Here is a 72,089-nt window from a genome sequence, read left to right as displayed (position 1 = left end):
AGCCGAAGAGGGTGAAGAGGGCCTCTCGGTCTTGAGCTTGATGGCGCTGATGCAGATGTTCCTGCTTTATTATTCTTTTTACATGTAGTTGTAGCACATTGTACAGCTTAGGCAGTTTTATTTTTATTTCAAAACTTGTACCCTTTTGTAAAATGTTGTAAAAAAAGAAGCTATGATAGAATGAAAATGGCTTTTCGTTCAAAGAGTGTTGTATTTTTATTCTGAGCATCGCATCGCATCGCACCATTTTGCACAAATATGAAATTTGAATGAGAATAAAACAACATGTATTGCCAAGTCAGGTAGTGAACCAACGCAACAAACTAAACAACTCAACTCAAAAACAATTCGTTAAACGAATTAATAACTCGATAAACAAATAAGCAACAACTCGATAAACAAATGAGTAACAACTTGATAAACTAATGAGCAACAACTCGACAAACAAAGCGACGAAATGCATCCGAAACAGAGGTAAACTCGAACCTTCAGCATTCCCAGCGCACGGGGAAGTTAGAGACTCACTCCTGGAAGTAAGAAACAGGTGTAAATCACTTTCATGCTCATGGCTGGCCACCATAGAAGCCTGCCGACCAGTTTTTCTGTCTGCAGCCCAAAAAAGTAGCTAGTTGACCAGAAAAAGTGGTCGGCCGACCACTTGACCTGGGAGCCTCCAGTTTTCTGACACTTGTCCTCCAAACAGTGTCTTGTCCTTTATAAAGGTTCCAGCTTCCTGGTTCCCTCATTCCAACTCAGTTTTGCACCAAAATGGAGGCGTTTCTCATCCAAAATCTCACAAATTGGGTTGCTTCCTTGGATGGCTCAGAAAAGGTGAATTTCTGGGTTTTGGCATAAATGCACTATTCACGCCGAGCTGCACCCCGCTACATTTTCCGTTTCTTCATGCCGCGGCAATTTTTTAGAACCCAGTAACACACGTCTTTAGCTTTGGCAGACAAGAGATGTGTCCCACATTTGAAGACTTCGAAGCTTTAATGGAATTCGAGCGCGAGGAGGAAATTTTGCCGCAATTCCGCTTTGGCCACGTCCAAGCCTTAGGATGGATGTGTGGGCTCACTTTGTATGACGCTCAGTCATTGACTCGCGATGGAGTGTTGGATATCCCCAGCTTGATTCGTCGATTTTCTAATGCCGGTGACCGCGGCAATCATAACTGGCAGGGTTATCGGCAACATGCACTTTGCTTTTGCATGTTGTCTCATTTCTTGCTTGCCCCAGGCTCTGGTGGGTTTAGCACTCGTTTGATTGAAGTCGCCCAAGGCTTAAGAGATGGCAAGAGCTACATCGCCATGACATTAGCTGAGACATTGATAACGCTTTTCATCACCAGGAGACGGCTAGCTTGGCGAGGAGTCCACTACTATTGCAGGTAATGTTTCCCACCCCATCTCACATATATTTCTCACATCACTCGGCCCTCAGGCTCGGTTTTTCTCTCAAAACCCTTTTCTCACTTTTTCTCTCGACGTACACCTCTCTATTATTTAATCTCTCATTTTTAATCCCTCCCCAGATATGGTTGATGGACAAATTGAAGATTGTGGACTCCTGCCCCCACATACTCAGCTCGCAGCTGTTTCTTCCGATAACGTCTAGTCGATGCCCCTGACGAGGAATGGTGGTGCAACTGGATGCGCAGTTTACCTGCAGACCGCATTGCTTGGCGTTGTCCTTGGCTCAATCTGCCAGCAATGAGCTATAGTATGACTCGCCAGCCAGGGATTCAATTGATTGGCATGACACACTGTGTGTTCTATTTTCCTTTCCGATTCTGGCGTCAGTTCGGACAAGATCAAACTTGCCCGACAGAAGGGAGAGAGTACCCTGCTGCATTTCCGGTCTGAGGCACTCAGCTAGCTCGGTATGCCACGGCATGGAGGACTAGAGAGCTTCTGGTCCCCGCTCCCACTTTCAGTTGTACTCTCTCTGATGAGTGTATAGCTTGGCTTTTTGAGGAAGCGCAGACTGGGCCTACTTTAGCATCAAAGGCTTCGACCAGCTCTGGGAGGGGGCACAGGAACACCTGACTTATCCATACCCCGAATTTATTACTTTATTAGTACTTTCAACTTTTCTTTGTGAATGTAATAAAAACCAACTTCAATTTGTATTCAAGAGTAGGAGAACTTTGTGTCGAAATCAATGAAATTGAAGGTTGTGGGTATTGAAAATTTCCCGTTTGCTCCAAAAATGGTCTAAGTTGTAAAAAGATTAATTTGAACAAAATCAACTTTTATTAAAACTTTTCAAAACCATTTTTGATATAGATCAGAACTGGACACGCCTGAGATCTGTCACTAAGATGCACAATCCCAGATCCCGACAACTGGAAAGTTGCCCCTAGTCTGAATAGCACTGCACCAAAGATCACAACCGGGCTCTTGAACACAGAATAGACAAAGATGACCAAACATGATCACATGGACAAAGTGGATCGGAAAAGTGTTTATGGCTGGACTTCAGAGTGAAGTTGCCTATGTATCCCAAAGATGAGAATCAAGCCTTACGTAGTTTGGCTCGGGTTCACTCGTGTATTAACACTCTCCTTTTACCCTCTAACTTTTGTGAAGGCCGCCCTTTGCGGGTTTTCAACCTTGCGAGCTTAGTTTTTATATTTTCAAATTTTTCATGCTCTAACTTTTGCCTAGGTCGCCCTTTCAGGTTTTCGGCCTAGCGAGCCACTCAGGGATAATATTTCTTCAACTTGTCCATGTTGATCGGTTGGAAGAACTCTAGGCCATCTAGGTCTATCAGAACGACAGCTCCACCTGACCAGATAGACTTGATGATGTAAGGACCAGTCCAATTAGGTCTAAACTTGCCCCTAGGGTCGTGAATGGGAGCTCGGTTGTCTTTGAGCACTAGATCCCCTTCCTTCAAATTCCTAGACTTAACCTTCTTGTTGAAAACCCTGGTGATTCTCCGTTGATAACCCTGAACATGGTACAGTGCTTTTAGCCTTCTTTTATCAAACAGCATGAGTTCTTCGAACCTGCTTTGCTGCCAATCTACCTCAGCTATCTGGCACTCAGCCAATACCTGTAATGACGGAACCTCAACTTCGATAGGGAGAACAGCCTCCATCCCATAATCCAAGGAATACGGAGTCGCCCCAGTAGAAGTTCGAATTGAAGTCCGGTAGCCCCACAGAGAAAATGGCAACTTATCTGGCCAGTCCCGGTAGGTTTCCACCATCTTCTGCAGAATGTGCTTCATGTTCTTGTTGGCGGCCTCAACTGCTCCGTTGGTTTGCGGCCGATATGTAGATGACTTGTGAAAAGCCACGTTATACTTGTCCAACAAGTCGATCACCTCCTTCTTGAAGTGGGAACCATTATCTGAAATGATCTCGTTCGGGACCTCGTAGCGATAGATGATGTTATTCCTGATGAACTTACCAACGTGCGATGCCTTCAACACCGCATAAGATTGGGCCTCAACCCACTTTGTAAAGTAGTCTATCGCTACCAAAATGTACTCATGCTTATTGGACCCCTTCGGAGTGACAGCTCCAATCACATCGATCCCCCCAAACTGAAAACGGCCATGGCGAAGTCATATTGTACAGCTTTGACGGCGGAATGTTCATGCGGTTGGCGTGGATCTGACATTTGTAGCGTCACCGGACAAAGCCAATACAATCCTCCTCCATGGTGGACCAGTAATAACCCTGTCTAAGAATCTTCCGAGCTAGCATTACCCCATTCATGTGCGCTCCGCACTCTCCTCCATGGTTGGCCTCCATCAGATGCTTCGATTCTTCGGCATCAACACACAGCTTATGCATCCCGAGATGACCTCTCTTATACAGTTTTCCCCCGCAGACGATGAACTGAGCAGCCATTCTTCGAATTGCCCTCTTATCTTTGGCGTTTGCCCCTGATGGATACGCTTCATTTTCCAAGAAGTTCCAGACATCGTAATACCAGGGGTTCCTATCTTGTACCTCTTCTATGGCAGGAAGCAGCTCGTAGGCCGGCACACATTTCTGTTCGATAATGATCGGACGCATCCGGACTCCGAAAGGGATGTCTATCATGGAAGATAGAGTTGCTAGTGAATCTGCGAACCTGTTGTTTTCTCTTAACAGATGAACGAAGATCAACTTCTCAAACCGAGGAATTAACACGTCCAAGGTCTGGTGATAGATTCTCATCTTTTCTTCTTTAACTTTCCAATCTCTTTTAGCTTGAGATACAACAAGGTTTGACTCCCTGATAACGTCCAACCGTTTTGCCCCTAGTTCTAGGGCGGCTTCTAAACCGGCAATGCATGTCTCATATTCTGCTTCATTGTTCGATACTTTGAACCGGAGTTTGACTGCTAGAGGTATACGGGAATTGTCAGGTGCTATCAACAACGCCCTATCCCATACCCATATTGGTTTGACGCTCCGTCAAAGTACATCGTCCAAGTTTCGTCTTCGACATGTAGAATGGCCTCGTCTGGGAATAGGTACTCAACTGCTTCATCCCCTTTAACTGGGTGATCGGCTAGGAACTCCGCTACCGCTCTCCCCTTTACTGACTTGCACGACACATACTTCAGATCAAATTCGGAAAGCAGAAGCAACCAACGGGCTAGCCTACCCATAAGTACTGGTTTCTCAAAGAGATATTTGATGGGATCCAATCTCGAAACCAGTATTACAGAGTGAGCTAATAGGTAGTGCCACAGCTTTCTGGTAGCCCGTACCAAGGCTAGACAAGCCTTCTCCAGCGGAGTGTAGCTGGTCTCGTACGCCAGCATTTTCTTGCTCAGATAATAGATAGCCCTCTCCATTTTGTCCTCAGACTCTTGCGCGAGCATGCAACCCATTGTAGTTTCAGTCACTGAAAGGTATAGAATCAACGGTTTCTCCGGCTCAGGCGGTGACAACACAGGTGGGTTCTATAAATATTGTTTGATCTGTTCAAAAGCAGCTTGGCACCGGCCGTCCCATTGGAATTTCTTTCCTTTCTTCAGGAGGCCAAAGAGTGGTTCACAAGTCAAGATTAATTTTGAAATAAACCGTCTTATGAATTGCACTTTACCCAAGAAGCCTCGCACCTCCTTTTCAGCCCTTGGTGGTGGCATTTCTAAGATGGCCTTGATTTTTGAAGGATCGACCCCGATACCTTTCTATATGATCAAGAACCCCAGCATTTTCCCTGCTGTGACACCGAATGTACACTTCTGAGGATTCAGTCGCAGCCTATACTCTCTGATCCGTTGAAAGAATTTTTGCAAGGCGGTGTAGTGGCCCTCTCTTTCTTTGGACTTAACAATCACGTTGTCCATGTACACCTCAACCTCTTTGTGGATCATGTCGTGCAATATTGTGGTCGCAGCCCATTGATACGTAGCTCCAACATTCTTCAGCCCAAACGGCATCACCGTATAACAATAGGTTCCCCACGGGGTGGTAAAAGCAGTCTTCTCCCGGTCTTCAGGTGTCATCAATATCTGATTGTAGCCTGAAAACCCATCCATGAACGAGAGCAACGCATGCCCAGCAGTAAAATCCACTAACTCATTGATATGCGGCAGAGGAAAGTCGTCCTTTGGACTGGCTTTGTTCAAATCCCTGAAATCCATACATACCCGAATTCTGCCGTCTTTCTTCGGCACTGGAACGATGTTGGCCAACCAAGTTGGGTATTCAGATACCAGCAAGAACATTGCGTCAATTTGCTTGGTAACCTCTTCTTTGATCTTGAGAGCCCAGTCTGGGCGGATCCTTCTGACCTTCTGCTTAACAGGTCGGGCCTCTGGGTCAAGAGGGATCCAGTGCTGTACAATCTCAGGATCGATTCCGGGCATGTCTTCGTAGGACCACGCGAAAACATCTTTGAAATCTTTTAACAAATTGACTAAGCGCTTGCGCTCCTCTGAAGACAACGTGGACCCGATATAGACCAGCCGTGGGTCCTTCTCAGTACCAATATTAATTTGGGTGATTTCATCAGCCAAGGGTTTAACAAACCTCTCCTGCTCTTGATCAAGCAAATATTGCAAAATAGGAGGAATTTCTTCCTCGTCGTTTTCATCAAAATTTTGAAAATCCTGATTCACGCAAAAAAATTAAGGGCACAGAAAAGTAATCGAAGGCCACGGCTGCACAATTCTCATTAAGTACTTCCAAGTTGCCTGGTTCCTCTATTACAACAAACTCAAAGGAAAAAGAAAAAGACGACCTAGACAGGACTGTGGCATTCGGGTTATCACTCCCAGGAATACCGGACTCAGACTTAGATGAGCTAGAACCTGATTCCGACTCACAAGACTCAGTGGAATCAGATTCCGGCTCACTACCTGACCCGGTGCTGCTCGATAAGAAGCCTTCCTCGTATTGCCAGATGAGGGAGGGTGCAATGGATGCATCCAAAATATTTGAAGGTGGGTTCGCAGCCATTTCATTCCCAATCATAGACACTGAGAGGTCATTCCCCAAGCACTCATGTACGATCGGAGGATCTAAAAGTAGACAAGCCAGTGCTACCCCCATTTCAATCTCTACGCCCTCGAAAACCTCATCTTTGTACTGTTTAGCCTCAACTGTCGGGTCTGTTTGCTCCTCGGCAACATTATCCTCAGACAATTGCAAGTCAAAGAAGATCTCAAACCCCGGCAAGCGTCTCCTCTCTGCATTCAACCATGGCTCTGGGAAGCCGCAGAACGGGAAGTCCTCCCCCTCCTGGACAAAGCGTCCGTTCAGGGTACCCTGAATAGGTCAGTGCATCAACTCAAAATGCTTCCCCGCCTGCTTAGCTCTGGCCCTTCCGGCCATTACTTTGCTTTTCCTCACCCAATCCTCCTTGGTGGGTAGGTAACCTAAACGAAAGGTATGTGGGTTATGCGGCACTTCAGCCGATGCTACAATGCCTTTCCGGCCACTTTTCCCTAATCCCATCTCGGGGATGTGCTGGAGTTTGTTCATGAGGTACACCGATTAGGCACTGACATATAACCCCTCGTCGATGGCTAGTATGTTCTGTATGACCCGGGCCTTGGCTAGGGTGAACCCTGATAGGAACACATCCTCCGTACCATGTTCGATTTCCAACACTAGCGTAGAAACCTCTGGCGGCGGATGGATTGAAAAATTCCCAAAAACTATGGCCACCCCCTTCCTGTGGGGGTACTTCAACACCTAGTGGAAGGTGGAAGAGACTGCCTTTACCTGGTGCAACCACGACCGCCCTAGGAGTAGATTGAAAGTCGCAGGAATGTCCAAGACATGAAAGTCAATATCGTGTTGTCCTGGACTGACCTTAGTTTGAATCTGCACAGTCCCCATCACTTCTCTGCTAGTATTGTCGTATGCCTGAATTACCTGGGCAATAGGTACAAAGTCCACGGGCTTCAACCCGATTGCATATGCAGTCCTTGACAGACATACGTTGATGGTGGATCCTGTGTCGACAAGAACTACTGGTACCCACTTGTCTCTACACTCCACAGAGATGTAGAGTGGTTTGTTATGGTTTGTGCTCTCAGCCGGCAACTCCTCGTCAGTGAAGGTTAACGTTGGGGAAGCTCCTCCCGGAAAGACCAATCCTACCAGCTGCTCAGGCATGGTGTCGATTGGAGGTTTAGCCTTGTCCATTGCAGAGAGGACAGCTTGTCTGTATACCCTTGAAGCCATAAGCAGTCCCCAGATGGAGATGTCTGCTTGTATCTTCTTAAGCTGTTTCAACACAACCTCCTCTTCAAGTAGTTTTTCCTTCTGCCTTTCCGCTTCCTTGTCCTTTTCGGACGCCTCTGGTTGATCTAGGTATGGGGGCTTGAAATACACCCACTTTTAGTCATGTGGTCAACTTCTCCAATATACCAGGTATCATCCGGTCAGTTGTTCCCCCAATCCTCGTCTATGTGGGCAAGACATAGGTCATCATCTTCCCACCACATCCCGTCGGCCATCGACAAGCAACTATCCGGTTCTATTGCGACTACTACCGTATGCACAGCACATTCCATCCCCTCGGGGGCTTTGGCCTTTCTAGCCTTCTCCAGATCTTCGATCTTTTCCCGTTCAAACTATTTCAGCGCAGCCTGCTGCTCAGCATCCTCTGTACTCAAAATGTTCAGATCCTGAGCAAAATTTTTAGCACCGGTGCTCTCTGGCGGTTGCTCCTGATTCCCAGCCATTCCGGCCATTGTTGATGATATTCTAATCCCTGATTGCCCCTGGTCTAGCTGAAGTTCTTCAATAGCATCCGGCTCGTCACTGAGCCACCCGATAGCTTCTGCTGACCCATCTAAATCAAACCAGATGACAGTCACGTCTCTTGGATCTTGTTCATCGAAGAATTGAAGGTTGGCTATGTCCTCTTCCAATTCTGCTAGGTCATCTAGCCCCTGATTAGGTCCATCGAACGACATAGATCTCTGCCCCGGCCGGTAGTTCCACCATTGACTTAATCTACTCTGTTGGTATAATGTAACCGCTCGGGTTGTACACAAATCTCACAGATCCCTCAGGCTCTGAATAATCATTTCCATCTACTCTCGCAATCATCCTGGTTCTATCTTCGATAGTCACCACCACCGGCTCAGGTTGGGTTTGGGAGATGTCCAGTATGCACAAATCTGTGCTTTCTGGAATGAACACCTCTGGCTTGGGTAGGTGAGAAGGGGTGATATATATGCTGGGGTCGTATGACACAACCCCAGTTTGGATTAGGTTAATGCGTTTGGGAGGTGGAGCTTGGTTATGTGGTAGGAGTGGGTTGGTTGTAACGTTTGGTTTTTCCGGAGGCATGATTGCCTTATCGTCAACGAGATCTTGGATATTGTGACGCAGTCTAAAGCACTGGTCGGTGTCGTGACCACGTTGTTGGTGATAGGCGCAGTACTTTGCCGGGTTATGTGAAGGAGGAAGTTTTTTTGGCAAAGGTCGCGGCCCCTTTCTTGATCAAAACCCCCAAAGCTTTGGATAGGGGCATGTATAGTGCGGTGAAGGTTCTTTGGCCTCTGGGCGCATATCTTGCTGTTTGTGAGCTACTACCGGACGCACCAGTGAATGGGGTGGCTGTGAGGGTTTTGGGAGTGGTGGTGGTCACCATTCCGACATCTGAAGTTCTGCCAGCTGCAGCACTACTTGTGCCTGCATGTGTACTGCGGTTAAATTCCCTCTTGGGATGCTCTCTCTCATTATCAATGAGGCCTTGTTTCATGGCGTCCTCTATTTGCACCCCAATCTCATGTAGATCTGCAAAGGTGGGTAAGGGGAGAATGATTATCTTCTGCATGAGCTTGGGCTGGAGGTTGCACACAACCATCCATATCTGATCTTTGTCCACAGGCCTGATGGTCATCATCGAGGCTTTGGCCCTCCAACGGGTTATGAAGTCCGAGAAGCTCTCCTTTGGTTCTTGCCTGGTTGTCTCGAGATCACGAGTTGTGACCTCGATCTACGTGTTATAGGAGTATTAAGCTATGAAGGCCTCAACCTTCTCATCTCAATTCCTCTTAATGGAGTCCTCCAATTTTGCGTACCAAATAGCCGTTACACCCGACAGGGTCCGGCCAAACAGAGAAACCTTCTACAATCTGGAGAGGCCCATCGGCCTTAAGATGTCTGAAAACAGCCGTAGGTGTACCATAGGATCCCCAGACCCATCAAAGCGGTCTATGTGCGGCATTTTAAATCCGTCCGGCAGAGTCACGGTTGAGTCGGTGTATCCATCCTCAATATCTGGAATGGATTTCACGACTTGAGACTTTTTGAAAAGCTTTTCAAGCTTGCTCACTTTTAGTGTCGTGGGGTCCACTTCGAACTCAAAGGGAGAATCTGGTAGGTTGGTAGGTGTGAGTGCCTTGGACAGCTGGGGTAGGATTGGAGGCGGAGCTGGCCCTGTGGGGATGTCCGTATCTTCCTGGACATTAGTTGTCTCCCCGAGTATTGGAACTCTTGGCAGGGGAGGAGCTTGATGTGAAGCAAATGTTCCAATCTACTGCTGTAGCTTGGTAATTACCTCTGCCTGTTGCACCATAACCTCGGCCTAGCGTGTAGCAAATTCTGTCTGACGGGCAGCATCCTGCTGCATGGTTTTCATACTTTCCTAGAGCTGACGTATTATCTATTCCAAACCTGCCATATTGTGCTGATCTAACTGAATGACCAGTATATCCGCTTCTGCAATAGAAACTGAGACCTCAGCCTGACTATTCAAGGACCACTGATCTAGCGACCTCTGTACTGATACACTGCGCCTTTTTGACCTCCGCCTAGTAACCGGGGGTAAAGAAAGAAACACTGCTTGTCCGTCTATCAGATCCCTAGATCGATTAAGTCTTCGACCTCTAACCTAGAGTGCTCGGGGAATATCTGCCTGGTCGGATGCAATTGTGCTAAACTACCTTGCAAAAAGATAAATAAAGCATAATAAGGAAATAAACAACCAAAACGCGCAGTGTGCTATGTTATGAGCTGAATAAATTAAAGACAACACACAGTTGGCCTGACAACACACAATCGGCATAACAACACACAGTCGGTATTTGTAAGCTGAACACACTGTCCTTAACTCTGATCACTGTGCCCCAAATTGCTGCCCCAAAACTGAATTTGATACCCTCAGGTAAAACTAATTCTCCAAATGTTGATGCCCACAAGCCTGATACCCAGACTTGCAAACTGATACACGCAATCTTGTAGAGACACACTCTGACAGGAAATAGTAAGCAAGTGAGAGCCAAAACACCCCTATGTTGGAGTAGGGTTTCCTTATCCTATTTTGTCAGGAGCTAGGGTTTCACTACGCACATAGCGGTTTCAAACAACCTACAATCGGGCAAGCAACCTGTCCTAGTTTGGAATAGTCACTATGGATTCCGATATGCACTAGGTCGAATGGTCAAAAAGGGTGCCTCGGTAGAAACCGAGGTTTGTGTTCCCGTCGTGGTAGAGCCCGCAACCATTCAGCCTTATGGCACACTTCTCAAAGCGAACCTCCGGCAAACCGTTCAGGAATAGCATACGGCAAACACGGTGTCCTAGCGCACCAATGCAAATGCAATGCAAAGAGACACATAAGTGTAAACAAAACAAGATATCATGAGTTCGAGTCAAACTCTCTAAACTCCCCAGCAGAGTCGCCAGAAACTGTGGATGCGTCCCGAACGTCCCGGGAAAATCCCATTTCGTTCATTTGGGCATACCATAGTTCGGACTCAAATGTCACGGTTCTGAATCTAATCTCACAATGTGCGATGTAAGATCGATAAATCACCAAAGAGTCCAAATCCGGCAAATCGTTTTGAAAAATTGAGCTTTAATAAAGAAGTGCCAAACATGGACTGTTTTGCCAGATACAGAGTCGCCACCTAAATATTTTGTTTTGGGGGAATTTAGGAAACCCTGACTCGTGCCTAAGGCCACGTGTTCGTCATCACCAAAGTTGCCTTGGCTCAGGAACTTGGGTACGATTGGGGAAGGTCATTTAATGAGCACCCCCGCTCGCCCGATCAAAGATCGGCCTGTACTAAGCATGATATCTTGTTTTTAAAAACACATGTGCTCTTATTCCGATTAATTAGCTAGCCTTACTACGTGATGCGCACAGCAAACAAGTATAAAATAGATCGCCTAATTTGGAACGAAGCATCACATATCCGTTTGTTTGGAAAATGGTTTGAAGTTTGCTACTCGCAAGTAGGCTAAAATGCGGATTTCAATGAACTGTTCCAATTCATGTAATCCAACCTTCACCCACAGACATTCAGGCAGTTAATCACATAAGCAATTAGCCTCATGGCAAACATGCTAACTTGGCAACATTAACACACATGCAGTATGCTAAAGCGTAAACACTCACAGTGTACTCCGTGCCAAAAAAAAAAAACTAGTTAAAAATCATGCATGATCCTAGTTCATGTTAAGATGGCTAATGTAACACATGCGAAGATGCAACTAAGATAGGCTCGGCTATTCTAGTCATGTCATGTGAAATGCAACTTGATACATGTATTCAAATAAATGTATTGAAATACAATGCAGTTAGTATGATGCGCCGAGCCTGGTGCATGCAATACAGATGAATGATGCAAACATGCGAGCCTAAGGTATGCTAAATGAAATATGCCCTAAAACTAACTATCGTAAGCGGTTAAGTAAAATGGAGAAAGAAATGGGGATTGGAAGACATGCATCACACGCACGCACGCTTATTACAACACTTGGCTCTCTCGAGGGAGAGACCAAATAAGAAGCTAACTAACTAATCTAAGCTAATTAAACTAATTATTACACAACAAATTAATTAACTAATCCTAGTTTACTAATTATTACAAAACGAATTGAATAGCTAACGCATTAACTATTAAGAGTACAAACCAAAGCGTAAACTAGCTATCTGAGCATGGCAGCTAAGGAAAGCAGTAAAATAGGAGGTTCTCGGAGGGAGAAGATTAGATGCATGTTCAGTCGCCTTGTTCGGAAATTCAATGCGATGCCCCGATTTGCCTCTGTTTTCATCTTTCCTTAGAAACTTGCACCAAGCTCTGGAAAACTGAAACTCCACCTAGGGAAACCTGTGGGAGGGTGGCCGACCACTTTTGGTCTCTCCAGACACCTGCCGACCACTTTTGGTTGTTGAAAAACCAGAAAAGTGGTCGGCCAGCTAGTTTTTCTGGCTGGCCGGCTAGTTATTGCTGCTGAACTGCAATTTGCTGCAACAGAGAGCAAGAAAGGGCATGGCAATGTATTTGCAAGATATATATGCAAACCACCCTCCCTATCATGTCATGAACTCAAGGGGGTGTGGTTCTCGACCTCGGGCCACCAATCGTGCATTTCAATGCATGATGGCCGAGAGGCGAAGTTGCACAATTCGATGTAAAATGAATGCACAAGTAAACACATAAGGCCTAGAACTCTATCATGTATGATCAAGAGTGTCAGCGGCCGAGAATTAAGGCACGATTCATCACTTTAAGTATGAAACATCCCTTTTTTCCCGTGTTTGGTCTAACACCTATTCCAAACACGATGCAAGCAAGAAACATGGCATGCACAATGCTATATAATGCAACCTTAGCATGCGAACATGCAACTACATGGCATACTCAATGCAACTAGCAACCTAGCATACACAATGCAAGGCATAACATGGCATACACAATGCTAAATGCTAAGAACTAGATGGCATACTCAATGCAAGGCAATCATGAGGGTTCTTAACACAATGTAATGCATGCATGCACAATGCAATGCAACAAGGACAACAATGTGCAATGCACCAAACATGCAACAACATGCAAACCATATACTCAATGGACTTAAACCGAAATGGACAGACCTCAGTCATGCCAAAATAGTGGCCATAATGCTAAAATGAAGGCACCGAAAACACATACAAACATGTATGCCAATTGGCTCACCAACTAAGGCACTAAGGTGCAACTCTCAAGGACACTTAAAGAGTGAAAAACATGAAAGTGTAGCAACACTAAGTGCACTGAAATTAGACAAGAAATGATGCCAAATCACTTAATCAACATAAGCATAGCATGCAATGGTCCTTAAAGCTTAAGACAAGCAAAGAGGACTACACATGAGGCATGCAATACATGGCACAAATTCATGAACTAAGCATGGACAGAGCTCAAGTAGGTCAAAATAAGGACCTAAACATGCTGAGATGATGGCTCAAAGGCCTAAGCATGCAAGCATACGAGCTAAGCATAAACTAGGCAACAATGCATAACACTCAAAGGCACTTAAAGCATGATTGAGGTAGGAACATGGCAATGCTAAATGCTCTGAAATGTCATGTTAAGTGATGCCAAATCATGTACATAACACAAATGAAGCATGCAATGGTGCTCAAAGCTTGAGGCAAGCAAGAGCATTTGTAGTACAAGTATACAAAACATGAAGCATGTGACCAAGGCAATCCAAAATAGTCCTAGAACATGTTAAAATGAGTCTAAAACATGTATGGAAAGAAGCCCAAATAGGCTAGCATGGAGGGTATAAGACATGATGGATACAAGGCAAATAAGGCTGATTACACTACACCTATTAAGACCAAGCATGGAATGACTTAACCAATAAAAATCAAAGTTATATCATGGCATAATAACCCTAAATAAGCGCTGAAATGATGGCTGCAAGCTATGGCATGAAGGCATACGCAATGGTTCATGTTAAGGCATAAAGGGGCCAACCCTCCAACGCATTGAATGAGTAATAAATGTGGATGTATGGCCATGAAACATGGACTGAAATCACATAATAAATGATGCCAAACCATTAAAATAGTCTAAGTAATGCATGCTAGTGGACTCAATACACAAAGCTAACAAGCTAGATTGAACCAAGGCTATACAAAGCAAGTCATGAATGGCCAAGACAACACAATCAGACCTTAAACATGTTAAAACATGAACAAAGTCTTCTCAGAGCTAAGCCAAAAGCATGCTAAAATGACATGTTACAACATGATGCATGTTAGGCTATTTCATGGAAATACACTACAAGTGCAAGGAGCATGCAAAGGCTAACCAAACCAAACCCTAACAAAGGTATGACATGGTAAAACAAGCCCAAAAACATGCTAAAATGGACTCAACATAAGCTAGAATGACATGCTATTTCATGAAGCACATAAAGCTAGTTTGTGTGATTTACACTACAAGTGTATAAAGCATGAATGGAGTGACCAAACCAAGCAAAAATAGTGGTATGCCTCAGCAAAATAACCACAAATACAAGCTAAGATATAGCCAACAAAAGCTTAACAAAGATACTCAAACATGAGGCATATGAAGCAAGTAAACACAATACAAGGAGAGGGGATGGCCCTCTCCTATTTAGGACACCAAAACCACCTTTCCACCGCTGAAAATCCTATGGATTTCAGTGGTAGAAAGGTCATGCAAAGGCTTCAACAAGAGCCTAAATGGATGGCTCAAAATAAGGCCTAACAAGGCCTAAGAGAGGGGAAATCACCCCAAACGAAAAAGCGACCATAAACAACTATCTTAAGCATGTAAAAATAGAACTTTTTTTAGCAGGAAGTTAAGCTTAAAAACGTATGCAAGAAGGGCTAAAAGCTCAAGTAAACATGGGGGTTTTAACAGTCAAAGACTCACCCTTGAAGACCTACTTTAAAGCTGCAACTCCAGCAACTTTTTCAAGCTCAAAGCGAACCAAGAACACCAAAACTAGCTCCTAAGCACCTCAGTAGCAAAAGGATGGTGTTTGAGTGTGTGTTTGTGTGAAAAAATAAGACAAAATTACACTTTTGAACACAAAACAAGAGCAAAATGAAGAAGTATAGATATAGGCTATATGTATAACTCAAGGGAGTTTTTCTGAACCTAGAGGAGGGATGAGGAGCCTTCCTCTTATAGAAGAGGAAAGGAAAAGCTTCTAGGAGAAGCTAAGCACCAAGGCAATCCCTCCATACATGTGTATGGAGGATGGCTCTAATGTTCTCCAGAAAATATCTCCAAAAAGGTGTCAAAAAGCAGTCGACCACTTAAAGTGGTCGGCCTGCTACTTAAAGTGGTCGGCCGACCACTTCAAGTGGCCTTTGAGAGCAAAAACTGGTTGGCCATGGTGGGAGAGAGTCCAGGGCATGAAAACAATGCAGTGATATGGTGGCCGACCAGAAAAGGTGCCCCAAAGACCAAGAAAGCCAGTTGTCCGACAAGAAAACTGGCTAGCAGAGGAAGAAGTGGTTGGCCAGAAGAAATACTGGTCTCCCACCCTTGTACCACCTTCCAAACAAGGAAAATAAGGTTTGTACCAAAAACAAACCAAAACGGATGCAAGACGAGAGATCGGGAGGCAAAGCACGTGGTTGAATGCCCCGAAAACTAGTCTACGAGCACCAAAAGTGGTATGCAACCACAAAAGTGGTCTCCCAGACCACAGTGTTCCTCTAGGCAGAGGAAACAAGATGTGGTTCAAAAACTACACCAAATAGAGAATGTTAAGCGGTCCCGAGACAAGGCATGTGACTAAAGGCTCCAAAAATCGAAAACTAGTCTCCAAACGGGAAAAGTGGCCTATGACCACAAAAAGTAGTCTACGACCACAAAGAGATGGTCTACAAGACCACTCCCTCCCTCCAGGAAGAGAAAACAAGATTTGGTCCGCAAACCGAGTCAAAGAACAAAGAGTTCAGAGGCCTGGAGGCAAGGCTCTTAGCCAAAACTCTGAAACCTCTAAACGAGCACAACATGCACCATCACCGAGCACTCAATTGATGACGTCTGAGTCTTAGGGTGGGTCAAAAATAGGGTGTCTACGCCGGGACTTGAACCCAAGACTCTCAAGAGAGAGCCGAGCAACCATATCTTGAAGTTTATTAGCTGCAGTGGATTATTTATTATTATTTACACAATTTTCTTTATTTAATTAAATTTCAACTTGAGGAATCGATCCAAATTTGTATACCACACTAATGCTCTCATCAAACACCAACTAAAAAATTTCCGTACCCACAAAAACCATTAAAAATGTCAAAATTTTATAATTATATTAAATAAATTGTTTTTTTGCAAATATATTTCTAGTACTTTTTATTCTAAAAATTTGATTTCTAGTTTATTTAAAGCCCATCTAAGCACATGACCAACCATTTTATAAAATATCAATTTTAATTTTCGAAGTATTTTTTTAATTTTTTATTTCAGCCCATTTAGGCACAATCAACCTATTTATAAAATATTAACTTTAATTTTTTTAATATTTTATTACAAAATAAACTAGAAAATAATATATATATATATATATATATTTAAGATTAAACTCAAATATTTCCTAAAAGGTCAATTTAAACATTTCTTAACAATGTTCAATTGACATTATAAAGGGACTCAAGACCAAAATCATAATGTAAATATATGGGTTCGTTTGGCTGTTTCAGTCCACATGACCAACCATTTTATAAAATATCAATTTTAATTTTTGTAGTATTTTTTTTTTTTAAATTTCAGCCCCATTGAGGCACAATCAACCTATTTAGAAAATAGTAATTTTAATTTTTTTAATATTTTATTACAGAATAAACTGGAAAATTATATATATGTATATATATATTTATGATTAAACTCAAATATTTCCTAAAAGGTCAATTAAAACATTTCTTAAAAAGCCCCCATTATTAAGGGACAACAGTGTTCATGTAATGCCCCGAAATAACCCAACACTAATTAAGTACATTAATCAACGTCCATTAAGAAATAAAGATAGGTCTCCAATCTTTACATAATCAATTAGCGAAATAGGTACAAAAGTTCCACATACGAATTATACATTCAACAATATAAAAAATACATAAATTTATAGCATGTAGAACATCAAGTCCTAAAAATAAAACAATGCCCTCATGGGCTTACAATTTCCAAGGCTTGTGCTCGGTTACACAACAATGGCCTCTCGGACCCATACATGAATAGCCCTTGGCTAGTGAAATAAATCACAACAAAACAGACTTATTTACTCTTCACAAAATATGTCCACACCTTCAACTCGGTAGGATCACCACATCTTTTCCTACACCAAAATCCCATAAGGTAAGCATAAAGCCCAGTAGAGAATCCTTAACAAAATATATATATTTATGCAAGATTTCCAATTTTAGATGCAAATGCCATGCAATGGCATTTTAAAAGAAATTTCATTTACATGCTCTTTTGAAAATCACCATGTTTCAATAACGGTTTGAAATCTCAATAATTATAAAACTTCCAATTTTTATCAATAGGGGCGGTAAATACAACTCAGGTAATCCCTGGGTTGGTGTCTGCAAGTAGCTCAACTAGCACTACCAAGAACCCTACTTTACCGGTTGCTAACCGGAAGGGAAGTGGTACCTCATTCGCGCGTGTTTTCGGTCTTTCACTCCGGACACTCAGGCCAACTTATCAATTTCATCTACACCTCCTAACCGGACTCACCAACGTATTTGCCCCATAACAATTCCATGATTTCATTCACAATATTACATTCTCAATGAAAGTTCTAATTCTCAATCCAATGTTCATGACATGCAAGATTTTAGAAATGCCAATGCAACAATTATCCATACGACTTCATGTTTCTCCACTTTGATCATAGCTACAACAAATGTTCCATAAAGATTCAAAATTTCCGTTTCCACCTTTCAATGCCATTCCAACAAATAGCCAAAAGTTTACCATCATTTTTTGTTTCATATGTAACCATATAACCACAATTTATGCACTTCCAACATTTTAATCATTTCAAAGCCATAGCAATATATAGACATCAACTTCCAATCTCAACAATTTTTATATGTTAAGAAGTTCTCCATCAATATGTACATATATATATACATATATGTATAAAAACAAGATATTTCCCATTTTCTTTACTTATCATGGCACACAACAATATATATATATATATAAACATATATTTATATATATAATATCAAACATGAGCCCCCATCCTTTTTCATTTAAGAAACCCCCAAATTTCTAAGTTTTCACAAAATCCTAATATTTCCGCATCCCCTTTTCAAAACCTCACTATATACCTCAATCTTAACTCATATGTCTTAATATTTCAAGAAAAATCTTTAAAAAGGAACAAGGATAAATTTCTTCTACAAAACCAACAATTTCTTGAGCCATAAACCCATTTTCGAAATAGACAAAGATGAGCTCTCAAAGTTAATCAAAACTTGCAAAAATCTATATGTAACTCTAAGTAATTCCCTACCTCAAGTTTGATGAAGAGATTGATGAAACCCTAGGATCAAATGGTGTAGAAATCCGATCTCCTCCGTACAAAGTGAAGCTTTTGCCTTGCTCCTCAACTTTGATGAAGGAACGTAGAGTAGAAAAGCAATAGATCCAAAGGGATCAAGAACTCTAAGTGTTTTGGGTGTATGGAATGTAAAGAGAGGGGAGAGAAGATGATTTTTAGTGAGAGAGTGATACAAGAAAAATGATACACACAACCCAAAAAGTGAAGAAAAACAGAGCCCCTCGGACTCAAGCCCGACCGCACGTGCGGCACTTGTCCCCATACATGCGGAGCGTGCCTCCCGCACGTGCGGCTCCTTCCGCACATCCACCTCCGCACCTGCAATTTAGGCAATGTGCAACCCTTTAAAACTCACCCTTCCCCATACATGCGGCCTCATCCCCCGCACGTGCAGTCTAGGGCCCCGCACATGTGGCCTTGGCCCAGCAGCCCATAATTTTCTAGTTCGCTCCTAGGCACTCCGAACTCGGCCGTGCACCTTCCGAAACAAGTGACGTTCCACCCAGAGTTAGACAAGAACCAGAATTTGAAAGAAAAGCTCTCGAAAACAAATCAAAAGGGACAAAAATGAAGCGATACGCAATGAAACCGGTCATCACAGTTCAATTGACATTATAAAGGGACTTAAAACCAAAATCATAATGTAGATATATGGGTTCGTTTGGCCGTTTCAGTTCGGACTAAAAAAATATAAAAGATAAAATAGATTAAGGCTCCATTTGGGGTACATTATATAATTATATTTTTTTATCTTTTCAAGGTCACATCGTTTTTTTATTTTTTTACGTATCTTTTTGTAAAATATTAACAAAAACACTTATTTAGATCATCTTAAACAACTCATAAGTAAGTCAATAAAACAAAATGCCTCATCCAAACTATAATGATTTCATTTTTTTCTCTCACAGAAATTAAAAAAAAAAAAAACCAAATTTTTTTTGTCAAATGAACTTTTTAATCCCAATTTAAAAAAGTCCCTACTCCAAAAATTACATTCATAGTTTTCATAATTGTATTCATTTGTTTAAATAGGAAGTGATAACTATTGATGAATTTTTTTCAAGCTATCCGAATAGAGTTCTAAACCTCGACTAGCTTGAAAATCGATAGGTCTTTTGTAATGTATCGTATATATAAATATATATTATTTATTGTATCATCGTATTTTTATGTCGAACTCAAGTATAATTTACATTTTCACCAACAATATTAATATCAAAACATATATAGACATATATATTTGGTAGTTTTATTTATGTAAAAAATATATATCTTAAAATATTTTAAATGTAGGCATTTTAATACCTGTTGTTGGCAAAGGGGATTAAAACATAGAATCAATTGGATTGTTGATATTCAATGGAATAAATTTTATTTATTCAGCACACATAAAAAAATTGTTTTAGTAAGAAATTAGAGTATAAAAAATGTAAAATAAATATGAAATTTAATTGGGAACTTACATTGAGCCATGTATTAGTTTTTCTTTCATGTAGTTTTTCTGTTTTATTTATTTATTTTTATTTTTTGTCTTTGGTGACAGATGTTTAAAAAATATATAATGAAAATTCTATATACATTTAAAATAATTTTAAAATTATATATTTTATATTAAAAAATGAATTTTAATATATTTATGACGTCACAGTTCGATCCGATTTGACCTAATGGTTGAATTAGTGATCCATCCACCTGACTATTTCCGATTCACTGATCAGTCCGATTTTCAAAACATTAGTATGTAGTTCTATAACTGATCAATATCACACAAGTGTCATGTTATTAATTTCTAACATACCACTTACGGTTGGGAATATTTTTTTTTATTTTTTATTGAAAGATTAATTTGTAAGTGAATAATGTGCCCCATGAAGGGTTGACTCCGTTGGGTAGAAAATATTTTTTAATAAAAAATATTTTTTACAAAAAATTATTTTTAGAAAATATTTTTCTATATTTGGTGGTGGTGGTGGAATGAAGGTGAAAGTGGGGGTGGTGGCATGGTGGTGGGGTGACGGTGGTGGTGATGGTGACGGTGACCGTGGTAGTGGCAGTAGTGTGGTGATATTGGTAAAATTTTAGTTCGGAAAACGTTTTTCACATTTTAAAAGTGAAAATTATTTTTTGCCCAAATATGCTTGTTTTCCATTGATCATGGAAAATAATTTTTTGTAGATTTTCATTTTTTTCATTATACCAAACATGAGAAAATATGAAAATATTTTTTAGATATATTTTTGCTAAAACAAACAAAGCGTAAAGATGTACGATTTACTGACTCATATGTTATTTTATTATTAGTTAGTGATTTATTTTAAAAAAATTAAAAATACTACTAGAATTTGGACATAATAACAAAACGCATAAATTCCACTGCCGGGACTCTAAATGTAGCCATTCTTGTGTGATTAAACAGGAAAACAATTCCAATGTCAGGAGTTTTTTTTTCCTTTTGTTTTAAGGTTTTGATCCTCCTATCCAAATATGTCATCATTAATCTTTCCAATTAATAATTAGGAGTGGTTTCTGTGTTAATAGTCAACAGTCACAGTGGGCAATGTCATTTACAATAGGAGGAAAAAAACTTATAACAAGGAAGTAAAAGTGAAATGGTAGGCTTGCTTCCCCAATTCCAATGGCAGGAAATTCCCCCCCCCCCCTTCCCTTTTGTTTTAAGGTTTTGATCCTCCTATCCAAATATATTATCATTAACCTTTCCAAATAGTAATTAGGAGTGATTTTTGTGTTAATAGTCAACAGTCACAGTAGGCAATGTCACTTATAATAGGAGGGGAAAAAAAAAAAAAAACTTATAACAGGGAAGTAATAGTGGAATGGTGGGCTTGTTTCCTCAAAAAAAAAAAAAAAAAAAAAAAAAAAAAAGAAGTTATTATTGTGTATTGATACTTCTCCCATTTCATTGCCTTTACTTTTCAGTTGCGTTTTCATATGGATATGGAATGATTGTAGTTGGAAGCCAAAAGAAGAAATGACCTTTGATTTGGAAGAAGGTGCGTATGATTTTAATAATACATATGGAGGAAGAATGGAATTTAGTATAAGAAGGGAATATTGTAAGAATAACAAGTTTACGAAACAAATTATTTCTAAAAATTTTGTTTGCAACGAGGGATTTCGGAAGGTTGACAAGTGAGATCCATTTACAAAAACCCCTAGAGCTGAAACTAGGGCTAGTTGTGAGGCCCAACTTTTTGTTAAATTGGATGTCAGTACTGGGAAATTTGTTGTGATTGATTTCAAAGAAAAACACAACCATAAACTTGTATCTCTTGATTGTGCCCATATGTTGTTATCACAAAGAAAGATATCAGCAACTCAAGCAATTCAGTTAGACTTAGCCTCAGAGTCTGATCCTCGTTTAAGGTAGTCTTTTGAACTCATGGGTAGGGAAGCTTGTAGGAGGCAGTGTCTTGGGTTTATGAAATTAGATCAAAAAAATTACTTGAGAACCAAAAGGAAAAAAAGTTTAGCGTATGAGAAGTAGGTAATGTGTCGCAATACTTTCAACAAAGATCTTTGGAGAATCCATGTTTTTTTTATGCTTTCCAATTAGATAATAAGGAGTAAATAACGAATATGTTTTGGGCCGATGAACAAATGATCATGGATTATGCCCAATTTAGTGATGTAGTTACGTTTGATACTACCTACAAGTTGAATAAAGAGCATAGGCCATTTGCATCTTTTGTGGAATTTAATAATCATATAGAAACAATTGTTTTTGTTGCTGCTTTGTTGTATGATGAGATTGCCGAAACATTTGCATGGTTATTTCAAACTTTTTTATGTCAAAAAAGGCACTAAAAACTTTGTTTACTGATCAAGATGCTGCAATGGCTAAGGCTATACCCATTGTCATGCCTGACATAAGTCACCGTTTGTGCACTTGGTATTCGATGCAAAATGCATCAAGGCATGTTAATTGTCTCTTTCAAGATAAGGGGGTGTGAAAGGTGTATTAAATAGATTCACGTTTGATATTAAGGATGAAAATGAATGGAAAATGAAGTGAGAGAAAATGCTTAATACATATGATGCTCATGATAATCATTGGTTGAAGTTAACTTTTGGGGTGAAGGAAAAATGGGACTGGCCATATGTTGGATCAACATGGGCTGCGGGAATGAGTACAACACAACTTAGTGAATCTTTTAATGCGTTTTTGAAGGATTATATTCGTTCTGATTTTAATTTAAATGAATTCTTCATGCATTTTGAAAGGGTACTTTGTGAAAGCAGTACAAGGAGTTAGAAGTTGGATATACTTTGTGAAAAGCAGTACAAGGAGTTAGAAGTTGGATATGCCAAGGGTGAGAGCACTATTCATAATGTCAAGTCAAATGGGTAATGTGTACACTAAAAATATTTTTGAGAAGTTTCAAGATGAGTATTTTCTTTCTGTTGAATTAGACATACAAGCAATTGAATACGATGATGGTTGTAGCCCATATACAATTGTTGATGCTATTGGGAAAAATGCAAGGAAAGTGAAGATGAAGATGGATGGCTCTTTGCCTTGTAGTTGTACAAAGTTTGAAAGGAAAGAGATTTTGTGCAGTCACTGTTTGAAGGTTATGAGAGAAATATTGAAGCTGAAAGAGATTCCTTTATAATACATTATGAAGAGGTGGACCAAACAAGCAAGAACAAAAGCTGTGAAGGAAAAGTTGGGGAATGAGATTCAAGTATACGCCAAATTCCAACAAGCCTCACGGTATAAGACATTGATGACCACAATTAGAGCAATAGCATATAGAGCTGTTGAAACTGAGAAAACTTATGATTTTTGTTGTTCACAAGTCGCTTCATTAGGTGCAAATGTTGAAAGCAAGTTAAGTGCCCATTTTTGTACCGAAAGAGAAGTAAGTATTGATGATCAACCTCAAAGCTTGGAAGTGGCTTTTGAAGACAATAATCATGTTGTGCAAATTCCAACAGGATTGAAGAAAAAGCATCCAACTAGTAAAGGCAAAGGGAGGATAAAAGGTCCATGTGAGCTGGCATTGCAAGCAAGCTTTTAAAAGATAATCCCATGCTAAATTTGTGAGTTCATCAAAACATGTTGTTGCTCCAACAATGAGACCTTCTCCATTATCTATTGGAGGAGACGTCTACATTCATGAAAATGTTACTTCTCTTCATCCTTCACTTGTTCCCCCTCCTCCTCCTCATTCCTTTGCCATGGGTGGTACTTCAATTCCTCCTTCATTCATATATCCCACGTATAATGTGACTGAGATTTTGTCAATTAGTTTTTTTTTTTTTTTTTTTGGTGGGTATAATATGGCCATTTGCATCTTGTTATGAAGCCTAATATAGTATGAATTCGTTGTAGGCAAACAATTTGACATATTGTGCTCAACCAACATTTATGACACTACTTCAAAGTGGGTATGACATTGGGTTTCAAGATTCTCAAGCCTCAAATACAGATTCTCGACTAACAAATAATTTGCTATTGTGTAGTGAGGTACTTTTGCTGCTATATTGGTATTGATTTTGCTAAATTTTGTGCTGAAATTAATGTTGTTTGTTGCTGCTGAAAATGGTGTTGTTTTGGTGCTGAATTGCTGTTATTTTGTGCTAGAAAGTGCTGCTGAATTTGTGCTGTGTTGCTGTTGTTTTTTGGTCATTTTTTGTGCAGAAATTAATTTTTTTGTTACTGCTGAAAATGGTGCTAAATTGTTGTTATTTTGTGTTGGAAAGTGCTGCTGAATTTGTGTTGTTTTGCTGCTATTTTTTTGTCATTTTTTTGGTTGAAATTACTGCTATTTGTTGCTGCTGAAAATGCTGCTGTTTTGGTGTTGGTTTGCTATTTTTTTGTGCTGTAATTGCATTAATTTATTGCCTCTAATGCTGCTGTTTTATTTCAATTTTTTTTTCAGGGTTTGGATGGCCACGAAGAGGTGGAAGGCACTTCAAATTTCAAGCATAGGAGATGACTCTGATGTTGCTATTTGTGATGTTTTGCTGTTGGTTGTGCTTCAGAATCTGCTGAATGTTTTGTTTTTAGTTCATGTTTTAGTCCATTTGTAGTAAAACTTGGGGCTTTTGGAGTCAACATGGGGAGATGAGGGCATTTCGATTGTTGTAAAATTTGAGTAGCATTTGGAGATGAATGCACTTGGATTCTTGTAGAATTTAATATGTATTTCATTTTTTGTGTGCAATGCTTGCCTGTTAAGAGGCAATTCTTCTAATTTGAGGCAAAGTCAAATTTCTTCCATATGAGTAATAACAAAGAATGCAGGCCACTTTGTAGGTTGTTCCATGTGAGGCAATTCTTTTTTTTTAACAACGAAAAGTAGGCCACTATTTACAGAAGGGGATATTCCCTTGCACAACCCTCTATGATTTGGTATAACACTCATCTATGACAAGCTACTACCAACAGCAGAACAATAAAAGCAAAGGTGTAATTCAATTTATCACCAAATCTTCCGATTACCATTGCCAAGTCTCTATATTGTTTCTTACTCTTCACAGTCATGTCTTTGAGGTCCCTATTCAAGATAATTACTTCTCTAAGAGTAGACAAGACATCCATTCATTCTTCAAGAATATCATTCTCGACCATCTTCAAATTATGCTGCATATGTGGAGGGATCTACCACTCAAAGAACTTACAGCCATTCAATGAATGGCGTCATACAAAATATAAGCGATTTGGGTTATCCGTTGACTAAGAAATCTTAACCATAGCTTTTCTGTCACATCGACAATTGCGGTTGTCGAATCTAACTTCATGAATGTTGCCTATACTTGCATTTGTGCTTGACATTGACCTACAAAAAATATCAAATAGTAAAGTACATCAAGACATCTCTTAGGAAAATTTCCTTCATTCAACCATAGAAAAGCACATCAAGGCACCAAATGACCTAGTTAGATTTCCACAACTTTTGCTAGAGAGTCCAACCCATCAAAAAGATGTTCTTGCTTCTTTTTTTCTTTTGCAATCTTAGATATTTTTTTTTTCTAACCTAAAGAACAACCTTCGATGAATGCAAAACAGATAGAAGCATCACTAAAAAAGTGCACGACCTAACTAAAAGGGGCAACATAGACCATTTAAGGTATATCAAATAAAAAAACATCACACACACTACAAGAAAAAACACTTTTCGTGACCAACATTTTGGTCGCGAAAAGTACCATATTTGGTCACTAAAACCTTTTCGCGACCAAAATATGTTGGTCGCGAGTTGGTCGCTAAAGCCTCGTCACAGATAGTTTTCTGCGACCAAAAAAGCCTTTGGTCGCTAAAAGTGACCATTCGTGACCAACTTTTTTGGTCGCAGAAAGTCTGATTCATATTAGCCAAAAGTAAACTTTTAGCAACCAAAGATAAGTTGGTCGCCAAAAATCAACGCCTTGACCCAAAAAAATAATTCTTTTGTGTTGCCTAGGACTTGAACTCCTGACCAAGGTCAGAGTCACCATGCACCCAATCCACTCTGCCAATAACATACTTCTTATTCATATTTGGCAAAAAAAATATATAACCCATAAAAATTGGGTTATATATTATTTTATAAAACTTTTAATGCCTAAACAGAAAAATAGCATGTAATTACAATAGTATCATTTTTTTTAAAATTTATCTCGCCATAACTTTCCGTGACCAACTTTTTTTTTTGGTCGCCAAGGGGTAATCTTCGACGACCAAAAAAGCCTTTGGTCGCCAATAGTATACTTTTGGCGACCAACTTTTTTTTTGTCGCAAAAAGGTGATCTTCCGCGACCAAAAAAGCCTTTGGTCGCCAATAGTATACTTTCCGCGACCAACTTTTTTTTTTGGTCGCCAAAGGGTAATCTTCCGCGACCAAAAAAGGCTTTGGTCACTAATAGTATACTTTCCGTGACCAACTTTTTTTTTTGGTCACCAAAAGGTATACTTTCCGTGACCAACTTTTTTTTGGTCGCCAAAAGGTGATCTTCCGCGACCAAAAAAGCCTTTGATCGCCAATAGGTATACTTTCCGCTACCAAATTTTTTTTTTGGTTGCCAAAAGGTGATTTTCTGCGACCAACAAATTGTGGTCGCCAAAAGTTAAATTTTAGTCGCAGAAAGTGGACTATTTGCGACCCAAAAAAATAGGTGGTCGCCAAAAGTATTTTTTCTTGTAGTGACAGGAATTGCTACATTTACCATTTTGCACACAAATTCAAGATCAGTAACATCTGAATATTATGCATAACCTAGTTTTCTACTTTGTCAACTACAATTTGCCTAACTCTGCCCACTAAAGTTGTATTTCCAATAGTACATAGTTCCTCTAACGTTAGTATTTGTCATTCATAGACTCCATAAGTGCAAAACAACAAAAATATGGCCTCCAATCTCCATATGAGTAACGTAAACATTTCACTAAACTAATTTACAGCCTGTTTCATTTACTAGTTCACTTGGTATATAGTTCCTCCAATCTTCCATATGAGTAATATAAAATTTTAATTACAAAATGAACATGTACCAACATTACACTAAACAACAAAAATATAGCCTCTTTCATGTACCAAGTGATGCATTTGAGAACATCATCACTAAACAGCAAAATTATAGCCTGGAGGAACAACAAAAATATAGCTTTGCAAAAATGAAAACAGCAAAAACTGGAGGAACTACGAGTAATCCTCTAACATTTCACTAAACAGCAAAAATATAGCCTATTTCATGTACCAAGTGATGCATTTGAGAACATCACCACTTCAACTACATTCTCCATTTCACTAAACATTTCAACCCAAAGAGAATAGTATGCCAGAATTTCTACATGACTCCAGTATGCTGATGATCCACAATAGAACAAAGAGAACAAGTTGCCATAATTTGAACAGTGAGCTTTGAAAATGGCAGATTATTTGGGGGAAACAACGGGAAAAAACATATTACCTTAACTTTGGTAAACGGCTGAAATCGTGGCTGAAATCTTCGAAGTAAGACAGAGGGAGAGAGAGAGAGATCGTCGATGTTCACCATCGACTTGGATTTGCCATCGTCAGTGTCACGACATGAAGTCGTCATTCACCAGAGCTCAAGAGAGATCGCGGCTGAAATCTTCGGAATAAGATAGAGGGAGAGAGGGAGAGACCATCGATGTTCGTCACCGACTTGGACTTGCCACCTTCGGTGTCAGGAGATGGCATCGTCATTTACTAGAGCTGAAGAGGGAGGGAAAAAGTGAATGGAAAGGAAGCTATGTTTTGCTATCTAATGAAGTGAAATCCAATTTTTTATTTTTTTTAAAGCTAATTTGATCTCAGCCGTACATCCTCTTCAAAGTGACGTGGCTAAATCCTAGCCCTTGATTGGAGAAAGGGTTTGAGAGGTTAGTTGGAGAGATTCTGGACTCTGGGTAGGGTGGCCTCCCATCTACCATCCATTTGAACTTAGGCGTTTTGAAAAAAAAGCATCCGCATTTGTAGGAGAGTAAAAATGGCCCGACCCGTTTGGGCCTAAGCCCAACCCGAGTCCATGGTCTTGGGCCTGGGCCATCATTTTGAAGCCCGGCCCGCCTGACTCGCCCCGTGGCCCAACCCATTGGCATGCTTAAGGCTCACTCAAGGCCAGCCCGCCCGAGGCCCAATGCTTGTTTTAGTGGAAAATAATAAAATTTTGATAAAAAAAGTTAAAAAAAAATGGCCAGGCTTGCCAAAGCCTAAGGCTAAGCCTAGGCCCATCGAGCCAGCCCGAGGCTCGGCCCATCGACCCGCCCAAGCCCCGAATATCCCAGGGCCTGGGCTTAATTTTTTGGCCCGTGGGTCAAGCCGGGCCAGCCCGAATTTTGGCAGGAGCCCGAGTGGGTCGGGCTGGGCCGGGCCAGATTTACACCCCTATGCATTTGTCTAAGATCATTGAAATAGTCCATTTTATGACAAATTGATTCAGCCCGTTCAATTTTAACCAGTCAAATGGATGTTTGCCCAACTCTAACCAAACTAATGTCCTCATTAAACACCAACTAATAATTTTAAATACCAGAAATAAAAAATAAAAATTTTCAAAAATTAGAAACATAATAAATTAACAAATTACTTTAGTATTAGCTCATATGATAGAGTCCAAGTCATAATAGAAAACAAATGTCTAACACTAGATTCACTCCATGATTGGGGACCTTGAGGAGTACGAAGCCCATGCCTTGGGTAGTAAACTCAGCTAAGAACAATGAGTCAATTACACTAACCGTCTTTATGGTTTGGGATTCGTGTCATTTTAGTTTTTGACTTTTTAATTATGACATGTTTGACCTTGAATTTTAAATTTTATTTGAAATAAGAACAATTAAAGATACCTTTGCCTAATTTGAAGAGCAAAATCATCAATTTAATAAAATATAAACTAATTTGACCCAAAAAAAATGTCAAAAAAATATTTTTAAATTTTTGAAAATTATTTCTATCCACCAAATATAAAATTGTGTAAAATTGATAAATCTTTTAAACATATATTTATTTATTTATTTTACCAAATTAATTTTTATTATGTGTTTGAATAATGATCATCTAATGAGTGGTTGTTCAGATTTTAATGTGTAATTGATACATTTAACATACGAAATGTTTTGTCTTGGATTTTTTGATTTAATGTATTGGTTTAATAATAATATCAAAATTGTCACCATATTTATCTTTTGAAAAAATGGAAACTAATTTAATTAAAATAAAAACAACCATCTACTTACAATAATTATTTAAAATATAAAAATTTTAGATACATTAAGATTAGATGCATCTAAAAATTTTATAAAAAAAATTGACTAAAATATGAAAAGGAATAGCAAAAGGCAAACAAAAATATGAACAAAAGTGCACACATGTTGTTTGGGTTTTCAATTATATTTAGATGCATCTAAAAAGTTTTTTTTTTTTTTTTTTTTTTTGTAAAATAAAAACATGAAAAAAAAATTTATTAGAACAAACAAAAATTGGTCTAATAAGAGTTTTTAAAATATGAAACCACCAAAATAAAAAAGACAAAACATTCCATTCCACTGCCACGACTCGAACCCAGAACCCTCAAGAGAGATCCAAGCAACCATATATTGAAGAATTTTATTAGCTTGTGCGGATTATTAATTATTATTTACACAACTTACTTTATTTAACTAAATTTCAACTTGAGATTGATAAACCAAATAGAATTTGTGGAAGCTCAATGGTAGTCTCACGTCGCTCCGTGAGTAAACCACATTTCACTATATAAGTTGACTAACTATTTTAAATTACGCTGCTGGAAATTAGGCTTTTAGCGGCGTTTAAAAAACGCCGCTATAGGTATCAAAAACGTCGCTGATTATTTTTGTGACGTTTAGTACCAAACGCCGACGACGCGGCCGTCACTATAACTTTATGGCGTTTTGAAAACGCCGCTGTATTAGTATAGGCGGCGTTTTTAAAAACGCCGCCAAATGTCCTGCCCTAACAATACTGTGACGTCACTATGCTTTTAGCGACGTATTTAAAACGCCTTCATAGGTTTTTTTTAATTTTAAAAATTCCAACCGTTATAGTGGCATTTTAAAAACGCCGTCTTATATTTCTTTTTTCTTTCTTTTTTTTTTGTTTTGAAATTGTGCTAATTTTATGTGATTGAACTAAAAGAACACCAATAATAAAACTAAATAACACTAATATGAAATAATAACTCCCATTCAAATAACAAATATAGCATTAATTCACTTTCGCATTCAATTTAATATAACATTAATTTTCCCGCAAAATAACATATCCAAAAATTGAATTCACAATTTTCAATCAAAAAATTACTACCTTATATACAAAGCCACAAAATAACATTACCCTCCTCTCTCTCTCACCACTCCCCCATTTAATACAAAAAATAAGAAGTGAACCAAAACACCCACTGTCAAATCCAAGGAAAAAAAGAAAAAATAAGAGAAATAAAAAACCAAAGGATTTTAACACAAAAAATCCTGAAAAAATTGCTGGCCCTTTGGCAACTAATTCAGAAGTTGTGGTTGGATCCGATCACAATTTGGTAAACAACTTCTTCACTTGCTCAACAAGGTCCTCATGGTTCACAGCTCCAGAAGCAACAATTATCTAGAATAGTAGCTCCAGGTAGAACACCCAATATTTAGGACTTCAAGAAAGTAAATTGACGGCATTGAATAATTGATAGATGAATGAAGGTGAAGCCAACATGTTAACAACTAAATAGAACTAGCAATAAATTATGAACAGACAAAATGCTCATAACTTTATGACACCACCTACCATTCTGGATGTGTGTGTGTCGATATATTTTGAGTCCTATTTTATCCTCATGTCATCTAGTTTGCTTTCCCAATTTTATTATGTAATTAGGCAGGGTAACCTCAAACCCACCTATCAGACTGCCCCACATCAGTCTTAGTGAAACCAACATCAAGAGTAGTATTCCCCACTAACAATCTCAATAATAAAGTTTTGAGCATTTGAGTGTCAACTGTAATTTAAATTGCCTTACCTGGAGCCAGATACCCAAATGTTCCAGCTACAATAGTCGTAATGTGAGATTCCTCATCTTCTAATAATTTGGCTAATCCAAAGTCAGATACTCGAGCCTCAAAATTCCCATCAAGCAAAATGTTACTTGACTTTATGTCACGATATATAATTCGTGGGGAACAATCATGGTGCAAGTATGCCAGCCCTTTTGCAGCTCCCATGATGATATTTAGCCGTGTATCCCAGTCCAACTGCTCAGATCTCTCTGCACATACCAGCAGAACAAAACAATGTTTTCCATATATTCAAGCAGCAAATTTACAGACTGCAGTGGGCAATATTGTGAAGAGAAAGGCCATAGGTGGTGAAAGTTGCGCATCTCAAAATCAAAATATATCATGCATTCCACTAGGCATCACATGAATTAAACAGCATCAAATGAATCCATAACAATTTTTTGGCCAATCTGGTATCCAAATAAAACTGAGAGCTTCGGATTTTTGTAATATCATTTGTTGGCATATCTGGAATATTGTAAGATATCTGCTGATACATCATGATAACTTGTTAAAGGTATCAAATAATTGAACATCTTCATTCAGAGCTACAGAAAATGAATTATAATATAATTGTTAACACGGAATAAAGAAGTTCCATTCAAATCCATCTAGAGAACCACCTGATGAGATGAGCACAAAACATTTTTACCACACCTTTCTTATGATGAGATGGGTAGGATTTCCAGCCCAACATAGTCAAACCAAGTCAAGCTGTCAAAAGGAGTCTACTCAATTTTTAGTCAAAGAGAGGCATTAGAAGCAGGCTTCAGAGAATTTAATTTGATCTTTTATAGAAAAGTAACAGTGTAACACCAAATTAGCTTGGCTTCCACCATGTTTTATTTATGGTATCAGCAATATTTTTGCTTTTCTATTTCATCGTTAGACTAGGTAGTTGGTCCAGACATATCTATTGACACAAGTAATCCATTAGGCAAGCAACTCAAGCCAAACTTTGTTTTCTGTTATCAAAAGAAAAGTACAAAGTCAATCATATTGAGCATCTCCAACGCTATTTAGTCCTGTGGGAAACACAATTTTGTATATTCTGCAAGGTGCACCATCCTGATTAATTGTTAGCTCAAGATAAACAAGGCACCAAAACCGTTGGTTGCTAGAAAGGATATGGAACAAATAAGAACAAGCCACAAAGGGCATAATTTTCACTAGTTAACTAGGTAAACATAAATCACAAGTGAACTGCAAAGACAAGTTGACATATTCTTCAGTCATGCACAGAGCAGTATGAATGAAGAGAAGATATAGATGATCGTGACAGATTAGTGTTACTTGCATCCAGGCTTGTTAGTTTCCCATTATTAGTAAATTGAAAAGTGTCACCATTCCATTTGGGTACTCATTGAAATTGAAAAGTAGGTAGCTTCCTTTGTCAAGAAAACTGAGTCACAAAACTAAAATTTAACTCATAGACAACACCTTAGAAAGTGCAATGAACAGGAAAATAACAATGTCAGCTCTTGGAGATGTAGGTCTTTGGTAAATGTAGGTAAATCATTAATATTCTATCAAAAACAACTATGGATTGAATAACGCATGTCCCATAAGGTGTATTAAAATACTCTTAACTTAATGGCATAGGATACTCATTATCAGAAAGATCTGTTCCTTCTAATTTGGGGTTCCCAGCATTGACTAGACCACCAAATATCTGCAAGCAAAAGAAGACACATGAAAGACTAATTATGTTAAATTTTATACCGCAGACAAAGACAATCAGTTAACTAAAAAGAAATAAAATTGAAGACCACATGAAAGCTTTTGACATGACTTGGAATTCAAATTAGGTGAATAAGGAGTTCCATGTTTTGTTCTGAAAGTGAAAGATGTCAGAAATGTTAAGCATAACTAAGCAGAAATTTAGGACGACAAAGGCCACATGAAAAACTGTCTCTACACACAAAAGCCAAGAGAACAAAATGGAAGCAGGTGAAGATAGAACTTGTTTTACCTGTAAACCAAGAGAGCAATAGATGCATAGAATGCAAAATATGATGCCCATAAATGGCATCAAACTTGGTATGAGGGTAAAAAACGTGGCAACAAAGGCACGGTACCGCTGGACTTGCATCAAGAGCCTAATTAATCGTAACATTCTAGCAAGAAGAAGATAACGGATCCTGTAATTGAGGAGAGCCAATTAAATATATATCATGGAATTTAAAGAAATGATTGTGAGGCTAATCACTCTAGGCAACAGCTAGTACTAAACAAACTATTTTCCAGGCATGAGTATGAATCAAGAAATAGAACTACATGATATGCCGTGATTATTTTTCACGACATACCTCGGGTTTTCAATAAGGTTCATGCAAGTGGCTCATGATCCATTTTATTTATTTATTTATATTGGGTATGTGTCTAGGGTCATTAAATTGTATGAGATGTCCTGCATAAAAGTGATGAGCACAATTTTTATGCATCTGGAGATGCAGGTTAACCAGCCTTGGATGTTTATCTATTAGTTTCTTATGCAATACAACTGTACAAGTATATAGGTGAAATTCGAACTACAAAGCAAAATGTAGATGTGGATTCTATCTCTCACTAACTTCCTCCTGATTGCAAACGGACACACTTGAACTAATAAACTCATGTAAGTTAAATTACCGAAAGTAAACCGGAGTTAGCATGGAAAAGAGGATACTTGTAAACTGAGTATAGCATCCAGAACAGATTCATCAGACATATTTGCAGGTCAAGATCACCAAGCTTATAGTTCCCCACCATCTAAATTCTTCAGGGGGTTATGTTAGAAGAAAACTTGTATCCTTGAGATTCCAACTCAAAGTATTAATATACAAAAAAAGTATACATAAAACATGAGTTATTTGCTGCAACAATGGTGCTATCAAGGATGTCAATATTTTTTCATTCCAATGAGCTGCTTCAAAAGTGACTAGTAAACAAAACAAACTTAAGCTTTACTCATTAGCTGTTGGTAGCAACAATTAGAAACCTCTTTGTAATAGTCTAAAATCTAAAAAGATCTAAAAACCAAAAAGAAACTAGTATTCCTCAATTATCAAACACATCTGTTAGTAGAAAAATATGTGGGAACATGGACACGTGTTTTCCAATTCATGGTCCAAACCATATGATTTGACAGAGCTTGTAAACAATCAATTTGAATCCTAATGTTTGAATCCAGAAAATTCATTATTCAGAGACCATCAAGTTGTGTTGATGAACCAAAAGATTCACAAACTTAACTCCTAAAAATTAGCTAGAACCATTTGTAATCTCTAGTTCCACAAAGCAGATTTTGACTCTACTAGTACTACTCTATTCCAAATACATGTCTAAACCAAATAAATAACTACTGATCACTCAATAGATTGACAAATATTTGCATCAAACCATAATAGTTGACACTTGCAATAACATAAATGGTGTTCGTCGAACTAGTCCAATTCTTAAGGACACTTGCAAGATAAATCAGGAATGATTTAATTTCAATTATCAGGATGATCTGAACTTGGTAATTTTGGTCTAGCTTATTAAAGAGGACACAATTAAACTTTCATCTTAATGCATGTGCATAACTCATCTATCAAATGCATAGAAAATGCCAGCACTAATGGTATACAAACAAATTGTCAACTTTAAACGGAATCTCACAGAAATGAAAAGCTGCTGCATAGTATAAGACTGGAAGGTTTAGAGTTTAGATTGTATACTACCTGGAACCAATTGGGGTTCTCTGGGCTTTGCTGAGCAGCAAGAACTTCAACAAAATTGCTAAGTACAGAAATCAGATCCTCAAGTTGTGATATTTCCTTACCTCCAAACTTTTTAATAATGGCATGCCGAGGAACTCCAGCTCTAAAAAGCATATATCTGAAATTGGTAAGTACACAACTATTTCCAATGAGAGATTGTAACAGAAAATTCAAGGTGATCTCTCTGCTCTAGATATCAAATGGTGACAACAGCCTCCCATGTTGCCACAAATGACTTGTACTAAACACAGAAATTTAACCAATATATGCACAGCCAATGCAGTATGTAACAAGATTTGAATAAGAATAAAATTCAAGCATCAATCTAAATTCACATGATAAGGATAGACATACCCTGGTTCTGAAACATATACAAGGCCACAGTGGAAACGAAAATTTCTCGCCTGTCACCAAAAAAACAAGAGAAAACAAGTTAAGACATATTTACAACAATAAGCAGAGCAGCTTATCTTAACAGCAGATAAGCTACAACTAAAAAAACACTGGTATCCAACCGAAATTAAATAAAACATAATTATATTTTTTTCCCTAGCATCAAATGAGAGAATATGAAATAACTAACATAGAATGATATGCCTGAATGTATTAGAAATGAAATCACCTTGAAAAACTGTGATGGAATCAAGAATACCCTTCCCACCAAGGTAGGGAAATCATGTGCACCAAAAGCTACAAATTTGTGCAGGTCATGTTGCCAAAATGCAATGGTGCTCCAATCATTCATTTATTATAATGACAAATGATGAAAACATTACACAAATATGTGCCTAGTTTTACGAGCTTAGAAACCATAAAATAAATGCAGTAGAAAAAATTAAATAGAAGGGATGAAATATATCTCTTTGTAATAGAAGAAAATAGATGAATAGGTAACATTTTCATATTAACCGAATATCTGAAGTTATAAAAGCAATGATAAAGATAAAAATTCAGATAAGTGTAACACTTGTTAGCATACAAAAGCAACTTGAGGTTAAATCCTCAAATCTTGGGCCTTCAAGTTTAACAGAGGTCATGTAACGATTTTAGTAAAGAAAAATTAATAACATTTGTAGCAGAAAGTCCAAGCCATCCAGCAAATCTAACTATTAAATTCAGATATTTGAGTGGGAAAGTTCATGGTCACGATGAACTTTTGACTCTGTTCTAGTTATTGCTGTCAATGACCAGAAGTTCAATAACCAATTTAGTCTTCTCTATACTCAGAAATGCTGCTCAACTCAACTATCCCAATTTTTTGGTAATGCTTTTATATGCTCAGGCAATCAAAATATCTATCAACGATTCAACATTTCATTTTTTTTTTTTTGCGCATTAAAGCAACCATTTTTTACATCTGTTAATGAGGAACAAACATACTTTCTTATTTAATTTTCTTTCAATTTACAACAATTTCTTACATTAATTATATAAATTCAGCAAAAGGGTAGTGTACAAACCGGAATTTTAGCTGCAATGAGGCAGTTTTTATAGGAATTTTCAGAGCAAACATTTGTGACATCCTTAAGCACTGCCCTCCTCTTATGCTGAACAGGTGCAGCAGCAGAAGCACTGCTATTCATCTCATCTAAAGCTGCTCTTTTTGAACTTGTCCGTAAAACTTGCTTTTGACCTTGCTGCTTCAGTGCTTCTGAAGGTGGAATCCCTCCAAATGCATGACAAACAGCAGCTCGAGCTCGTGTCATTCTAACAGTAGGCTCCCCAACATTGGCAATAGCAAGATTTTCTTCCTTCATGTTTACTGGCCTTAGAGAAGAGCAAGGCAAGGGTTTCTAAATTCAGATAAGACTCATGAAACCTGCAACAAAATGCATATCGGGACAAAGTGAAATAAAGGACAAGCTGCTGAAGTGAGAAGGGGCTCCAGAATAGGGAACTCACAGGCTGCTAAAGAAATATCGTAAGCGAGTAAAAGTACAAAATAAAGCATAACAACCTAGAGCATCTAATTTTCCAGATAATCAAAGTAATGTTTGTCTTTAAAGACATCAAAACAGATGCACAACCATGTACAACTGGTGTATAAAAAGCTACACACTGCTAAGGAGGTAAAGAAATGGTTCCAGAAAAGACTCTGAATCTAATAGAATGAAATAAAAGGTAAATATCTTAAATTCAAAAATCAAGAGTGAAATAAAGCCATTAGAATCCAATGCTGGAAAATATTGTTTTCAGCTCCTGAAACTGCTAAACATTGTAATTTGATGATTCTAAATGAAAATGATGATCTCCAATCAGTGGTTTGCATAAAACACTGATATTTTCTACTTTGGATCTCCAGGTGTGGTGGAGTTCCATCTAGCAGCTACCTACGTATCCACAAACCAAATGCAAAGACAGAGACAAAATTCAATATATTCAAATAATAGATGGAATGGCTTTTTAGCTTAAAAAAATAAAATACTTTGGAGCAAAACTTGCAATTATAGGAATCACTTCAAGTTCATTATAGGAATCACTTGACGAATACACCATTCAGCCACTTTTTTGACATTGTGGCATGTTTCTATCCCTTATTGCCTACCTAAGATTCTAAGAAGCATGAATACAAACAAGTGATATGACACGAACATGCCAATACAACAATTTTCAAAAAATATAGGACATGACACATGAAGGACACACATAAAATATATAATTTTGTATATATTTATTATATGCTATATATATGAATATATCATTCAAAGATAATTAAAAAAAAAATGAGAGAGACGTGTCCAAGTAATCGTTGCACATGAAACATGACAATAACTTACCAACCAACCACCAATCCCAGGAAGTTCTGTAACATGAGTGAAAATAGGTTTCACTGTCATCTGAAAATATGCTATATATATGACTATATCTTCTATTTTTCTTCATGAATGAAGTCTTAAAAGGGTTATGATGCAGCATCACAACTTGCTACAAATTCCTCATCATCAAACAAATCTATTAGTTGAAGACAAGCACTCTAATAAAACATCAAAGGGCTGAAATAATCAAATTTAATAAACTATTAAGTGAAACCCTCACTTCAGTGAATTCCAATCCGTTGTTTTAAGCAAACATAGCTAGTTTTTGAACTTGGCCGTGCTCATTTGATACATAATTCAATATATAATCCATATGAATATATAAAAGGTTACAGAGTTTCTTATTGAGATCTATTTAAAAAAAAAATTGTCAATCTATTCATATATATGTATGTATGTATTTTGTGTTCAATTTTAACATCTACAATACACATATAGATCTTCAATCAAAACCTACCATACTTGAATCGAATCAATAGATCTTCAATCTGATCTAAGAATGATAAAGTAGATGAAACCTAGCATACTTGAATCGAATGATTCCGTCAGTAAGAAGATAGAGATGAGACTGATCAACACTTACTATGAAGAAGAGCTGCGAATGCGAACGCGAACACGAGCTAGAGAAGAGGCTTGAATCGATCTATGAATACTTGAATCGATCTGCAAATACGAAGGGGTTCATCTACGGTTCTACAAATATGAAGGGTTGTCTCTGAAACCAAGGGGTTTGAAGCGAGAGAGAGTGAAATCAACGGTTTAGAGAGAGAGAGAATAATACTTTAATCGATCTACGAATACATGAATCGATCTGCAAATACAAAGGGGTTCAGTTGCGGTTCTACAAATACGAAGGGGTTTGAAGAGAAGGGAGAGAGAGGGAGGGAGAGAGAGAGTGAAATCAAGGTTTAGTCAGAAAAAGGGAGACGAGAGAGAGTGAACACGCTACTTGATGTTGTCATATATTAAAAAAATAAAATATAAAAAAACACATTCGAAGGCGTTTTTAAAACGACTTGTGAAATGAAAACGGTGTCGTATTATTAAATGAAAAATGCGACGTTTATAAAAACGCCGTTAAATGTTAGAAACGGAGGCATTTTTTTAAACGTCGTTAAATAAACGCGTTAAATCCCAGTATTCTTGTAGTGTTAGCACAAGGTTTCACGATTTTGTTTTTCGCTTAGCAAAATGCCTTGGCTAATTTGAAGGAATTAGTCAACAAGTAGTCAACTACCCATGCCTTGTCCTAATTTGAAGAAATTAGTCAACAAAAAGTCAACCCTCCATTAATTAGTCAACTTATGTAGTGGAGTGTGACTTACTCACGGAGCAATGTGGATGATATTAGTCAACAAGCAGTCAACTCCTCATTAATTAATCAACTTGTGTAATGGAGTGTGATTTACTTACGAAGTGATATGAGATAGACACCCATTAAATTGCCACTTCTCTATAGAATTGAACAAAAATCCTATACTACTTCTCTCATCAAACACTAACCAAAAAATTCCCGTACCCACAAACACCATTAAAAATGCCAAAAATTTATAATTATATTAAATTAATTGATTTTTGGCAAATCTATTTCTAGTATTTTTTATTCCAAATTTAATTTCTAGTTTATTTAAAAGATAAATTACTAGTAGGTCAAAATAGTTAGATTTAATTCTCATAAAATCCTATTAAAAATAAGTCATACTAAACTAGTCGCTAAAAATTAATCTTGTGACATTTTTTGCAAATGTCGTTAAAAATTGACAATTAGTGACTTTTTTTGGTCACGGTTTTTATAAATTATCACTAAAACTTACAATTATGGACGTTTTTCAGTGACAAAATTGTCAAATTGTCGTTGAAAGTTAAAAATTAGTGACGTTTTTTGTATTTATTTTTTTCAATTGTCGCTAAAACTTATAATTAGTGACATTTTTTGTGATAAAATTTTTAAACCGTCATTAAAAATTAACAATTAATAACTTTTTTAATGACGTTTCATGAAAAACATTATTTATTATCGTATGATCTATTGAAAAATACGTCTATTTATTAGAATCTGCACGTAACTCTCTTTTATTTAAAACTCATCTAAGCACATGACTAACCATTTTATAAAATATTAATTTTAATTTTTGAAGTATTTTATTGTTAAAATATTAATTTTAATTTTTTAGTATTTTATTACAGAATAAACTAGAAAATTCGGATATATATATATATATATATATATCATTAAACTCAAATATTTCTTAAAGGTCAATTTAAACATTTCTTAAAAAGCCCCCATTATTAGATTTTGTTGATGACTTAAATTTAAATAATTATTATAAAGGTCCAATGAATTTAATAACTTCCCAAGTCCAAAAAATAATAAAAAAAATATGTATTAAGTGAACGAGTTTGGATTTAAAAATTCTTTTAAAACTAGATTAGACTCAAACCTCTTTTGGAAGATTTGAAAATTCTTTTAAAACTAGATTAGACTCAATCCTCTTTTAAGAAATGTTAAAAAAGTCAACTTATTAATTTATTAGATCACATTACTCCTCTATTTTTTATGCGTCTTTCCATAATAAGTGAAAAAAAAACTTTTGTTGACGCTTCCCAAAAGAAAATGAGTGAGAGCACTAATTAGTGCTATCACTAATGATGTGGCAGTGGGCCCCACCATGAATGATTTGATGTTTTAGCCTTGGTGTTGTATTTTTTTTTCTTTTTTTTATTGAGTATCATATCATTAGTGATCTTTTTAAAACTCCAAAATTAATAGTCTCTATCATTGTTGCTTCCCAAAATAACCTTTGATACCTTATTTGGGAAGCACATATGTTATAACCATTTACAGAAAGCCGGGTTGATCCATTCTGTGTTTCCCCCACTGACCCAATAACTAGCTTAGAGGGTAGAGTCCCAATCACAAAAGTTTACTTGGACTAGGCTCTCACTGTTTGGGCTTTTAGCCCATTAAATAATCAACTATGATAGAGAGTTTTAAATAGAGCTCAAATGATGTGACAAGTAAAAAAAAAAAAAAAAACAGAAAAATAGGCATAAATAGCACATCATAGTGGGACCCATCACAATTAGAGCTCTCACGAGCTTCTTTTTTACAGCTCTCAATCATTTTTTGCTAAAAAAAGGACTTGAACCCGTGACTTTCAGAATAAAATTCTATTTGTATTGATATCTTTTCATTTAATTGACTTGTTACAATTATTAAGATCGACTTGATCGTGCTTAATAATTTCTCAAACAAAAGAAAAGTTTGGGATAAACCATAGTATTCAATCCGAGCATTTGGTTAGTCTAGTAACCACTATTTAAGGGTGTTTTGAAAAGTTAGTAAAAAGTTGACTTTTTGACTTTTTGACTTTTTGATTTTTTTGGATAAAAAAGTTAAAAAGCCAAAAAACTGACTTTTACTGTTATTGCCAAAATGCTCCTTATTTTGATTTCCAGTTGATTTCATATTGGTCAAAGGGAAGTGAACAACACCAAGGATTCTCTAGAGTGAAATTTTCCTAAAGTTTCCTAGAGTGTTACATTGTGTGGTTGAGATTTACTGGCAAGTCATGTGACTTGTCAGTAAATCTCAACCACACAATGTAGCACTCTAGGAAACTTTAGAAAAAAATCACTCTAGAAGATCCTTGCTCAGTGAACAAAGCACTGGAAGCTTGTGTTGAACTTTACAATAGTTGATTTTATTTTATTGACTATGCTACAAAATTTAATTTATATTAGCTGTGTTTGAGATTGTGTTAAACATCACTATAATATTCACATTTGTTCGCTTGTATTGAATAATATTTTATTGTTTACTTGTGTAATGTTAAAATATTAAATATTTGTTTATTTTAACTATTCATTATTAATTGATTTACTTATTTTAAGTATAGTGGAATTGCAATTTCAACCAAGCTATATTTTCTGTTTGGTTTGGTTGGTTCTAAACTAAAGACAATTATAGTAAAACTTATGGTACAATCTTCAATTTTTGATTATATCAAAAAAAAAAAAAAAAAAAAAAAAAAAGGTTGAACAACAATTGCCTCGCCTTATTTTAAGAAAAATTATATATTATATAGTCATTACAACAAATTAAGATTTTAGGGATACGATTTAGAGATAAAATTATTTTTAGAGATTAAAATATTTGGAGTAATTTTTTTGTCTCAAAAAGTAAACTTTTCTAGTATAAAATTGTTTTGTTTATAAAAGTACATATATTAGGGATATTTTTTAAATTGTCACTAAAATTCTTTTATTTTTTTTTTTGACATTTCGATAAGAGTATAAATGCAACTTGGGCGGACTCAACTTGAACAATCTAAGCCTCTGTTTGGCAAGTTGGTTTTCAGGCTTTTTTGGCTATTTTAGCCACAAAAAACAAAATAAGCTATTTTAGCCATAACAAACAAAACATGACATCCAACCTATAATCATTACATTCTTCTCTTATAAAAAAAGTCAAAAAAGCCAAAAAGTCAAAAAGTCCTTCCTAAACCAAGCTTTTTAGCCCAGGCTAAAATAGCCAAAAAAGCCAAAAAGTCAAAAAGTCAACCTACTTCCCAAACTAAGCCTAAGGAGCATTCTATTTGCACCCAAATAGTAACTTAGTAGGCCCCCATTAAAATTTTAAAATTTTAGTTCCTATTATGCCCTAATGTAAATTTACTAATAAGGACAATACACATTAAATCCTGAATTTTTTTTTTCTTTCATGGTACACCCTATATTCAAGTCTCTTCATCTCCTTCTCCAAAGTTTAATTATTTTCACTTCGTCTTCTTCCTCTTACCAAAACTTCAATTTATTCCACCAAAACTCACAATTATATCCACAAAAAAGCACCCTAGAACAATCTCATCAATCATCCTCTAATCTTTATGATGAGATATTCAAAAAACAGTGAAACATGTTGATCTCTCAATGGAACCCGCTTCACAAAATAAAATCTAGAAACGATGAAGTCATAGAAAGCATTAAAATCATCATGAGGGAAAAAAACCAGGAAAACCCACAAAAAAAAAAAAAAAAAAAAAAGAGTATCCAACTGGAGAGAGAGCACAGTCTGTGATGAAAAATAAACCTTACTCAACAAAGTTGAAGAGACCCAAAGGAAATCCATATATGATATATATGATATATACATATACATACATACATACATATATATATACACAGAGAGAGAGAGAAAGAGACCCATTGGTGAGAAGAGATGGATAAATTTTTTGAATTGATTTATTGATAAGGAAAATGGCTCATACACCCACTGGGGTCGACCTCCAGCAAGGTGTCACCCCGGGATTGGCCGAAAAAAAAAATTGTTTTTTTTTTTTTTTTTTTTGAGTTTTCAGCCAGTGGGGGCGCGCCACGTCACTGGGGGCGCGACCCCCACTGGAGGTATGCAGCGCGGTTGTATTGATAATTATGGTGTATCATAAATTATGATTTTACGTGGAAGGATAATTTGTGGAAAAAAAAAAAAGTGTATTAAGAGTAAATCATAATTCTAAATAATTTAATAGGGAGTACTATGAAATTGAGTGTACTAAATGATTTTTTGGGTGTAAACCCACAACCTGAGCTCAGTTTGAATATTTTAGGGCTTGAACAAAATGAATTTGAATTTGGTGTAAGTTTGGATAAAAATTTAAAAGTCTAAATTAAATTTGGTTAAATTTGGGCAAAGACACTGAACAAATGATATATATAAATATTAAATATACATATAAATAAGAAAAGCTTACATTTTTATTTTCTCACTCATAAATTGTAACGACCATTGTAATGGTATATCGATTCTTCAATTCTTATCTCTTTCATATTATATAAATTATTTGGTTTGATATTATTAATAATTTTATAAAAAGTAGATTCTAATTTTAACAAAATAACTAACATAACTAAACCAAAAAAAATATATATATATATCAAATTTATGTGCAATTTGGACATAACTCGAGTCGGGCTTAGACAAACAACATTGGGTAATAATTTAGGCTTGGACGAGCCTGGATAGCTTTTAACACAACTCGAACTAAATCTGAACAACCTTTCAGCCTATTTGAATTCATTCGAATTACATCCGTACTGTTCGAGACTTTTTGTAGTGAGGGTGTAGTATTATATAGCATGAACCCACAATCAAATTAGAAATAATATCAATTCCGCTACACATTTTATTTATTTAATTAAAATCCGATACGAGATTAATAAACCAAGTTGAATTGAACAAAATTCCTATACCACACTAAAGTCCTCATCAAACACCAACTAATAAGGATTGAATTTAGCGCAATGGCTTTGTAGTTACACCTTAGGGTGTGGTGAGGAAAATGATAGGGATTCGAATTGGTAGAGCAGCAACAATCCCTTTAGTTGTAATTTAATTTACTAACAAACGAACCTCTACAATCTTGGCCAAAAAAAAACCAAAAACAAAAACCAACTAATAATTTTGCATACCCAAAGAAATCATTAAAAATGGCAAAAACTAGAAACATATTAAACAAAGTAATTAAATATTAATGTGTGTGTCTGGTTTGAGTTTTTTAGATTAAGTTTTTTGATAACTAAGTTTTTGTTTTTAGTGAATATTTTTAAAATCTTAAGCATTTTTTTTTTTTACTTTTTTAGATGCACCTTTCTTAGATGTATCTAAAAAGTAAAAAGTTTGTGAAAAAACATTTTCAAAAATTAATAAATACATAAAATACGAAAAACATACTGAATTCTCGTATTTTTTTATATTTTCGGTATTTATTGAATTTTCAAAATATTTTTTTCACAAAAATTAAACTTTTTATGTGTATTTATGTTAGGTGTGTCTAAAAATTTTAAAAAAAAATTGCTTAAAATATTTTAAAAAATTCAGTAAAAACAAAAAAATATGAAAAATAAGAAAATAGAATTTTTTAAAAAATATTTTTGAAAAACCAAAAACAAGCAAAGTGAATGTTTTTTTTTTTTTTTTTTTAAATGACGTATCAATTTAAGCTCATAAACAAATTTAAAAAAAAAAATTTTCGGACACACCTCTGAAACTATTTGTACATTGTTATACATTTTTTTGGTATGTACGTATTTTTGCTGTAAATGTTATGCAGTTTTCTGGTAAATTTATGATAATTTTTAATTTAGAATTAAAATTATACATTTTTGGGTAATATTACACTTTTTTTTTTTTTATAGAAACAATACTAATATTATGCATTTTTTTTTATAATAATACTAAATCTCAAATTGTCAAAACCACAAATTTTTATAATAATGTTATGCATTTTTTCAATTCTAGACCATAGATGAGTAACAGTTGCATACGAGGGATTTCCAAAAAAAATAAAAATGAAAAAACACAATTTTAGTAGGGATTATAGTACATGTAGCATTGCTTAGAGTTAAAATATGTAAAATAAAAATAAATATTAAGTGTAAAAAACTAATGAACAATGAGGCGGTTGGAGTGTGGAAAAATTGTCATCGTTACAATATACATGCTACATATTATTTAAAATAATGCTAAACAAATTAATTATTATTTCAAATTGTTTTTACTTATATAAGTTGTTTCTATCATATTTTATAATTGTGAAAAAATATTTATAATTTTGCAAAAGTGCACAAATGCTGTTCTTCGATTTTATTTAGATGCATCTAAAAAATATTTTCTGTTTAAAATAAAAATATGAAATAAGTTAACTAAAACAAACAAAAACCGGTCTAATAAGAGATTTTTAAAAAGGAAATCACAAAATAAAAAGATAATAGATTCCGCTGCCAGGATTTGAACCGGGGACCCTAAGAAGAGCGCCAAGCAGCCATATCTGGAAGTTTATTAGCTACAACGGATTATTGATTATTATTTACACAATTTTCTTTATTTAATTAAATTTCAACTTGAGGAAATACCACATCAATGCTCTCATCAAACACCAACTAAAAAATTTCCCTACCTAAAAAAACCATTAAAAATGTCAAAATTTTATAAGGGTTAATTACACTAATAGTTCCTATAGTTTGGGTCTTGTGTCACTTTGGTTCCTGACTTTTCAATTGTGATACATTTGACTCTGAATTTTGAATCTTGTTCCAAATAAGAACAATTGAAGATATCATTAGATTTTTCAAGAGTAAAATCGTCAATTCGATAAAATATAAACTAATTTGACAAAAATAAATGTCAAACATATATTTTTGAATTTATAAAAATTATTTTTACCCACTAAAAATAAAATTATGTAAAATTGATAAATTTTTTAGACATTTATTTATTTTTTTATTAAATTAATTTTTATTATGTGTTTGGATAATGATCGTGTAAAATTATTTTTAAAAAATTAATCATGTAATTTTTATTAATTTTTATCAATTTTACATAAATTTATCATTGGTGGATAAAAATAATTTTTTAAAAATTAAAAATATTTTTTTGATATTTATTTTTGTCAAATTAGTTTCTATTTTATTAAATTGACAATTTTGCCATTGAAATTAAACAATAATATCTTTAATTGTCCTTATTTGGAACAATATTCAAAATTCAGGGTCAACTGTGTCACAATTGAAAAGTCAGGGACCAAACTGATACGAGTCCCAAACTATAGAGACTGTTAGTGTAATTTGCCCATTTTATAATTACATTAAATAAATTGATTTTTAGCAAATATATTTCTAGTACTTTTTATTCTAAATTTAATTTCTAGTTTATTTAAAGCTCATCTAAGCACATGACCAACCATTTCATAAAATATCAATTTTAATTTTTGTAGTATTTTTTTTTCAAATTTTTATTTCAGCTCCATTTAGGTACAATAAACACAAGTTTTAAGATGTGTACGTTTCAAACCGAGTAGAAACTCTTTCTTGAACAAAACTTATAACCCTTTTCCCCTCATATGGCTAAGCTGCTTGTGCCACAATTCGGTGGAAGTATCATCTTCAAGTGCATTGACAACACCTTTACAAATTTTTCCTTACATCGAATAAAATGTATGAGTCTTCGTGCACTTAGCTACCACTAAAGAATCCTTTGTGAGCTTTCATATTCCATCACCAAATTTTTTATTGTAGCCTTCATCATCTAACTTCCCGGTAGAGATCAAATTGAGGCGAATGTTGGGAGCATGCCTCACATCTTCAAGCAACAACTTGCAGCCCAAATTTTTTTCCAAACAAACATCACACATGCCAATAATACTGGACAAATTTTCATTACCCATTCGAATAGAACCGTTATCTCCTTTGGTGTAGGTAGAATCAATCAATCACCATATTACTCGTTTGGCCTACAAAATTGATACAATCATATTCACAAATGACTATTAGATTACTATTGGTAGTAACCGTCGTTGTGTCTTCATACTTCTTATCCACACTTTTGTCATGCCTTTTCTCCTTGTTCTTGAGTTTTCGGCATTCCCGCTTCATGTGCTCTTTCTTATGGCAATAATAGCACCCAAAGTTTTTCTTTGAAAAAGAACCATCTCTTGATTTGTCACGGCTGTGATCACGACCATGAAGAATTTTACTCCTCTCCTTTGTTTTACTTCGGTCTCTCACAACAAATGCTTCTGAATGAGAGGAACCCACTAATTTTTTTTCTAGTTTCTTCATTCAACAAGCTACTAGTGACTTGACTCATTGTGACAACTCTTTTCAGGTACCAAATTACTAACCGTCACAACCAAAGTCTCCCAACTTTTGGGCGAAGAACTAAGTAACATCAAAACCTATAACTCATCATCAAAAACAATTTTCATAGAAGCAAGTTGGTTAATAATACTCTTTATTTCATTCAAGTGTTCATTTGCGGCTGATTTTCTGTTATAAAGACCTAATTTTTTTTTCCATAAATCATGTGTTGAAGTTTCAGTGGCAATGTGGTGAAACATGCTGTCATCAATCCATTGATGGATAATACCAACGGCTTTTCAATTAAGTCTCTTCCATTCATCATCTTTCATATCATCAAGTTTGCCACTATCACCCTCAATAGACCCATACAAATCTTACAAAATAATAAGTCTTCCATTTTAGGGGTTGTTTGGGGTGTCCTAAATAAGTATACTTTTTGTCTTTTTAGACTAAAAAGTTGAGGTTGAAAATATGAATGTTTGGGTTAACTTTTTGATTTTTTATGAAAAATGTGTATTAAAAAATTGTATAAATTAGTGTGTAGGGAAAAATTAGTATTGGGAGTTGTGCAGCCGTAATTGTTGACTTTTGGTGAATAGTGATAACTTTTTAACTTTTTGAGTAACTTTTTGGCTTTTCTAAGACTTTCCAAACTTGGTTTTAGTTTTCCAAGTTATCTAATTGCTTCCATTGAAGCTAGACATACGACCCACATTTTTCTCCATTGATTTACACAAATAAATAAACCCAAATAAACCGTAGACTCTGATACCAGTTATTAGGAAAAATATACGATTCCTCACAAGTATGTCAATCAATGGGAATTAAAACTAATGTGGAAAAATTTGCCATCAAAAGCAACACAAGAATTTTACGTGGTTTTCACAATGAGAGGTATGTCTACGGAATCAAAATATGATTCTATTATCAATCAAAAAGTTTCAAAACGATTACAAACAAGACACGAATAGTTTCACAAACCACTTTTAGGTGAATTTCAAATAATCACAAATAAATGAATTTCAAATAATCACAAATAAATAAGAGGAAAAATTTTACCAAATAGATGAATAAAATTTTTCAAAATAGAGTTAAAAAAAATCTAAAATAATAATTCAAATCAACTTTGTAAGCAACAGCCGAAAGCACACCCACTGAATCAAAACCAATTGAATCACTAAAACTAATCAAAAAAGCTATTCCACCGAATTGATCATCACCCAATTGATTCTCTTATTCTATCGCAGCCACATTACCTAGGAAACATAAAATAATATACATACCTATATTTTTGAATTTAGGGCTTTTATTCAATTTCTAACTATTATCAAATAAATTAATAAATATTCATTGGACCTCTAAAAAATTAAATATAATATATTAAAAATATATTATAATCAAATCAAACCAAATTAAAATTTTTTTAATAAATCAATTAGGTCTCATATTCTATCAAAAAAACATATACCCAACAAATAAATCATTAAAAATACCAAAAACTAGAAATATACTAAACAAACTAATTAAGTATTATCGATCAAAAAAACTAATTGACACTCTCTCTCTCTCTCTCTCAGATTTACTCCTTTATATATATATATATATATATTTATTTATTTAAATAACGTTTGAATATAAGCTTATAAACAAATTGAAAACAACGACGCTTTCTGGACACACCTCTTAAATTATATATAGTACTTTGTTGTACATTTTTCTCCTACATGTTACATATTTTACTGTAAATGTTATGCAATTTTCTAATATAGTTATGAAAATTTATAATTCAAAATTAAAGTTACACATTTTTTGGTAATACTGTACTTTTATTTTATTTAATTTATGGAAACAATACTAAATCACAAATTATCATAACCACAAGTTTTTATACATGATATGTATTTTTGCTATAAATATTAATGCAATATTCTAATAAAGTTAGAGTAATGCTAAAAATCCTAAAAATTTTACTAAAAATTCTATCAAATGTCTCATATGGGTGTGAGATCTAAACAATGTATGTGAGACATTTGGTAGAATTTTTGAGTTGTGTTATGAAAATTTATAATTCATAATTGAAGTTATGCATTTTTAGGTAATATAGCACTTTTTATTTTATTTTATTTAGAGAAACAATACTAAATAAGTCACAAATTGTCATAACTACAAATTTTTATAATAATGTTATGCATTTTTCAACTCTAGACGATAAATGAGTAACACTTGCATATGAATCTGATCGATAGGGATTTCCAAAAAATAAATAAAATAAAAATACTCAACCCAACAAGTTTCTGCATGTAATTCCATTCCATTTTATGAAAACAGAGGATTCTTGTAAACAAATGTATAAAGAACATGAGAGAGAGAGAGAGAGAGAGAGAGAGAGAGAGAGAGAGAGAGAGAGAGAGAGAGAACTCACAGTAGGGAATGACACAAGGGACATAAGATCATTGTGATGGTGAGAATGAATCCACCCATGATCACATTCACATAAAAACAGAGAGAAAGTGCTGTTTTGTGCAGGCTTGCAAGTCTCCACTTCTTTGCACGCATCATCTGTTGACAGTACCAAACTGAAAATTTTAAAAAACCCCACCATATTAATTTGTGATTAGGATTTAATTTTAAACAATGAAAAACAATTATAATTAAACAATCAACTACAAATTGGCATAACGATTTAACATGGAAAAATTATAATTGGATTCCTTCAGTTGTAATAAAAAAATTACAGGTCAAAACCACAAGATAATTTATTGAGAAGACAAACAAATATTAGGAGAAATTACCAATACGTCCTTTTTTGATACTTATTACCCATTAAATCCTATTGATAAATTTATCAAGTATCCTATTTTTATGAATAAATTTATAGTGACAAATTTATTAGTCTCTTGTTTTTATAGTGATAAATTTATCAGTTAGGACTTGTAGGTAAATTAGTCTAGTTAATAGGACTGATTGCTAAGTATCCCAAAAAATTACACACGAGAATCCTTAATTACCAAGAGAATCCATGTCCAAATTGAACTAAATTTGATATGCCTCTTCTACCACCATTTTCGTTTCAGAATTACTTTACCCAACGTTGAATCCACAATGTCGATTTGAATCCACAACGATGAGCCACTTTGAAATTCACCAAAGTTTGAGGCCTAAGTTTTTCGAAATCCATCGATGAACACTTTTTTCTTTTTATGAATAAAATAATTCGTTAATCAATCGATAACCTTCTATACATCAAGGAAACTCATATAAAAACACCATTCAATATAGAACACTTTGTATTTTACTTCTCTTTGAGAATCTGGATGGGTTTAACCTTAAAATTAGCAAACGACGCACTTTATATTAAACAGAGTCACGAAGACCACTCGAGCGCACACTTTACCGCTCAAGCGGTGAGACTAAAAGGTGGTGCTCACATATTGGCCAACTGCTCGAGTGTAACATCCACCACTCGAACAGTGAAACATATTTCACAAAAGTTCAGGATGCAAGCAGAGATACTAGATGAATCACTTCACCGCTCGATCCCGTACTTAATCAGAAAAGTGGCAAATAGGAATGCTCAAGTCAAAATACAGAATGTCAGCACAGACTCCTCTGTACAGACACAACTTGGATTGAATTCGCATCTATACTGTGATAACTCATAGATATAATAGAGCAAATAAAAATATAAATGAAATGAGTATTGTTTAACGAAATTACCAATTGTAAAAATTAACACAAACAAACAACGAGAAAACAAAAAATATAGTAAAATATGTAAAATAAAAATAAATATTAAGTGTGATATTTTAATCTTATGGTATTTAAGAAACTTAAGATAAAATAGTGATCTAACAATTGAGCTTCCTCCGTCTCACTGTCCTTATATTTGAGTGAGCAAGTACTTTTATTTATTTTTGTTTTCTTTTCTAATTATCTAATTAGTTGGTAGATCCATTACCTAGTTTAGTTGATAGATGACTTAACTGATCTATTATCTAATTAATATATTATTTTTGGTTTAAAAAGTCCAAATATATATATATTTTTTAAAGTAAAGAGAAGCTTTATTGATGAAGAGAAGAGACAATTCTTACAATCAGCAATAAAGAGAGGGGAAGGCTGCAAACAATAAAGCTACTCAAATGATCCCAAAGATGGCACCACTTAAGAGGCACTAATAGATGCAAACAGACCCAGGTTGATGAGAGACCAACCCAGGTAGTACAAAGAACAAAATATAAGATAAACTGCACCCCCACCCCACTGATACAGAACCAGAAGCACCAGAACACCAAGCACTACCACCACCAGTAGGCTTTGATCCTATTAAGATTATTGACTGTATCCTCCACTGAATACTGCAGATCTATAGTACTATGCTTAACCCAAAGTGCTACCCTTACTTTTACCAATTCAGATAATTCTAGCACATCAACAGACTTACCGTGAAAAAGACACTCATTCTTTACTTTCCAAATTGACCACATTACAGCCAAAGGAATAGATTTCCACATTTTTTGAACCACCTTCCTGAACTTGAAACCAGCCCACCAATTCAACAAGACCTTAACAGACCCCGGCAGTACCCAAACCAAATCCCACCATTTCAATATATCAATCCACACTTTCCAAACCAAAGGACAAGATAGAAGCACACGATTAGTTGTCTCCTCCTCTGCTTTGCACATCAAACACAGCGAACTGGCTTCCATGTTTAACACACCAATCCTCTTAAGAAATGTTGAAGCTTTAAGTCTGCCTTTCCATACTAACCAACCACAGAATTGCAGCTTTGGTGGGGCAATATTCTTCCATAGCATATTAGCAATAACAACAGCAGGACCTTTCAAAGACACCCACCACTTCCATGCTGAAGCAATAGAGTATGAACCTGATGAACTGGCCAGCCACATACAAGAGTCCTCAGAATCTGCTGTGAGTGAAGGTGCATCCCTAAGTAACACTTGTAGCCTAACAACCTCCTCATCTTCCTAAGCTAGCAGAGGTCTTCTGAAAAGGAAATTTCAATCTTGAATTGGTCCTTTTCTATGACACATCTGCAAAATTGTAAAGCCCTTCTCCACAGATATGCTATACAACCTAGGGAATTCCTCCTTCAAACATAGGTTATTTAACCACTTATCCTCCCAAAATTGGACTCTTTTCCCATTGCCAACAACTAACTTAAAATTTGATAAATAATGATCAACCAAACCAGGGAAATGTGCACCAACGTGAAGGACATCAGCCCACACTCTAGACACTGAACTAGACTCTGGTACAGTAGGTACCCAGTTTCCCACCCATGCCATATTTGCACCTCAACATCTGCTTCCAAAGGGCTTTGTCCTCCACACCAAACCTTCACCACCATTTAAGTAAAAAAACAATTATTAACTTCTCTTAGCTTTCTAACCCCCAGACCTCCTTGTGATCTATCTACTGCTATGTCCTACCATTTCACTATATGGACTTTCTTCTTAAGATCAGAATTGCCCCAGAAAAAGGCTGTCAAAATCTTCTCAATCTGCTTAGCCACGCCCACTGGTATTTTAAAAATTGATAAAAGTAAGATGGCAGACTTGAGAGAACTGACCTGATCAGAGTTAATCGACCAGGAAAAGAAAGGACCTTCCTCTTCCAAGCAGCTAGCTTTTTTTTCACTTTCCCAATAATTGGTTGCCAAGTACTTTTTCTACTGGGATTGGCCTCAAGAGGTATGCCTAGATAACTGATAGGGAACATTTGGGTGTGTCACGACCCAAACCCGCCCCTATGGGTTTAGCACCGTAACCGGCCAGTAATCCGAGATTACCGAAGGCCTGCTTAACAGTAAAACAGAGTACAGGGGTATGGCGGAAGCCAATACAGTAAATAAACAATGCCCAATGAGCTGTGAGTCTGTATGCAAAAAGATTTTTCATACATATATACATGAACAGTACAGAACAGTATGTACAACATTTACAGTCGATCAGGACAGGGACCTAGTCCCTATTAAACAGTATAGTACAGTGCTATCAGTCTATACAGTTATTACAAAACAGATACAGAGGCAGACGGGGGAAATTAAAACACCCCTAAGCCATAGCTTGGCAGGCTCAGAACCTCGCAGTGGGGTACAGTGGTTGGCTCAACAAAAAGGGGAGTCTAACCCACGCTTCTAGCTCCGGTCTGGTGCCTAAACACCTACATATATATATAAACAGTGAGCTAAAGCCCAGTGAATAACAAAATGCGTAAAGAGGTTAAGAATGAATGTCCTTTCAATATTGAAAACAGTCAGTTGATTCAGTATATCAGTCATTTAGTCATAACAGTCATATGTGGTACATCCATTAACATAACAGTACAGTAAACGGTAGGTCTTAAAAGACCGAACAGTAAATGATGGCCATCATATCAGTAACAGTAGTGGTTCCAACATGGGAACCGACAGAGATCTCTGTAACAGTAGCAGTCAGTGCAGTAACAGTAGTTGCTAAGGATGCCATAATACAGTTTAGAATAGAGGACATACATTCATTCAGTAACAGTATCATTTCAGAAAACAGTATAGTTCAATTGTTCAGAAGATAATCATTTTGAACATATCTTTACAACATTGTTACTCACAGAGTTCTGGGCTACAGTTAAGCTAGAGCGCGTCCCCAGATGCCAACCCTACACAATTATAGATTGAACACACACTAAGCTACACAGTTGGGAAAAATAATAACTTAATCCCTAAATTGCCTCGGTGTGGTTCTACATCTATATCCTCATTAAGATGCCTTAAGCTAGGCCTAAGAATGCCTAGGATGGGATGAGGATGCAAAGATGCACCTAAAAAGACATTTTCAGAATTTTCAGAAAACAGGGGTTCTGCTCGAGCGCATGTTACCCCGCTTAAGCAGTCAGGCAAACAAAATACTTTGCTCGAGCGCGAGTTATTTCGCTCAAGCGGACTGTAAAACAGTGCAAAAGTACTGGATGTGTGAAAATCACACTCGATGGGCGCTCGATAGCCGCTCGAGCGTAATACACAAGGTCCCGCTCGAGCGCCAATTACCCCGCTCTAGCGGACTTCAAAACAGTGCAAGATGCTGAGAGCTTGAATTCCTCGCTCGAGTGCAACTTTCCCCGCTCGAGCGGGAGACCAAAATCTGGAAAATCCAGATTTGAGTCCCAAGCTCAAAACTCAATCTTTGATGCATTAAAACCAATCCTTTTGGGCCAATTTTCCAGAAACATTCCAAAACTCATAATTTGACATAATTTCAAGCTCAATTGTAAAATAAAAGCCCAAGGGTAATTTAATTCAATACCAATTTGAAACCAATTTTCATGTGCAAGATGAATATGCAACATGTATGAATTCAAACAATTCTCAAGCTTCAAAACTTGCTCTAAAGAGCCAATTCTTCCAAGAACAAGATGAAATCATGGTTTATGATCAAAAGATGAACATGCATGTGAGGAATGATGAACTTACAACCTCAAAACTCTTCAATGTACACATGCATGCAAGATTAGAGCTACAACTCAACATGCTAGAACTAATTCATGACTTAGCTCTTCAATTTGGCAAGAACCATGCAAGAATCAACTTAAAGACACAATTAAGAGGATAAATTCCTTACCTAGGTCCTCAAATACAAGTCTAGAAGCTCTATTGGTCACAAGCTCCCCCAATCTTCTCAATTTACAAGAAAAACAAGATGAATCAAGTTGAATCACTCTTTTCCTCTTACTCTCTCTCTCTCTAGTCGGCAATAACAAGGGAAATGACTGATGAAATTGTGTTGTTTCTAATGTAGTGAGTTCAAAAAGGTTTAGGTAGTGGGCTACTTCAGTGGCATTATGGTAATTAGTTATGCAATTTAACTTATTTTAATCTAGTTTAATCGTACTAAATCACATTTCAGATAAATATACCATAAGATTATATAAATTCTAATGATCATGAAACATCAATCAATTTCTGGTTCGGCCGCCGATAAGGCCTTCAATTCACAGTTAAACATGAAAACATGAACAGATAATCAAATAGTCAGCAAATAGACAATGCATTTAAACAGATACAGTCAATCAATCAGTTTCAGATTTCAGTCAGTCAGTTCAGTATTTCAATCAATTCAATTACCAATCATAATCAGTCATAGTTTAGCAGAAATCAGTAGTTTATCGGTAAACAGGGGTGAGGGTTATTACTGTCTCCCCTCCTTAAAAAGAGTTTAGTCCTCTAAACTTGAGTTACCTTCATTCTGAAAGAAAACATGATTCAGTGGAAACAGTTCGGGATATCTTTTAGCCATGTCATCTTCCTTTTCCCAAGTAGTATACACGCCACCATGGTTTTGCTAGTTGACTTTCACCAACGGAATCTCTTTGTTTCTCAATTTTTTGATCTATCTGTTTACAATCTGAGCAGGCCGTTCCTCGTAAGTGTAGTCATCACCCAGCACTACACGAGTAGGCTCTATTACATGAAAAGGATCCCGGAGGTAGTCCCTCAACATAGAAACGTGGAAGACGTTATGCATATGCTCCATTTCAGGAGGAAGCGCTTCTTGATACGCCACCAGATTGATTTTCTCAATAATCTCATATGGTCCGACATATCTCGGCGCTAACTTGCCTTTGACTTTAAAACGGGTTTGGCCTTTCATCGGTGTCACTTTGACAAAAACGTGATCACCTACTTCATACTCTCTGTCCCGTCTTCTAACATCTGCATAACTTTTCTGTCGGCTTTGTGCAGTTTTCAGTTTCTGTTGTATCAGTTTTACTTTCTCAGTCGTTTCATATACAATCTCGGGCCCAAGCAAAGGCCTATCTCCAACTTCTGCCCAGCAAATCAGAGATCTACATTTTCTGCCATACAATGCCTCGAAAGGCGCCATACCAATACTTGAATGATAGCTGTTGTTGTAGGCGAATTCAACTAAGGGCAAATGGCTTTCCCAGTTTCCCTCAAAATCAGGACACACATTCTCAGTAAATCCTTCAGAGTCTGGATGGTCCTTTCTGACTGACCATTTGTCTGAGGATGATAGGCACGACTCAGTCTCAGTTCAGTACCCAATGCAGTCTGTAAGCTTTGCCAAAATTTCGATGTAAACTTCGAGTCCCTATCAGAAACAATGGACACAGGCACTCCATGCAGTCTAACAATTTCATCAATGTAGAGTATAGCCAATTTGTCCGCATTATAAATCGTTTTGACAGGTAAGAAGTGTGCAGATTTAGTCAGTCTATCAATAATAACCCAAATTGAGTCCATACCTTTACTGGAGCGAGGTAGACTGACGATAAAATGCATAGTAATATGTTCCCATTTCCACTCTAGTATCGGTAAGGGCTGCAATAAGCCTGCGGGTCGTTGATGTTTGGTATTGACTTGTTGGTAATGAAGACATTTCGATACAAAATCAGCAATCTCTTTCTTCATTCCCGGCCACCAAAAATTCAGTTTCAGGTCTTGGTACATTTTCATATTCTCTGGATGGATAGAAAATTTTGAATTATGGCCCTCTTGCAGAACTCTTCTTTTCAATTCAAAATCATTCGGTACACACAGTCTTTTTTGAAATTTCAGTACATTATTTTCAAATTTGAAACCCGGTCTTGGTTTAGTTTCCCTTTCTTCGATGATCTTCTTCAAGAAGTCATCCAATTGCTGTTTCTCTTTAATTTCTTCAATAAGTGCCGGTTGAGCAGAAATAGAAGCTATTGTTCCACCTTGTTCTTGCAAAACAATTTCAATCTCAGATTTTTCAAGGTCACAAAGAAATTCTTTCTGCCCGGTGAGCAAACAGGCTAAGTTTCCAATCGATTTCCGACTCAATGCATCGGCAACGGTGTTGGCTTTTCCCGGATGGTACAAAATCTGTAGGTCATAGTCTTTAATCAATTCTAGCCATCTCCGCTATCTCATGTTCAGTTCTTTCTGCGTGAAGAAATATTTCAAACTCTTGTGGTCGGTATATACTTCACATGTCGCCCCATAAAGGTAGTGACGCCATATTTTTAAGGTAAATACCACTGCAGCAAGTTCCAAGTCATGGGTCGGGTAGTTCTTTTCATGCAGTCTCAGTTGTCGGGAAGCATAGGCAATAACTCTCCCATTCTGCATTAAAGCACATCCCAAACCCTTATGAGAAGTATCACTAAATATGGTAAAACCATCCGTACCTGAAGGTAGGGTAAGAACCGGTGCAGTCACAAGTCGAGTTTTCAACTCTTGGAAAGCTGATTCCCTTTGGTCAGTCTAGTCAAATGATATCCCTTTCTGAGTCAATTGAGTCAACGGTAAGGCAATTTTGGAGAAATCTCTGACAAATCTTCTATAATATCCAGCTAATCCCAAAAAACTTCGGACTTCTGTAACATTTGTTGGTCTAGGCCAGTTTACTACTGCTTCAACTTTCTGTGGATCAACTGAAATTCCTTCCTTACTAATAACATGTCCCAAAAACATAACATGGTCAAGTCAAAATTCACATTTAGATAGTTTAGCAAAAAGTTTCTGTTCTCTTAGGGTCTGTAGGGCAAGTCTCAGATGATGTTCAGGTTCTTCTATACTTTTGGAATAAACCAGTTTGTCATCTTTGAATACAACAATAAAGTCATCGAGGAATGGTTTAAAGATTCTGTTCATGAGGTCCATAAATGCAGCAGGTGCATTGGTAACTCCGAAAGGCATAACTAAAAATTCGTAATGTCCATACCTCGTTCGAAAAGCAGTTTTGTCAATATCCTCTGGTTTAACTTTCAACTGATGATATCCGGATCTGAGATCAATCTTAGAAAATACTTGAGAGATCAAATAAATCATCAATACGTGGCAATGGATATTTATTTTTCACAGTTACCTTGTTCAGTTCACGGTAGTCGATACAGAGTCTCAGTGAGCTGTCTTTCTTCTTAACAAACAAGACAGGTGCGCCCCACGGCAAAGTACTAGGCCTGATGAAATTTTTGTCTAACAGTTCTTGCAGTTGCACTTTCAGTTCTTTCAGTTCAGTTGGAGCCATTCTGTAGGGAGCTTTAGATACTGGCTGTGTACCGGGAATCACATCAACGGTGAACTCAATCTCTCTGTCAATCAAATCCCCTGGCAGATCATCTGGAAAAACATTTGGGAATTCTCTGACTATAGGAATACAGTTCACATCAGTTTTATTAGCAATAGGTACAGTCAATACAGAACACCGATACCCTTTACATCCATTCTTAATCAGTTTAAAGGCTTTCATGGAGGAAATCAGATATGGAGGAGGTACTACTCCAACCCCATAAAACACAAATTCAGGTAAACCCGGTGGACGGAAAACTACTTGTTTCGTTTCACAGTCTATGGTAGCATGATATTTCGTTAACCAGTCCATCCCCAATATAACATCAAAATGATCTATGTTCAGAGGCAATAAGTCAATATACAGATGCATATCCCCAACAATAATTTCACATGTAGGGTACATATATGCACAAGTCATGGTTCCCCCTACGGGTGAAGATACAGCTAACGGATAATTCATAGGTTCTAAGGGTCTATTCAATTTTCGCGAAAAAGCATGCGATACGTATGAATGCGTAGACCCCGAATCAATTAGTCTATATGCATTTTGAGTACAAATAGAGAGGATACTTGACACAACGGTCTCGGTATTTTGTACATCTCCCGGTACTAGGGCGAACACTCGGCCTTGCCTCATGGGCTCTTTCCCGGTAACCTTGGGGTTCGGTGTTGGTGCAACAGTTGATGCTGCGGTGCTGCCTGTAGCTTTACTATTGCCCAGAGCAGTAGAAGGGAAATCTTTAACCATGTGGCCCACCTTGCCACACCTATAGCAAGTACCAGCTATTTTATAACAGACCCCTTTGTGCTTCTTGCCACACTCAGAGCAGGGTGGTATGAAGCCACTTCCCTGGCTAGAGCTAATTGTTGACCCCGTGTTCTGTTTCTTGTTCAATGGATTATTTTTGCCCTTCTCGAACTTGAAACCCTGCCTTTTACCACGCCACTTAGACGCTGGTGTTTCAGTTTGTTTCAGTGCCTCGATGTTCGATTCAGCCATCAAAGCTCGGTCAAGAACATTTACATAGTTCGATAGCTTCAGAACACTAATTTTGTCCAGTATTGCAACATTAAGGCCGCCTTCAAACTTCCGGGCTTTCTTGTAATCAGTATCAACCATGTGCGGTGCATAGCAGGCAAACTCGGTGAACTTTGTTTCATATTCAGCAACGGACATGGTATCCTGTCTCAGTTGTTCAAATTCAGTCACCTTTCTGTCCCTGACACACTGAGGAAAGTACTTTTCGAAGAAAGACTCCTTAAACTAAGCCCAAGTCACTACTGTGTTGGTGTCACGGACTAGCATCCACCACCTTCTAGCTTCTTCTTGTAAGGTGAAGGTAGCTAACAGTACTTTATGTGATTCAGAGTACGGAAACACCTCAAACAATTTTTCTGTTTCAAGAACCCAAGCTTCAGCCTTTAGCGGCTCAAGGCCTCCCTGAAAGGATGACGGTTTCATTTTGCTGAACTTATGGGTGAGAGCAATTATGTCCCCATCATTAACATTGACATTCTGTTCTGGCTGTACCGGAGGAGGAGGTGGGGGCTGTTGGTTCTGTTGTTGCTGTTACCTTAAGGCTTCAGTTAATAATTTAACAGTTCTTTTTAGTCTGGCCATTCTGGCCTCAGATGATTCAGTTCCATCAGTAGTATTTGCATTACCCATTTCATTATATGCAACAGAGCAATAATAAACATAAAAAGTTGCATACTTTAAACATTTAAACATTTTAACACATATATTCATATCATGTCCACATATACTTTTCATGCTCATGCGATGCCCTAATTGTTTTTCTAGGACACCCTATAGCTCATTTGGACACATGTGTGCGGTATAACTCGTGGTTAAGTATCGCTCTGATACCACTCTGTCACGACCCAAACCCGCCCTTATGGGTTTAGCACCGTAACCAGCCAGTAATCCGAGATTACCGAGGGCTTGCTTAATAGTAAAATAGAGTACAGAGGCATGACGGAAGCCAATACAGTAAATAAACAATGTCCAATGAGCTGTGAGTCTGTATGCAAAAAGATTTTTCATACATATATACATGAACAGTACAGAACAGTATGTACAACATTTACAGTCGATCAGGAAAGGGACCTAGTCCCTATTAAACAGTATAGTACAGTGCTATCAGTCTATACAGTTATTACAAAACAGATACAGAGGCAGACGGGGGAAATTAAAACACCCTAAGCCATAGCTTGGTAGGCTCGGAACCTCACAGTGAGGTACAGTGGTTGGCTCGACAAAAAGGGGAGTCTAACCCACGCTCCTAGCTCCGGTCTGGTGCCTAAACACCTACATATATATATATATATAAACAGTGAGCTAAAGCCTAATGAATAACATAATGCGTAAAGAGGTTAAGAATGAATGTCCTTTCAGTATTGAAAACAGTCAGTTGATTCAGTATATCAATCATTCAGTCATAACAGTCATATGTGGTACATCCATTAACATAACAGTACAGTAAACAGTAGGTCTTAAAAGATTGAACAGTAAATGATGGCCATCATATCAGTAATAGTAGCAGTCAGTGTAGTAACAGTAGTTGCTAAGTATGCCACAATACAGTTCAGAATAGAGGACATACATTCATTCAGTAACAGTATCATTTCAGAAAACAGTACAGTTCAATTGTTCAAAAGATAATCATTTTGAACATATCTTTACAACATTGTTACTCATAGAGTTCTGGGCTACAGTTAAGCTAGAGCGCGTCCCCAGATGCCAACCCTACACAGTTACAGATTGAACACACACTAAGCTACACAGTTAGAAAAAATAATAACTTAATTCCTAAATTGCCTCGGTGTGGTTCTACATCTATATCCTCATTAAGATGTCTTAAACTAGGCCTAAGAATGCCTAGGATGGGATGAGGATGCAAAGATGCACCTAAAAAGATATTTTCAGAATTTTCAGAAAACAGGGGTTCCGCTCGAGCGCATGTTACCCCGCTCGAGCGGTCAGGCAAACAAAATACTTCGCTCGAGCGCGAGTTATTCCGCATGAGCGGACTGTAAAACAGTGCAAAAGTACTGAATGTGTGAAAATCACGCTCGATGGGCACTCAATAGCCGCTCGAGCGTAATACACAAGGTCCCGCTCGAGCGGACTTCAAAACAGTGCAAGATGCTGGGAGCTCGAATTCCCCGCTCGAGCGGGAGACCAAAATCTGGAAAATCCAGATTTGAGTCCCAAGCTCAAAACTCAATCTTTGATGCATTAAAACCAATCCTTTTGGGCCAATTTTCCAGAAACATTCCAAAACTCATAATTTGACATAATTTCAAGCTCAATTGTAAAATCAAAACCCAAGGGTAATTTAATTCAATACCAATTTGAAACCAATTTTCATGTGCAAGATGAATATGCAACATGTATGAATTCAAACAATTCTCAAGCTTCAAAACTTGCTCTAAAGAGCCAATTCTTCCAAGAACAAGATGAAATCGTGGTTTATGATCAAAAGATGAACATGCATGTGAGGAATGATAAACTTACAACCTCAAACTTTTCAATGTACACATGCATGCAAGATTAGAGCTACAACTCAACATGCTAGAACTAATTCATGACTTAGCTCTTCAATTTGGCAAGAACCATGCAAGAATCAACTTAAAGACACAATTAAGAGGATAAATTCCTTACCTAGGTCCTCAAATACAAGTCTAGAAGCTCTATTGGTCACAAGCTCCCCCAATCTTTTCAATTTACAAGCAAAACAAGATGAATCAAGTTGAATCACTCTTTTCCTCTTACTCTCTCTCTCTCTAGTCGGCAATAACAAGGGAAATGGCTGATGAAATTGTGTTGTTTCTAATGTAGTGAGTTCAAAAAGGTTTAGGTAGTAGGCCACTTCAGTGGCATTATGGTAATTAGTTCGACCTATGCAATTTAACTTATTTTAATCTAGTTTAATCGTACTAAATCACATTTCAGTTAAATATACCATAAGATCATATAAATTCTAATGATCATGAAAGATCAATGAATTTCTAGTTCGGCCGCCGATAAGGCCTTCAATTCACAGTTAAACATGAAAACATGAACAGATAATCAAACAGTCAGCAGATAGATAATGTATTTAAACAGATACAGTCAATCAATCAGTTTCAGATTTCAGTCAGTCAGTTCAGTATTTCAATCAGTTCAATTACCAATCATAATCAGTCACAGTTTAGCAGAAATCAGTAGTTTATCGGTAAACAGAGGTAAGGGTTATTACAGGGTGTGACTGCTAAGAATTGAGGCAAACTGGGTAATCTCCAAATCACTAACACCAACCCCATACATCCCACTTTTGTGGAAATTTACCTTTAATCCAGACAGCACCTCAAAGCACCTTAAGATTCTCTTGATGTTCACCAATTTCCCTCTCTTTGCTTCACAGAATATAATGGTGTCATCTACGTATTACAAATGAGAGACTTTAAACTCATTAGGCCCCACACATGCACCTTTTATAAGTCCTCTCTCCTTTGCTCTTTCAATCAAAATATTCAGGCCTTCAGGAACTATGTTGAACAAAAGTGGTGATAAAGGGTCACCATGCCTTAGACCTCTTTGAGGTATGAATTCTGCTGTTGGAGAACCATTTACTAGGACAGAAAACTTTAGATGATGATAGGCATGTTTTAATCCAACTCACCCATTTGACCCCAAAACCAAAATTCTTCATCATTGATAAAAGAAACTCCCAGTTAACTAAGTCGTATGCCTTTTCGAAATCCAGCTTGAGAATAATACCTTTCATTTTTTCAGCTTTCCACCAATGGACCACTTCATTAGCAATGAGAACACCATCAATAATAAATCTTCCCCCCAAGAAAGCTATTTGAACTTCACTAATGATTACTGGCATGACTCTCTTCAATCTTTTTGATAGCACTTTAGCCAATATTTTATACACAGAATTGACCAAGCTAATTGGCCTATAATCACTTAACTCACATGAGCTCTCCTTCTTAGGTATGAGGGTAATGAAAGAGCTATTTAGACTCGACACCAGCTTTCCATTTGAGTAAAACTCATGCATGAATTGTAGTATTTCTCCTTTCATGACCTGTTAGCACTTCTGAATGCACGCCAGATTGAACCCGTCAGGCCCAGGAGCATTGTTACCATCACATGAAAAATAAAAAGTCCAAATATTTGAAACAACATTTCTCCACGAAAATATAATATAATCAATCACACGACCAATGTGGCATTGTAAAATTGCCTATCCGAATCACTTATCATTTTCACTAATTTGCATAATAGAACACACACACACTCACAAAAAAGAAAACTCACGAGTCTCTTTGGTAAATTTGTGCAGAAGTATAAACTTAATAACTAAAACTGTGAAATTTCCAAAATAAATAAATACATAAATAAATAAGTTTACAATACTATTTCACAATATTGCAATACATAAAATCTGTTACAAAATCGGAATGTATTCTATGTAATAGTAAGGGCTGAATAAATACATGGTTCTAATAACAAGGAGATAGTATACGAATTACAACTTATTGTTGACCCGGCACATATACATATAGCCTCCACGAAGGTGCAATAATACCAGTCCAATTCGTCGAGAAAAATTTTTAGAGTTCATACAACATACATTATTTAGAACTCATATCCACTTAAAAGCTTAAGTCTTGAAGGGCTCATCCAGTGTTTAAAATCCACACATTTTATTTTGGGAAAAAAAAAAAAAAAACCTAGGGCTAGCCCCTTTTAACAAATTAAACTCTAAGTTTTTAATTTTATCAATTTAAACCCTAAACTTTTTTTTTGTTTTCAATCTAAACCATTTGTTTATTTTCATTAACAAAATCGACGAAAAAATTAGTATTTTAGTTATTAAACTCAATGAAAAATGATATTTTAGACATTTTATGTATACTTTAAGTTTAATAACTAAAATACTTTTTTTTCTGACGATTTTATTTAACAAAAATAGGTGAATGATTTAGATTGAAAGATTGGGGTTAAATTGATAAAATTAAAAATTCAGAATTTATTTTATAATAAGATTCAAACCGTTAGTTTTTTTTTTTTTTTTTTGTAATTATCCCTTTTATTTTTTATTTGATGTGAGACCCTATTTTGGCACATATTCCAGCAAAATCTCTTAACGGAACGGGGGTTCGACAGCTGGGGCAATTGGGATGGTCAACTAGCCATGGAAGGAGGCAATCAGAGTGGTACTTGTGGGTGCATGAGAGTTGCATGACTTGTTTCTCTACATGAAAATCTTCCAAGCATACAGCACAAAGCTGCCCTTTTGATTTACTTGTGTTGATCTGGAAGTGCCATCGTCTCCCTGGTATTCTTGCAACCAAGTAACCATGGTTATGGTTATCCCTCGTCCTCATACTATTATTGCCTCTACCTTCATTTGCTTCAACTCTATTCAACCTTCAATTTAAGACAACAAGTGAGTCCAATATGGAAAAAAAATTTGTAGCTAGTTTTAGACTATGTCGCGTTATTTATGTCATACTTTTGACAAATAAATAAAAAGTTAGATAGTATTGTCACATCTGTCATATTTTTGCTACGTAAACTAATTGAGAGCACCAGAACATTCTAACTAAATCCCACGTGATGCTTGAATTTTTAGACTCTTTCACACTTTATTTTATATATATATGTTTTATATTAATTTGTTATTATTTTAAGAGTAATTTTGGTTTGAGTTAGTACATATCCTTTTGATAAACTACAATAATGAATAAGATTATGGCCCATTTTGGCAACCAAAAAAAGGGTATCTATCTTTTCGATTATTTTTTTTTTAATTTTTAGTGATTTTTTTTAAAATTATGTCAATTTTTTTTTTCAGTCCGTCTTGTCGAGACAAATCTAAAAAGTATATATTTTTAAAAAATTCTATAAAAAAAAATCACTAATATCAAAATAAGACCAAACAAATTGTTTATTTCGACTTATTTTTGTTTTTGCTAGATTTTTGTTAGATTTTTAGAAACAAAATATAATTTTCTAGTTCGTTTTGACGAGTTGAATCTAGAAACCTAAAGTTTTTTTTTGATTTTTTTTTTATAAAAAAATTCACTAAAAACGAAAATAAGTAAAAAAAAAATACTCTTCCCAAAACACCCCTATGAGCATTTAGATTGAATCTTAAAATGGTTGCATTCCGCTTGTATCTTTGCGCAGGTAGAAAAATTAACTTAAAGGCAATAACTACGGCGTCTCTTAAATTTCACATGTCAAAATTTTCAACTCCAATTTGTTGTGTTATTATATTGTTTACTATTTAATATCTTTTTGTATAGAATTTCTAATTCATTTGTGCAATTTGAGTATCTATGATGTTTTCACAATGATCTGTATATTTTGGACATACTATGTTGTCTCTATTGGTTAGTTGCTCACCAATTTTGAAGTGTACTAGCAGATGATTTTGTTAGCTCCATAGTGCCAATCTTATTGGGATTATAGAGTTATTGTGATGCTGTTTGCACCATTTTTTTTTTTTTTTTTTTTTGATGTATCGTTTTTTATTATTATCAATAAAATTTTCTTATACTTGTTCAAAAAAAAAAAAAAAAAAAAATTGAGAACAAAAATCACCAGCAACCAAATTATGATTGTCAATTAGGACGAATGGAAGCACTCAGAGAGAGAGAGAGAGAGAGAGAGAACCTTGAACTTGGAGGCCGGAAACAACCAAGTTTCTCTTCCAGGCGTTTGCGGGCTTTTAGGGCAGCCTCATCCATGGTGGCAGCAGTGGTGGTGGTGGTGGTGATGATCGGTGGTGGTGGTTCGAGCAATGATCTGTATGAGGGGTGGGCATGGTGAGGATTGTCCTCTTGAAAGTGTTGTTTTCTATTTTGAATCCTCCTCCTACGCATCTCTATTGCTAGCGTCAATCCAGCCATCTTTCTTTTTCTTGTTTTGATTTCTCAAAACTACCAAAACTACTCTCTTTGAATGGTCGTCCTAACCCAATAAATAAATATATTTACACACACTCTTACTAGTGTACCAGTTCTTTACTTAAAAGAGGATGAGCAATCTTTCCCCAGAAGATTACATTTCATTTGGTCAATGGATTGATAAAACGGCAACGCCAATCCTATTGCATCATGACACGTCGATAAAAAAGTACCATTCAGATGCTTGGAATCTTTTGTTGTTAAATTTATCTGTCTCAATGAAATTTTACTTGTAGGATTATGTTAGAATCTCGACAGACATAAATTTGAAAATATGATTATATATTCAGGATTTTTTTGAGATAGAGCATCCTGTGTTATGTTCGCACGGTATTTTAGAAATTTACCTGTTAAATTTTATGTTTCTAAAATCTTTATACCCTCTGTTGAATGCATTTTCAATTTGTAAAATATGACGGGTATTTCCAAACTGGAGAATCTCAATGCATGAACTACAAATGTATTGAGAAAAAAGAAACATAAATTTGTGGATAGATGATCCGTACATCAGTATCTGGTCTGGCATTATGAGGTGGCATACATATATGGTACATAATATATGTAGATATTAAATAATCATAGGGAAAAATTATGTGGAGCAGACAGTGGGTTGGGTTGGATTTTAAAAAATATTAAAATATTATGATTTAATATAAAACAATTGACATAATAAAAAATTATAAAAGATTGGTCTAAATTTAGATATATATAATACTCATTTTTGATATATTACTCAATATTCTAAGGCCATAAACTCTACATTAGTCCAATTTAAAAACTAAAAGAACTAACATAATAGGTCAATCTTTTTTCTTTACTAAAATTTAACTGCATTTAGTTGAAGTTTTTATTTTTTTAAGTTTAATATGATTTTACCGCAATTAAGTTGACAATATTCCTTATTTGTAGTAAATTTTTTTAACAGGTTTTAAGTTTAAAATTTTTTTAGCAACTAAAAAATTATTGGACAACCGGTGTTTGGATTATTTTTATTTTGTAAGTGTAAATTGTTTTATGATTTGCCCAATCGGTGGTAGCAGTGAGCTGCTTGGCTGTTGTTTGCTTTGAAGGTGCTATCAATGTACTCTTTTCTTGTAGTATTATCATTAGCTTGTTGTTCTGTTGATTGGTTTCTCATCAACTTTGTAGCGTGCTTACAAATGATTTGTCTTACTCTATTTTTTTTTTTTTTTGAACGGCGAAAAAGAAGATCTTTATTGATGAAACCAACAAAGACAAGGATACATCAATAAAGAGGAACTCGAAGCTAACACAAGCTAGGAGCTCCAGTTGGCAAGGAGCCAACCAGAAAAAGAGAAAAGAAGGAGAACCAAAAACACATGGCCAATTACACCTGGTGGTGCTGGTATATAAATTACGCAAACTAGGTAGCAAGTTTATGCAGACAGCAGACAGACAACAAAATCTGGCGTGCCAAAATCTGGTGCTGGTATACAATCTATAGTATCAATTTAGTTGGGATCATTTAGTTTGTTGTGATGCTTTTTGTACTTACTCCTTTTATTGATGAATTCATTTTGTATTTTTATTTGATTATCATCAATAAAGTCTTTTTTTGCTATTTCAAAAGAAAGAAAGAAAGAAAAAAAAGAAAAAGAAAAAAAAGCAGGAGGTCGGATTAAATCTTTAAAGAACATTACATGAGACATTAATTTTTTAAAAAGTGCTGATCAAAAAAAAAAAAAAAATTTAAAAAGTAACCCTTGTACGGATTGTGTTTTTCTGTTGGATTGAGTTCGGAGAGTCATTATATGGGAAATAATTTTTTTTTTTTTCCAAAAAAATAGTACTTATTTAAAATGTACTTCCTCAAAAGATCTCTTGATCTATTTACATGTTACTGCGCAGATTTAATCATCATTTTTGGGTTAGGAATTGTTTGTCTTCAAAATTTTTGTATGTGATGAGAGTCCATAAACTTGAAAATCTTGAAAATCTCAAGCAACGACCGTGTAACAAAAATGTAATAGAGAAAGAAGATTTTAAAATTTAAAATAAAAGAGCCGTGCCGCATTTATACATATATATATATATATATATATATATATCTTTTTCTTTTGATTTGCTCAAGATTATGAGTTTATTTGGTGTGGGATTGGGAGGTGGCATGCATATATGGTTCATGACATAGAAATGGTTAGGTATGTTTGGTTTTGTAGCTCATATAGTAAAATGGTTCAAATAAAAATAAATAAATAAAAGGTACTAAACAACCATTGGATACACTCTACCAAACCATGCATTTTTTTTTTGTTTTTCTTGTTTTGATCGACAAAAGAATCAAGACTTTATTGATGAAAACCAACTTACAATAAGATAGTACATCAATAAAGATAGAAAAGGTGAGTGGAAATTGTATCATAGCAAGACAATACGATCCCAATTAGGTTGGCAGTGGCACCAAAGAGCAAACCCAATCATGTGTAGACATTACACCAAGGTTGGAAAGTAACCAACCGAAAACAGAGCAACATTACAATCAGTCAAAAGCAAAGACAACGTAAACAAATACAATAGCAAATTGCTTCAGTAAACAACAAATCAAAATAGCAAATGATACCTCCACCATGTCCATTCTACCAAACCATGCACAAACATCATAGTAAGATTACAAAGCAAGCTACTTTAGCAACGGAGGAGGAGGTGGAAAAAGGATTTGATGTGGTAAGTAGGGTATTGGAAACAGTGATAGACAGATCAGATGAGATGGGTAGGGGAAATGATGGCAAGCATACAGCAACTGAAGTTGACATAGAATGTAGCATGGGGAATAGTAATGCAAGTGCAAGTTCCAAGAAGGAGGGTCTATCTCAGTAAGTCAACTCACAGAAGGCAATGATGAGTAAAATTCGAAAGTAGGATGGAGCTATACGCACTACAGGGTTCTTAAGGGAGTTGAGTAGACCAGAGGGTGTAAGACCTAATATAAATCTGGAAGTTCTTCTTGAAGGTATGTTGGTTGGGCCTGAGCCAAGTGGATCAAATAAGGGGGTGGGATCTAATTTGAGTGATTGTGTGGCCCAAACCCAACTCAGACCAACTCTGGTCCAAACAACCCACAAGCCTATGGACAAGAGGGCTGGTAAAGGAAGAAAATGCAAGGAAGTGGCAGTAAAGTCCTTCAAACAAAAAGGCATGGTTGGTAGACTTGGCTTCCACAAAGGAGCCATTTTCAGAGCGTCAATAGTAGTAGTAGCCAATTCCTTGTCAATATCCCACAGTCAGGCAATGAATAGAAGGAGAAATCTACTTGAGGAGGCTCAGACAACAGTAAAGGTTGGCACATTACTGGGTATGCATTGCCAAGGACAAGAGGAGGAGGTAGTGAGCAAAATAGTAGAGCTAGAAGAGAATGATTTGACAAGAATTACAGGTGAAGAAGGGGCAACCAGAGCCTAACTGCTTGCCAATAAGGGCTCTGGGTGTAAGTTGTGTGTTTTGTCATGAAGATTTTATCATGGAACGTTAGAGGGCTAAGAAAACCAAAAAAAAAAAAAAAATGGAGGAGAGGGAGGGAAATTAAGAATTTGGTGAAGGAAAGGAATGTTAATGTTTTATTACTACAAAAAACAAATAGGAGCTCAATGGATGAAAACTTTGTGAAGGCCATCTGCCCTTATGAAGAGATGGGATTTATGTTGGTGGATTCAGAAGAAAGTGCAGGTGGTTTTTTTGTATATTTGAAGGCCACATGTCTTTGACCAAAAAGATTGTTGCAGCAGCAAACATTTTATTATGCTATGTACCAGGTACCTCATGTAATTCTTTCGAGTGTGTTATTGTTAATATCTATGCTCCAAATGAGGTTCTGAAGAGGAGACAGCTCTAGGATTCTTTGGTTAATGTCCATCCACATTATCCAAATCCATGGTGTGTGGGAGGGGATAATAAAATCAAGTATATGAGTGAGAGGAAAAGGTTCTTAAGAAGAGATAGGGGGATGAAGGACTTCAATAAGTTTGTAGAAAAGATAGAGTTGACTGATATGCCTATGCTAGAAAGACAGTACACTTGGTGTAATGCATTGGAAAGGGATAGGTGAAATAGGATAGATAGATTTTTGTTAGACCCAAATTGGTTGGAAAAGTTCTCTCTTAAATAATGGAGATTACCTAGAACAATTTCAGATCATTGCCCAATTTTGCTGAAGGAGGATGATAGGGATTGGGGTCCTAAGCCTTTCAAGTTTATAAATTCTTGGACATCACATCCTACTTTCATGGTTGAAGTCAAAAAAAGTTGGGAGGACACTCAAGTGTCTGGATGGGTAGGGTATAGACTCATGAGAAAATTGTATAACTTAAGGAACCATTTAAGGGTGTGGAACAAAGAGGTATTTGGTAATATAGACACTCTTCTAAAGTCAGTAGAAGAAGAGTTACAAGACTGGGATCTGAAGGCAGAGTCTAGGCACCTGGATGATCTAGAAACTAAAAGAAGAAGAGAAGTTAGAAGCCAGGTGTGGCAGCTCAGCAGAAATAAGGAAAGGCTGTGGCATCAAAAATCTAGACTACTATGGGCTCGAAATGGTGACAAAAATACTAGGTTCTTTCATATTATGAGAAGTAGAAGACAGAGAAAGAATTTGTTAGATTCAGTTATAGTGGAGGATGTGAGTTGTGAGGACCTAGTTCAGGTGAAACAAGTAGTGGTAAGGCATTTCAGTCAACAATTTTTAGAGAACTGGAATTCTAGGCCAAAACTTTTAGGTCCTTTTGATGCAATTAGCCCTAAGGCAACAGTCTCTTTGGAAGTAGTGTTTTCTGAAACTGAGATTTGAGCAGCACTTCAAGACTGTGATGGGAACAAGGCCCCCTAGACCAGATGGCTTTAACCTTGTCTACATTAAAAAATGTTGGAAGATCATGAAAGGGGTGATAGTTCAATTGATGCATGAATTTCATACAAATGGAAAGCTATCAAGAGGGGTTAACATCTATTTCATTGTACGTATTCCTAAGAAGGATAATCCTACAGGTTTGGGGGACTATAGACCTATTAGTCTGGTTAGTTCAGTTTATAAGATCTTGGCTAAGGTGTTATCCAGAAGACTTAAATAAGTTCTTCCATCTGTGATTAGTGACGTGCAGTCAGCTTTTGTGAGTGGGAAGTACATCCTAGATGGGGTGGAAATAGCAAACGAAGTTGTAGATGGGTGGAAAAGATCTAAGAAGAAAGGTATTATCCTAAAATTAGACTTTAAGAAAGCCTATGATTCAATAAATTGGGAGTTTTTGCTGTCAATAATGAGAAACTTTGGATTTGGTGAACAATGGATTTGATGGATGAAGACTTGCATTTCTACAGCCAAGGGGTCTGTTTTGGTCAATGGTGCAACCACTGAGGAGTTTCAACCACAAAATGGGTTAAGGCAAGGGGATATTCTTTCTCTATTTTTATTCATTATTGCAGCAGAAGTTCTCAACCTTTTATTGGAGAGGGCTATAAAGATCGGTCTGTTTAAAGGTGCCACAGTTGGAACTAGTAAGTTGAGAATCTCATATCTCCAATTTGCAGATGACATTATCATATTCTGTGAAGGTGATAA

At 36.4% G+C, this 72,089-nt stretch overlaps 4 protein-coding genes and 2 long non-coding RNA genes across 7 annotated transcripts in view; 3 read left to right on the top strand and 3 right to left on the bottom strand.

The window, feature by feature from the left end:
• Positions 1-23,115: 23,115 nt before the first annotated feature.
• Positions 23,116-23,796, top strand: LOC145795642 (uncharacterized). Its single transcript, XM_082880488.1, has 2 exons — positions 23,116-23,346; positions 23,401-23,796. The coding sequence occupies exons 1-2, from the start codon at positions 23,116-23,118 to the stop codon at positions 23,794-23,796; spliced, it is 627 nt and encodes a 208-aa protein (XP_082736614.1).
• A 313-nt stretch (positions 23,797-24,109) lies between these two features.
• LOC114284353 (uncharacterized) lies at positions 24,110-25,001 on the top strand. Its single transcript, XR_014334525.1, has 2 exons — positions 24,110-24,245; positions 24,661-25,001. It is a non-coding gene; the product is annotated as an uncharacterized LOC114284353 (long non-coding RNA).
• A 7,574-nt stretch (positions 25,002-32,575) lies between these two features.
• Positions 32,576-34,186, bottom strand: LOC145794989 (uncharacterized). Of its 2 annotated transcripts, none has more exons than XR_014335040.1 (4): positions 33,918-34,186; positions 33,259-33,427; positions 32,894-32,958; positions 32,576-32,670 (listed from the first exon to the last, which is right to left on the bottom strand). XR_014335040.1 is itself a non-coding variant. In XM_082877544.1 (4 exons), the coding sequence occupies exons 1-4, from the start codon at positions 34,035-34,037 to the stop codon at positions 32,595-32,597; spliced, it is 393 nt and encodes a 130-aa protein (XP_082733670.1). In that variant the 5' UTR covers positions 34,038-34,186; the 3' UTR covers positions 32,576-32,594. The 2 variants fall into 2 exon arrangements, 1 of the variants encoding a protein (XP_082733670.1); XM_082877544.1 differs by having other exon boundaries at positions 33,955-34,186.
• Positions 34,187-34,885: 699 nt separating this feature from the next.
• LOC145789336 (cyclin-A2-1-like) lies at positions 34,886-37,078 on the bottom strand. Its single transcript, XM_082877016.1, has 3 exons — positions 36,490-37,078; positions 35,384-35,433; positions 34,886-35,147 (listed from the first exon to the last, which is right to left on the bottom strand). Exons 1-3 carry the CDS (start codon positions 36,784-36,786, stop codon positions 34,925-34,927), a joined length of 570 nt encoding a protein of 189 aa, XP_082733142.1. The 5' UTR covers positions 36,787-37,078; the 3' UTR covers positions 34,886-34,924.
• Positions 37,079-63,926: 26,848 nt separating this feature from the next.
• Positions 63,927-66,556, bottom strand: LOC114264851 (uncharacterized). The gene is made up of 2 exons (XR_014334524.1): positions 66,228-66,556; positions 63,927-64,976 (listed from the first exon to the last, which is right to left on the bottom strand). It is a non-coding gene; the product is annotated as an uncharacterized LOC114264851 (long non-coding RNA).
• A 3,569-nt stretch (positions 66,557-70,125) lies between these two features.
• LOC145795641 (uncharacterized) overlaps positions 70,126-72,089 on the top strand; it is a 2,250-nt gene continuing 286 nt past the window's right edge. Inside the window, exons 1-5 of the mRNA XM_082880487.1 lie at positions 70,126-70,204; positions 70,669-71,177; positions 71,326-71,547; positions 71,632-71,719; positions 71,849-72,089. The exon at positions 71,849-72,089 is cut by the window's right edge and continues 286 nt beyond it. Coding sequence (XP_082736613.1) covers positions 70,126-70,204; positions 70,669-71,177; positions 71,326-71,547; positions 71,632-71,719; positions 71,849-72,089 — 1,139 coding nt within the window. The remainder of the gene's footprint in view (positions 70,205-70,668; positions 71,178-71,325; positions 71,548-71,631; positions 71,720-71,848) is intronic.

Source organism: Camellia sinensis, chromosome 7, assembly GCF_055761805.1.
Source record: "Camellia sinensis isolate YWXY chromosome 7, ASM5576180v1, whole genome shotgun sequence".
Lineage (NCBI taxonomy): Eukaryota > Viridiplantae > Streptophyta > Magnoliopsida > Ericales > Theaceae > Camellia > Camellia sinensis.
Note: the sequence above shows the minus strand (reverse complement) of the source record. Positions and strands in the feature narration are given on the sequence as shown.

Coding starts and splice junctions, on each gene's coding strand:
- LOC145795642 (XM_082880488.1), top strand. CDS start 23,116: ATGGGTAATGTGTACACTAAAAATATTTTTGAGAAGTTTCAAGATGAG. Junction 23,347..23,400: donor TGTGCAGTCACTGTTTGAAG/GTTATGAGAGAA, acceptor TACATTATGAAG/AGGTGGACCAAACAAGCAAG.
- LOC145794989 (XM_082877544.1), bottom strand. CDS start 34,037: ATGGTGGGGAACTATAAGCTTGGTGATCTTGACCTGCAAATATGTCTG. Junction 33,428..33,954: donor ATGCTATACTCAGTTTACAA/GTATCCTCTTTT, acceptor CCTCAATTACAG/GATCCGTTATCTTCTTCTTG. Junction 32,959..33,258: donor ATTGCTCTCTTGGTTTACAG/GTAAAACAAGTT, acceptor TTTTGCTTGCAG/ATATTTGGTGGTCTAGTCAA.
- LOC145789336 (XM_082877016.1), bottom strand. CDS start 36,786: ATGAAGGAAGAAAATCTTGCTATTGCCAATGTTGGGGAGCCTACTGTT. Junction 35,434..36,489: donor TCATTGCAGCTAAAATTCCG/GTTTGTACACTA, acceptor TTTTGGTGACAG/GCGAGAAATTTTCGTTTCCA. Junction 35,148..35,383: donor GTATATGTTTCAGAACCAGG/GTATGTCTATCC, acceptor TACCAATTTCAG/ATATATGCTTTTTAGAGCTG.